Here is a 72,089-nt window from a genome sequence, read left to right on the forward strand (position 1 = left end):
CAGAGCCGTCTGGTGAGCTCAGTACATCGCCAGGTGAAGCCTAAGCTGAAGACTGCAGGATGCAAGTTTTTGGTTTTGCAAAAGACTTTCTTAGAGCTAGTTCAGTGTTTGCTGAGCAATCTATCAGGTCAGATATATTACCTTGAAAAGTCCCAAAGTGGAAGTCAGGCGGTACCGCAGCGGGTTAGGCACACGTGGCGCAAAGCTCAAAGATCCGGGTTCGAGCCCCTGGCTCCCACCTGCAGGGGAGTCGCTTCACAGGCGGTGAAGCAGGTCTACAGGTGTCTATCTTTCTCTCCCCCTCTCTGTCTTCCTCTCCTCCATTTCTCTCTGTCCTATCCAACAACAACGACATCAATAACAACTACAACAGTAAAACAACAAAGGGCAACAAAAGGGAATGTGTGTGTGTATATATATATATATATATATATATATATATATATATATATATATATAGAAAAGTCCAGAAGTGACTTCTCATTCTGGTGTGTTAGGAGAACCCTGTCTAAGTGAACAGATCTTGTAGGTAAGAATGAAACCTCAGTCTATCACTTTTTTGTTATGGTGAAAATTACATATAAAAATTAGAAACATTGTTTTATACCAATCACCTTCATCTTATAAAACTGAATTTTTTAAAAAAATATATTTATTATTGGATAGAGACTAAGAGAAATTGGGGGGGGGAGATAGGGAAAGAGACAGAGAAACACTTGCAGCCCTGCTTCAACACTTGTGAAGTACCCCCCCCTTCAGGTGGGGTGCACACTGTACTGTGAGCACTTACCCAGTTGTACCACCTCCTGGCTCCCTAAAACTGAGTTTCATTGGATTTCATGGGGTGCATTGGATCGACCTTCTCGTGGTGCATCCCATGAGTACCCATTCATTGGGGAAACTGACGATCCTTCCTAACCGACTGAATCCACATAGATCCCAGTCACTTTCAAAGCCATTTAACTGGCTACGGAAGAAGGGCAAACGCTAGAAGAAGAATTGGATTTCATTTTATGCACTCTTAGAAATATGAGATGAATGAGACAAATAGGTGTGCAAACAAAGGAAAGTTTTAATGTACTAGCCAGGGGAAAGTTAGAGCACTACAGGGGAGAGCTTTTGAAGCCCTGGTCCTGGAAGTGATAGAGACCATCCAGAGGGGAGCTTAGGAGCCTGCCCTAGGACAGGCTGGTGGGCCTTATGAAGTGTCTTGGCTTAGGGCTATTATCAGTGGTGTGGGAAGGCCTGGGGGTCTTAGATTTATTGATGTATTCAAGGATATTTCTGTTTGCTTTTGGATGTGTCCCATGCAGGCAGGAACAGGGTAAGTTTTTCCTGTATGGGTGAGGAGTCTATTTGTCCCCAGAACGTCCTCTTCAGTCTGTTTCAATGAGATATGATCTTTCTGGGAGGTAGGGGTCAGGTTTTATTATTTCCTTTACCCACCATCTTCAGTCAACTCTTTCATACTCAACATCACTCCGACACCATCTTTTTTTTTTTTTTTTAATTTGGGAGGTTTTATTTATTTGAAAGAGCATTTTTCCTTTCAAGGGGACTTTCTGCAAGACCAAACAGATAGATTATGTACTTCTTTGGTAAATTACAGTTCACGTTGGCACGGTAAACACATGGTAACTAGTCTACCTTGTTCTAAGCCAGTTAAAGAAAATCAACTTTATTCTCATAAGTCCAGGTGATTCATTTTATTTCTGAAATTTTAAGGAAGGTCTAGTCTGTTAAAAAAGTGAAAACCAGTTAGAATTCTAAATATAAATGTTATTTACATTAGTTTACAAAAATAGATTTGCATTTAGGAAAAGTTCTTTGAAAGATTAAACAAAATTGACAAACCCATAGCCAGACCCACGAAACAAAAAAGGGAGAAGATTCAAATTAATAGAATTGTAAACGATAGAGGAGATATCACAACTGACACCACAGAAATCTAGAAAATCATGCGAAACTTCTATGAAGAACTATACACCACCAAGCTAGAGAATCTGGAAGAAATGGAACAATTCCTAGAAACATATGCTCTTCCAAAACTGAACCAAGAAGAACTACAAAACCTAAATGCACTAATCACAGACAAAGAAATTGAAACCATTATTAAGAATCTCCCCAACAACAAAAGTCCTGGACCAGATGGTTTCACAAACGAATTCTACAAAACTTTCAGGAAACAGTTAGTACCCATACTTCTAAAACTTTTCCATAAGATCGAAGAAACAGGAACACTCCCTTCCACCTTCTATGAAGCCAACATCACCCTGATACCAAAAGCAGATAGGGACACAACAAAAAAGGAAAACTACAGACCAATATCTCTGATGAACATAGATGCCCAAAATATTAAACAAGATCTTGGCCAACCAGATACAGCAGCATATCAAAAAGATTGTTCATCACAACCAAGTGGGATTTATCCCAGGAATGCAAGGTTGGTTCAACATACGTAAGTAAATTAATGTCATTCACCACATCAATAAAAGCAAAGCCAAAAACCACATGATTATCTCAATAGATGCAGAGAAAGCCTTTGACAAAATCCAACACCCATTCATGCTCAAAATAAACCTTTTAAAATAATAAGAAGAATTGAGCTAGCAAGAGCCCATAATGGTTATGTAAAAGACTTCCATGCTGGAGCCTCCAAAGACCTAGATTCAACCCCACACACCACCATAAGACAAAACTGTGCAGTGCTCCGGTCTTTCTCTCTGTATCTCGGACTAAAATAAACAAAATATTAATAAAAAGTAAAAATCTATGGGATAAGTTAGTGGCTCACCTGGTAGAGCACACACAAGTGGCCATGCTCAAGAACAGGAGTTCTTCACAATTAGCTAACCTATATAACTGTAAACAGCCTCTCATAGAATCAGGGTCTGAGATCTTGCACTTGACTGAAAACAGTAAGCAGCATAGTAAGCACCTCAAATCATTTTCTATTAGTACTGTTTTTTTTTGGGGGGGGTGACACACCTGGTTGAGTGTACATGTTATAATGTGCAAGGACCTAGGTTCAATCCCCTGTCCCCACCTGCAGGGGGGAAAGCTTTGCAATTGGTGAAGCAGGGTTGCAGGTGTCTCTGTCTCTCTCCCTCTATCACCTGCTCCCCTGGCTGTCTCTATCAAATAAATAAAGATAATTAAAAAAAAAACTTCAAAAAAAAGTATTGTTTGATATAAGATATCTAATCTTAGGGAGTCGGGCAGTAGGCAGCAGGTTAAAGGTAGGTGACGCAAAGCGCAAGGACCAGCATAAGGATCCCTGTTCGAGCCCCCAGTTCCCCACCTACAGGGGAGTCGCTTCACAAGTGGTGAAGTAGGTCTACAGGTGTCTTTCTCTCCCCCTCTCTGTCTTTCCCTCCTCTTGCCATTTCTCTCTGTCCTATCCAACAACAACGACATCAATAACAACAACAATATAACAACAAAGGCAACAAAAGGAAATATATATTTAAAAAAAATAATATCTAATCCTTTCTGTAACCCAAGGAATTGGCACAATGGATTAAGTGTTGGACCCTCAGTCACAAGGTCCTGAGTTCTATCCCTAGCATCACATATGGCAGAATGATGCTCTGCTTCTCTCTTCTCATCTCTCATAAATAAATACATCTTTAGAAAATGTTTCTAGGGGGCCAGGTAGTAGCGCAAAGGGTTAAGAGCACATGGTGCTAAGTGCAAGAAATAGCTCAGGGATCCCAGCTGGAGCAAGCCCCAGGCCCCCCACCTGCAGAGGGGTCGCTGCACAAGTGGTAAAGTAGGTCTGCAGGTGTCAGTCTTACTCTCCTCTCTGTCTTCCCCTCCTCTCTCAATTTCTCTCTGTCCTATCCAACAACAATGATAAACAACAAGGGCAACAAAAATGGGAAAAATGGCCTCCAGGAGAAGTGGATTTGTAGTGCAGCCACCGAGCCCCAGCAATAACCCTAGAGGCAACAAAGAAAAAAAAAAGATTAAAATTATATATATATATTTCTTGGGGACTAAAAATATAGCATAATGGTTATGCAAACCAGAGTCTCAGACTCAGTTGTTGTTAAAATTTCGTAGGCTCTTGCCGGCCGGTCTAGCTTCACGGCGGGTAACAGAGACGCGGAGACAACGGCTGGGCAGGGAAGCTGTATTTCTTTATTCAGGAACAACGATTCACAAACTAAGACAAAGTAATCACCAAACAGAACTCTGCTGTCTCTTTGCGGCGGCGCAAGCACTCTTTCTTTTTTCTCTCGAACTCAGGAACCCCCGAACTCTCTCACTCTGGAACTCTGGAACTCTCCAACTCTGGCACTCTGGAACTCTCGTACTGGGGAACCCTCTGAAACTCTTCCACTGTGGAACTCTCTCTTACTCTGTAACTCTGAAACTCTCCACTCAGGAACCCAGGAACCCTCTCTCGGGGTTCCTTGGGGCGGGGCCAAGCAGGCCCGCGAAATTAACAGGACTGATCCAATTCTCTTGGCGGGGGAGGGCTAGAACAAACCAATGTAAAGCATATGACACTCAGTGGTTCAATCCCCAGTACCACTATAACTATAAACCAGACCTGAGTAGAAAAGAAAAAAAAAAAAACAGTAGTAGTAGTAGTAAATAGTTTTAAAATGACATCTAATCCTATTGCATTAAATAATGTGTATTACTGAAATTTTCAAGTATGCCCCTTTTATTTCCTGAAATCAATTTTTACTTGGCATTAGTTTGCACCCCAAGGTCTCACTGTTTAAAAAAAAAAAAACCTGATTCAGAAATATTAAGTATTAAGTGAACTGATTCTCTCCAGTTCTCATTATTCTAGATTGTTATATTTCACTTTTCTGTTAGTTGGGGTTTTTTTTTTCCATTATTGGAAAAGCATGCCAGACATCTGAGGGAGCAATAGAAGTTACTATGGTAACTATAAGTCATATTCTTAAGGCTAGTGTTTTTATTGAACATGGAATTGGAGCTGGGATAATGAAAGTAAAGGCATTCTATTTAATGATATAGGAACAAAATTAAATTGAAAGACTATGGTCTTTTTACCTCTAGTAACACAAGCAGCCTTCCAGTTCTTAATTTAGACATTTTCAGTATCCTTTAGACTCACATCTCATTGTGGTCTACTCTCTTAGCCTCTCACCTACAATGTAAACCAGGTGTTCTACATGCTTGTTCCACAGGCTCACAACCAGTAAGCACTCTTTATTGCTTTATTTATTTCTTTACCAGAGCACTGTTCAGCTCTGGCTTAGGCTGGTGTGGAGTATTGAACCTAGGACGATGGAGCCTCAGGCATGAGAGTCTCTTTGCATAACCATTATGCTATCTACTCCATCCTTCAACTCACATCTTAAACCACCACCCCAGGAAACAAACTCAAGAGACTAATCATCATGAGGGTATCAGAGTTCCTCCAGCACTGGGACCTTTTTAACACTTCCTCCTGTGAATCCAACTCTTGACCCTCCTTTTCCTTGCCTTTATGGTTATCACTTCTTTTCTTTCTCTAAGATTTGCTAACAGGAGAAAGTGAGGACCAGAGCATCAAATTAAAAGGGGCTAGTGGATGGCGCACCTGCTTGAGCGCACATGTTAATGCAAAAGGAGAGCCAGAGCTCCACTCTGGTACACGTGGTGTTGGCTTTGGAACTCAGTACCTCATGTCTACACTCTCCTGCTGCCCTTACTTCTGGGGTGCAGATTGTAGCAGATCCCGAACTGAGGACTGAGGACATTCCAGCATAAATTTATAGTGAAGGCTTTCTACTAGACTTTACAGAATGGGTAGAATTAAAAGCAGAGAACCTTTCCGGCTGGACCAGGGGAAAGGCATTGATGAAGGTAAGGAAAAGGTCCTGAAAGCCATCTTATGAGAGAGAGAACTATTACTCATCTGCATTCCCAAAACGGGAGACCAGACTCTCACTGGAAGACAACTCTAGTACTAACATTTAGATGTGGGACTTTGACCAGCAAGCTCTTTAGAAAGGAAGCTGGCAAAAAGTCATGATTACCATGACCATGGCAGCAGGGCCTTCCTTGTATGGGTATGTCATTAACTTGTTGGAACCTCCCTGTTTGGTTAACGGTGAGATAATGTCTAGTCTGGGGGGGGGCAACTCTCTCTCTCTCTCTCTCTCTCTCTCTCTCCCTAGATCCCTCTCTCCCCTCTTTATCTCTCTGCCCTATCCTAAAAAGCATGTCCTTTTCCTTTTAGGAAAAGGAAAAAAGGAAGGAAGGAAGGTTTATGAAATATATATTGAGAAAGCAGGGAGTTTGACTTTTTTCCTTCCTAGAGCACTCATCAGCTCTGGTTTGTCGTGGTGCAAGGAACTGAACCTGGGACTTCAGAGCCTCAGGCATGAGAATCTCTTTGCATAACCATTATGCTATCTACCCCTGAAAGAAAGATTTAAAGTCTTGCAGACATTTGTCATGTTTGGGTTTGAGTGAGAGAGCCCTTATTTAAGGCCCAGTCCCTTTTCACAACAATATCTTTTTTTTTTTTTTGCCTTTTTTTTTCCTTTTGACTTTTTTTTTTAAATTTCTTTATTGGGGAATTAATGTTTTACATTTGACAGTAAATACAATAGTTTGTACATGCATAACATTCCCAGTTTTCCATATAACAATACAACCCCCTCTAGGTTCTTTGTCATCTTTCTTGGACCTGTATTCTCCTCCTCCACCACCACCCACCCCAGAGGCTTTTACTTTGGTGAAATACGCCAATTCCAATTCAGGTTCTACTTTTCACAACAATATCTTAAGAGTAAGTATAAAGGGGCTGGGTGGTGGAGCACCTGGTTGAGTGCACAGGTTACAGTGTGCAAGGACCTAGGTTTGAGCCCCTGGTCCCCATCTGCAGGGGGAAAGCTTCACAAGTGGTGAAGTAGGGCTACAGGTGTCTCTCTGTCTCTCTCCCTCTCTATCAACCCCTTCCTCTCAATTTCTGGCTGTCTCTATCCAACAAATAAATAAAGATAATAATTAAAAAAAAAAAGACTAAGTATAAAAACCCTGGCAGCTGTGGTCCAGGAGGTGGCACAGTGGATAAAGCACTGGACTCTCAAGCATGAGGTCCTGAGTTCAGTCCCTGGCAGCACACGTACCAGAGTGATGTCTGGTTCTTTCTCTCTCTCCTCCTCCTCTCTTTCTCATAAATAAATAAAATCTTAAAAAAAAATCTAGCAGCTGTAATTCTCAGATTTACCCATATTTTGACCTTTCCACTTTTCACAAGTGATGTTTTAATTTCCTTTACTTGCTTTCCAGGCAAGACTGTGAGACACCTTCAGTCCCCTGTCCAAAGACACAGAGCTAGTAATAGAAGATCCAGAATTTGGACCCTTGCCTCCCTGGTTGCCTTACACAGATTGCAGGTACGACCCTGTAAATCAAAGCAGAGTATATGCAGTGGAAGGCAATGGAGAGAGAGACCCTTTCCTCTAGGAGCCTTGTTATTTGAGAAACTTGCACCCCAGACTAATGCATCATTTAAAAAGGTATTGAGTGCCATATGTATATTCAACTTCTCACTAGGTTCCAAGAGTATACAGAACAACATATAGTGTCTTCCCCATCTCAGTTTGGAGTCCTCTGTACTGCAATTTCCCCCCATGTGTTAAAGAGACATGATAATATAGAATCTGCTTGATAACTCACCTGGATAGTGAACTACTCTTTTTTTTTTTTTAGATAGGAGAGAGATGGGGAAGACAGAGGGTGGGGAGAGAAAGACACTTGCAGACCTGCCTCACCGCCTGTGAAGCAACTCCCCTGCAGGTGGGGAGGCAGGCTCTAACCGGGATCCTTACTCAGGTCCTTGCATTTCGCTCCACGTGCACTTAACCCACTGCACTACCGCCAGGGAACTACTTTGTCATGTTCAAGACAAAAGTTCAAGCTCAGCCCCCACTACACTGAAGAAAGTTTCAGTGCTGTGCTATCTTTCTCTCTCCTGTCTCTCTTGCTAGATGAAGAAAAGGCAGTAAACCCTTGATGGGAGAAAAAAAAAAAGAATGCAAGTATCCTACTATGTATGTTCTACAGTTACCAATATACATGCATGCAAAACTACCAAAATAATGTTTCTGGCTCAAAATTAGACTTAAACACATAGAATGGAAGAGTGTTGTCATTCCAATTTCCACCAGCTAACACAAGTCAGACTGACTCCGAAGCTGGAAGTTATCAAGTTTTGGAGTATAGGACCTTGCTTTTGCTATGGGAAGAAGGGATTAAAGAGTGGCTATTCTGGTGGTCTGGAATCCATACGCTAGGGGATGGCTTCCTATTACTTTCACTGATTATTCAGAATAAAAGCCAACTAAGGAGATGGGAGGTGAAGTGTGTGAGGGTGCTCAGCTGAGCTTCTCTGGGGAGAGATTAACTGGAGTTGAGCCCTGAATGAAGGGGGCAAAGAGTTTGTTCAAGTAAAAGAAACTCACATTGCAAATGTCCCAAAGCAAGTTCTAGAGAGCCCAGTAAATTTTTCCATCCACTGAATTCCTTCCACTACCATCCACCTGAGAGTTAGAAGTGTTATATTTCCTTCTATCTGGATTTAGATACCTGTGTCCTGTTTTCTGTGGTGTCACAGAAACCCGGAGACAGTATCTTTCAAGCTAGAGCAGGGATAGAAAGTAAAGATAGATAAAGAAAAAAAAAAAAAAAGAATACAGTAGAAATTCTGTGGTGGGGGGCGGGCAGTTACACAGTGGGTTAAGTGCACATAGTTCAGAGCTCAAGGACAGCTGCAAGGATCCGGGGTGGAGCCCACAGCTCCGTACCTGCAGGGGAGGGGTCGCTTCACAAGCAGGTCTGCAGGTGTCAATCTCTCTTTCTCTCCCTCTCTATCTTTCCCTCCTCTCTCAATTTCTTTGTCCTAGCCAATAGAAAAAAGATGGCTGCCAGGAGCAGTGGATTCGTAGTGCTGGCACTGAGCCCCAGCTATAACCCTGGAGACAAAAAGGAAAGAAAAAGAAATTCTGTGTATCATTGCAATAAAATAAGAAATTTAAATAAAAAGAAAGTAAAGATAGGCCAGCATAAATATCTCAGAAACAGGGAGTCGGGCAGTAGCACAGCGGGTTAAGTGCATGTGGTGCGAAGCATAAGGACTGACATAAGAATCCAGGTTCGGTTCGAGCCCCTGGCACCCCACCTGCAGGGGGGTCACTTCACAAGCTGTGAAGCAGGTCTGCAAGTGTCTATCTTTCTCTCCTCCTCTCTCCATTTCTCTCTGTTATACCCAATAACAAAGACATCAATAACAACAACAATAATAACTACAACAATAAAAAAAACAAAAAAAATCTCAGAAACAGCTACTGTTGCTAAACCCACCTTCTAGTTCCTACTCTTTCCTTTCCCTGGCTTAGACCAGGATAATCAACAAGGTGTACTGTGTACAGACCAAGTTTTTGAAACCATAGGGTGGTCTTTGAGCTCAACATCTAGTCTACTTGTCTTTTTTTTACTTCTTTATTGGGGGATTAATGTTGTACAGCCAACAGTAAATACAATAGTTTATATGAGCATAACATTTCCAAGTTTTCTACATAACAATACAATCCCCACTAGGTCCTCTGCCATCATGTTCCAGGACCTGAACACTACCTCCCACTCACCCCAGAGTCTTTTTTTTTATTTTTTATTTATAAAAAGGAAACATTGACAAAACCATAGGATAAGAGGGGTATAGCGTCACACAATTCCCACCACCAGAACTCCAAATACCATCCCCTCCACTGATAGTTTTCCTATTCTTTAACCCTCTGGGTGTATGGATCCAAGGTCATTGTGGGATGCAGAAGGTTGAGGTTCTGGCTTCTGTAATTGCTTCCCCGCTGAACATGGGTGTTGACAGGTCGATCCATACTCCCAGCCTGTCTCTCTCTTTCCCTAGTGGCGAAGGGCTCTGGGGAGGTGGAGCTCCAAGGCACATTGGTGGGGTTGTCTGTCCAGGGAATTCTGGTCGAATTCTACTAGCATCTGGAACCTGGTGGCTGAAAAGAGAGTTAACATACAAAGCCAAACAAATTGTTGAACAATCATGGACCTAAAGGCTTTTTTTTTATTACTGATGTTTCTTTTCTTTTTTTTTTAAATTTCTTTATGTCGGGCTGAGCTTCACTGACAGACAACCCGGGACTCATGGTTGGGTTGTACGCAGTATCTCTTTATTCATGCTGGACGCAGCACAATCTAAGCTGAGCTAAACTAAACAAAAACTAACGCAAAACTCACAATGCTGTCTTTATATATACTTGCCAAGTAGGGTGTAAACAGGATGTGATGTAGAGAGGATGGAGAGAAAAGTGACTGGTGAAAATCAGGGTATGACAAGGAGAGGGGGCGAAGCAAAAACACATCATGAACCAGTGGGGATTAAACCAGTGCCATGCAGTGGTTATGTAAATAGAATACAGTGGTTATGTAAATAGAATGCAGTGTTAAGTAGGGAGTATTAAACCAATGAAACAGAAGGGGGTTTTAGAAACAGAATTAGAAGCATACCACCATCTTTATTTGGGAATTACTGCTTTACATTCAACAGTAAATACAATAGTTTGTGTATGCATAACATTTCTCAGTTTTCCACATAACAATACAACCCCCACTAGGTCCTCTGTCATATTTTTTGGACCTGTATTCTCCCCACCTACCCACCCCAGAGTCTTTTTCTTTGATGCAATACGTCAATGTAACTCCAAGTCTACTTGTCTTCTGATTAACCACCTTTCAGGGCTCCTCAATGAACTGCTATCTAGTACCCAAGAAGGTTGGGGGCTTCCAGGGGGAAATACGCCACACTACCTGGTGTTGTTTCTATCCCTGGACACTTATGTTGTTTATAATGAATAAATTTGAACAAGCTTTCTGGGGAACCTTGGATCTATGGGTTAATCAATAATATTCACCTTAAAGGAGTGGGAGGACGAAAAGAGGAGATATATGCAAATAAAGGAGAACCTTTATAGGTTGATACTAGAAACAAATAGGAGAATATCAGCGAGATGTATTGCACAAGGCCCAACCAGGTCTCTGCAGATAGTCACTCTGGAGAGGGTGGCCAGGACCTGTGATCCTAGGAGATGAATGGCCTTAACTTGTTACTTAGCCTGTAATGGTCAGTCAGGTCAGTGAGCTCTTTTGAGGCAAACCCTTCCAGGGACTGTGAAGTGGATCAACATCTATTTGTATGTTGTTCCAGGATATGAAAAGGCCGTTTGAGCAAGTAAAAGTCAATATATGTAAAATGTAAGCCACATACTTTTCATTTTCCTTAAAGAACAAACAAAACAGATGAAATTGATAGATTTTATTTAGTGGACTGGCAAGATAGCTAAGCTGGAAAGTGCATCTATGTTGTCATGTGCACAACTCTGGCTTTAGCCTGGACCCCACTGCATCACAGGAAACTTTGGTGCTGTGGTATCTTTTTCTCCCTGTTTCTCTTTATCTGACAAAGTTGACTTGAAGAGGTAAAGCCTTAGCGATGACCAAAAATGTAAAGAGTATATATATATATATATATATATATATATATATATATATATATATATATGTATGTAAAAAAAAAAAGCTGTCTCTGCTGAGAGTATGGATCAACCTGCCAACTGAGGTAATTGTCCAGTGGAGAAGCAATTATAGAAGCCAGACCTTCCACCTTCTGTACCCTATGATGATCCTGGGTCCATACTTACAGAGGGACAAAGATTAGGAAAGCTTTCAATAGAGGGGATGGGATATGGAACTCTGGTGATGGGAATTGTGTGAAAATTATACCCCTCTTATCCTATGGCCTTGTTGATATTTTTATTTTATAAATAAAACTTTTAAAATAAACTGTCTCAACATATACTCAACATTCAAGAATAGAGAGATAGCTCACTTACCACTACATGGGAGCACCATATAAATGGGGCTCTTCTTGAGTAGTAGAGTAGTGCTGTGGTGTTTCTTCTTCTCCTCCTCCTCCTTCTCCTCCTCCTCCTTCTCCTCCTCCTCCTTCTTCTTCTCTCTCTTTCTCCCTCTCCCCCCTTCTCATCCTCTGCCTAAAAAATAGAAAATAAAAATAGTTTGTCAGGAGTGATGGAATTTGCAAGAGCACAAAAACCCAGTGAAGCTTTGGTGTTAAAAGAAGAAAAATGAAGGGGCTGGGTGGCAGCGCAACTGGTTGAGCACACATGTTGTAACATGCAAGGACCCAGGTTCAAGCCCCTGGTCCCTACCTGCAGGAGGAGAGCTGCACAAGTGGTAAAGCAGGGCTGCAAGTGTCTCTCTGTCTCTCTCCCTCTCTATCAACCCCTTCCCTCTCAATTTCTGGCTGTCTCTATCCAATAAAGACAATAGGAAAAAAAAGAATCTAAAAAAAAAAAAAGGAAAATAAATAAAACAAATAAAAGCACCCAAAGAGCATATACTCAATATTAAGCATTACCAATGAGCTAAGTGTAACTTTTTTTCATACAAAGTCTTTGAGATTAGGAGTATTTTTACAATATATCTCAATTTGGACCAGCCACATTTCAAGTACTCAGTAGCTATGTGATTCTGGTTACTGTAGGGGACAGCCCACCTGGATCAACTCTCCTCAGCCCCAACTCCTGTATCCTAGAACAGTTTCCTCCAACTCTGACTTCAAGATGGAGAAATTTCAAAACTTTGCCTCTTCATCCCATCTCAGAATAGCTGGTCCAGCAGAACATAACCAGGAGTAAAATCTCTATATTGACTAAAAAACAACTCAGAAGAAGAACTAAAGACTTAAACCAGCCTTATAGTAGACTGCTAGTAAATATATTAAATTCTGATTAATTATATCAATTGTAATTTGTGATATGGGGTGAAATAGCTGTAATTTTAACTAAGAAGCAGAAATAAAGTGATATATAAAACTTAATACCAGTTCAAGGCCCTGCCTCCCTACCTGCAAGGGAGTTGCTTCACAGGCGGTGAAGCAGGTCTACAGGTGTCTATCCTTCTCTCCCCCTGTCTGTCTTCCCCTCCTCTCTCCATTTCTCTCTGTCCTATCCAACAATGACAACATAAATAACAACAACAATAAAAAAACAACAAGGGTAACAAAAGGGAATAAATAAATATTAAAGAAAAAACAATTCTCCCCAGAGACCCACCCTACTAGGGAAAGAGAGAGGCAGACTGGGATTATGGACCGACCAGTCAACGCCCATGTTCAGCAGGGAAGCAATTACAGAAGCCAGACCTTCTACCTTCTGCAACCCACAATGACCCTGGGTCCATGCTCCCAGAGGGATAGAGAATGGGAAAGCTATCGTGGGAGGGGGTGGGATATGGAGATTGGGCGGTGGGAATTGTGTGGAGTTGTACCCCTCCTACCCTATGGTTTTGTTAATTAATCCTTTCTTAAATAAAAAAAATAAAATAAAATAAAACAATTCATATACAGCAAATCCTAACAAAGGACTTTTCAAAGTTAACCCAATTACCAAATAATGTGACGATAACAATAACAATCTATTGTCTTCTTGAACCCTAAGACAGCAGGAACCTCACATTTCCACTATAGAGCCTGTATTTCCCCCAGACCTGGAACCTCTAGGATAGGGCTCACTTTCCTGCATGCTTCTCTCAATTCATACCAAATAATATTGCATCTGCCGATCCCAACCTAATCAACGCAATGAGTACCACCTTAGCAAGCTTCACTTCAGACTGTGTCCAGAGACTTCAGGTGTGGAATGACAACCTTTCAGTTTCATTATTCAGGTGAGACCTTTCCTTTCATAGTATTCTCTAATTCCATTCCAGGCAGTTCACTTCCTAACAAAGTTCCAAAACCTAGATACAGACCAGGTCCCATGAGATAGAGCATATGTTCACATGTATCCGTCAACTAGGACAAAATATATACCTGAAAGCAAAAGTACACAATAGTCTGCAGTGAGTACCCTCTCAACACTTCATCTGCACTATTCCAGCCTTTAGGTCCATAATTGTACAACAATTTTTTTGGCTTTGTTAATTCTCTTTTCAGCCACCAGGTTCCAGATGCCACCATGATGCTGACCAGACTTCCCTGGACAGAGGACTCCACCAGTATGTCCTGGAGCTCCGTTTACCCCAGAGACCCACCCTACTAGGGATAGAGAGAGGCAGGCTGGGAGTATGGATCAACCATTCAATGCCCATGTTCAGCGGGGAAGCCAGACCTTCCACCTTCTGCAACCCACAATGACCTTGGGTCCATACTCCCAGAGGAATAAATAATGGGAAAGCTATCAGGGGAGGGGATGGGATATAGAGATCTGGTGTTGGGAATTGTGTGGAGTTGTACCCCTCCTATCCTATGGTTTTGTGAATGTCTCCTTTTTTAAAATAATTAATTAAATTAAAAAAAACTCAGTACTTTATCTGTAATCTACTGTTAATTTATCTATTAACTTATATATTTTATTAGTTATATGTGGTGTTTGTAAATGTTTAAGTATCAAGTGCTTGAAAGTTACTAAAATATTTTAAATTATTCATCAATTAGTATTTTTTTTACCAAGTCATACTTCCTTATTTTCAAGCCTGCCTTGTACTTTCTTTAATATTTATTTATTCCCTTTTGTTGCCCTCATTTATTGTTGTAGTTATAATTGTTGTTATTGATGTCATCGTTGTTATATAGGACAGAGAGAAATGGAGAGAGGAGGGGAAGACAGAGGGGGAGAGAAAGAGAGACACCTGCAGACCTGCTTCACTGCTTATGAAGCGACTTCCCTGCAGGTGGAGAGCCAGAGGCTTGAACCAGGTTTCTTATGCCAGGTGGTGAAGCAGGTCTGCAGGTATCTTTCTCTCCCCCTCTGTATTCCCCTCCTCTCTCCACTTCTCTCTGTCCTATCCAACAACGAACGACATTAATATCAACAATAATAATAACCACAACAAGGCTATAACAATGGCAACATAAGGGGGAAAAATGGCCTCCAGGAGTAGTGGATTCATGGTGCAGGCACTGAGGCCCAGCAATAACCCTGGAGACAAAAAAAGAAAAATTTAATGATATAGAGAGAAAGATTACAGGGTACTGATCAGCTCTGGCTTATGACAGTGCAGGGGATCCAACCTGAGACCTCATAGCCTCAGGCATGAAACTTCCCTCTTTCTTTCCTTTCTCCTTTTTTTTTTTTTTTAATTTCTTTATTGGGGAATTAATGTTTTACATTCAACAGTAAATACAATAGTTTGTACATGTATAACATTCCCCAGTTTCCCATATAACAATACAACCCCCACTAGGTCCTCTGTCATCCTTCTTAGACCTGTATTCTCCCCACCCACCCACCCCAGAGTCTTTTACTTTGGTGCGATATGCCAATTATTCTACTTGTGGTTTTTTTTTTTTTCCGATCTTGTTTTTCAACTTCTGCCTGAGAGTGAGATCATCCCATATTCATCCTTCTGTTTCTGACTTATTTCACTCAACATGATTTTTTCAAGGTCCATCCAAGATCGGCTGAAAATGGTGAAGTCACCATTTTTTACAGCTGAGTAGTATTCCATTGTGTGTATATACAACTTGCTCAGCCACTCTTCTGTTGTTGGACACCTGGGTTGCTTCCAGGTTTTGGCTATTACAAATTGTGCTGCTAAGAACATATGTGTACACAGATCTTTTTGGATGGATATGTTGGGTTCCTTAGGATATATCCCCAGGAGAGGAATTGCAGGATCATAGGGTAGGTCTATTTCTAGCCTTCTGAGAGTTCTCCAGACTGTTCTCCACAGAGGTTGGACCAATTTACATTCCCACCAGCAGTGTAGGAGGGTTCCTTTGACCCCACACCCTCTCCAGCATTTGCTGCTGTTACCTTTTCTGATGTTTGTCATTCTCACAGGAGTGAAATGGTATCTCATTGTTGTCTTTATTTGCATTTCTCTGACAATCAGAGACTTGGAGCATTTTTTCATGTGTTTCTCAGCCTTTTGGACCTCTTCTGTGGTGAATATTCTGTCCATGTCCTCCCCCCATTTTTGGATGGGGTTATTTGTTGTCTTGTTGTTGAGTTTGGCAAGCTCTTTATATATGTTGGTTATTAAATGTCGGGCAGTACGCCAGCTTCCCCCTACTTATCCCTGCGGTCTATTTACATAACCAGTTTCCTAGGAACTGCCCTGCCTTCAGAGCATTGGTTTAATCCCCACTGGTTCATCTCCACCCCCTCTCATAGTCACCCTGATTTCCACCAGTCTCTTTTTGCTCCACCCTCTCTACGTCACATCCTGTTTCCACCCTACTTGGGGAGTATATATATAGCTGCTCTTCTGTTTTAACACACTTGGGATTGCCTTCTGGCTCCGAGAGTTCCAGAGTCTATCTCCTGTGATGCTAGCTAGCTCGGCACGAGTTCCTGATCCCTCTCCCACATAGCAGCCTAGGTTGGCTCCAGTTGAGTTCTCTCCAACCCAGAGAGCACTTGCTTGGGAAGAAGCACCCTCAGGCTCTCCCGGCAATTAAACTCTTGTCTGATGTATGGCATGTAAAGATCTCCCATTCTGTGAGGGGTCTCTTGGTTTGGGTAGTGGTTTCTTTTGCTGTGGAGAAACTTTTTAATTTGATGTAGTCCCATAGGTTTATACTTGCCTTAGTCTTCTTTGTAATTGGATTCATTTCATTGAAGATGTCTTTAAAATTTATGTGGAAGAGTTCTGCCAATATTTTCCTCTAAGTATCTGATAGTTTGTGGTCTAACCTCCAAGTCCTTGATCCACTTGGAATTTACTTTTGTATTTGGTGAAATACAGTGATTCAGTTTCATTCTTCTGCATGTTTCAACCCATTGTTTCCAACACCATTTGTTGACGAGACTCTGCTTTCCCCATTTAATAGTCTGGGCCCCTTTGTCAAAGATTAGATGTCCATAGGTGTGGGGGCTCCTTTCTCCTTTTTTAAAAAATACATATTTTGTATTTATTAATAAGAATGATGGGAGGAGAGAAAGAGAACCAGACACCACTCTGATAAATGTACTGCCAGGGATGGAACTCAGGGCCTCATGCTTGAAAGTTGAGTGTTTTATCCACTATGCCAACTCCCAAACCACATCTACTTATTTATTTGATCAGGCAGAGAAATTGAGAGGGAAGAGGGGAAATTAGGGGCGAGGGAGAGATACCTGCAATATTTGCTTCACTGTTTGTGAAGCTAGCTAGCCTTCTGCAGGTGGGGAGCAGACGTTGGAACCCTTGTCTTTGTGTGCTTAGTCAGGTGTGCCACCACCCAGTCCCCAAACTTTCTTGTTTTTCAATCTGTACTCATATTGCTTTAATCTCATTTTTTCTTCATTCTGACTATTCTCTATCCTTCCTTCTCAAGAATGTTTTTAATTCCTGCTTCTTCAGATAATTATTATTTCACCAGTCACATCCCACCTGCTTTGTGATCTTGCTGCCTCTTGATAGTTTCTCTGCTGCCTTCTTCCCCACCCTTTGAGAGATAGGAACCATTCAGGCAAAGATTGTAGGAGAACTCACATCAGTAAAAGGAGTTCCATTTCAGGAGTTCTCTGTCTATTGCATGGCAGAAATGGCCAACCCATATAAATGTGGGTAGAAGTCTATTTGCCAGATAGGATGGTATCCAAGACTAAGGTGCCCCTCAGGACAAAGCTTTTCAGTCAGGTGTGTTTGTTGGGGAGCAAGGGGGAAGGCATTGCCTCTGGGACTTGGATCAAGTTCACGGATCCACAAAACTGGGAACTGCAAGGGTGGAGGGAACAACACAGGATGGAAAAGCCCCTGAAATTGACCAGCACTATTTTTTCTAAATATATTTTTTATTTATTATTGGACAGAGACAGAGAGAAATTGAGAGAGAAGTGAGACAAGAGAGACACCTGAAAACCTGCTTCACTGCTTGTGAAGCTTTCCCCCCTGCAAGTGGGGACCAGGGGCTCGAACCTGCATCCTTGTGCACTATAATGTATGTGTGCCACTGCCTGGCCCCACTTTTTTTTTTTTTTTTTTTTTGCTTCTGACAGGTCAAATAAAGAGTTGTTTAAATTCCAGATGCCAAGAAACTCCTTTGTCAGATCTGAGGCTTCTGTGTTTAGAGTTCAGGAGTGATTTCTAAGACAGGCCCCTTCAAAGTCTCAAGGTCTCTTAGCACAACTCAAAATAGTTACCATCCCAAAATAGTCTTGCATAGAAATCCCCCTTGTTTTTGCACTAGAAGCTGAGAATCTCCAGTAGCCTATACATTTGGTTACTTGGCTACCAAAGAACAAATGTGACTCAGGATCATAAACACCTATTCCTTTTCCAGACAGTCACTCTTAAATTTCACTCAGTGTTCATACTATTAATGACCCGCCCGACGTGTGTGCAAGAGCAGGCTTGGCAGTGGTGCACCTGCTTAAACACACATATTACCATGCATGCAAGAGCAGCTTCAATACTCTACAGCAAAGGGTTGCAAAGTGCCAAAGTGAACTGGACAAAGTTGGGCCTTAGGTTTGGGGGGAGCAGGGTCTGCAGAGACAGCTAGGTAACGCATCTATAAGATAACCAGGCCCTGTCTATCTGAGCTTATTTTCAAAGGAATCAGGATTCCCATGCTTCAGATGCCAAAAAACATTTGATCTACTCACATATACCTACATAGAATACTGGGCTATTCTATCCTTTAGCAAGACTAAAGTAGTCTGGTTTCCCCTAGAGCCCAGCCTTGCTCAACTTGTGCTCCCTTATCCACCTAGATTCCTAGAGGTCAGACATTTAGGCTTTCCCTTCCTTGTTCCTTTTCAGTCCCTGCAGTCTGGCTCCTCCCCAGAGCTCAGGCAATGTTCACGGTTGAGGGAGCAGGGTCTGATGGTGAAGAGTCACAGAATGGCTTGACCCTTTGCTGGAACCCAGTTGTACAGGGGTAGCAATGCTAGTGCAGGGTTCCAATGGGCTAGGTGACTCTTGAGCAGGGAGGAGGGCTGGGTGGCTCTTGCTGCAGTGAGCTGCAACACTGTCTGGCTTCTCAAAGCGTTTGCCACAGAATTCACAAGGGAAGCGCAGGGCAGCCTCTGTCTCTGCATGCTTGCGCCGGTGCCAGTTCAGGGAGGCCTTCTGACGGCAGGTGAACCCGCAGATCTCACACCTGAGCCAAGGACAGCATGGGAGGGAAGGAAAGAGCCTCAGCCTGTAGGTTCCTCCTGCTCCCACCCACCAGGTCTCCTGATAAATGCCCCCACCCATACTCCAGCACCTCCTCACTCGCTTCTCCACACTTACTGCAAGGGCTTCTCTCCAGTGTGGATGCGCCTGTGGATGACTAGATTGCTGCTGGTGCGGAAAGATCGGGCACAGAACTCACAGATGTAGTCCCGGGTGTCTGAGGGTACATACGGGACATCCCAGCATCCATCTACCAAGCTATGGCCCCTCCTGTGCCCACCCCACCTGCCATTCTCCATAAGAATACTGTTCCAGGGGGTGGGGCTAGATAGCATAATGGTTATGCAAAGAGACTCTCATGCCTGAGGCTCCAAAGTGCCAGGTTCAATCCCCTGCACCACTATAAACCACAGCTGAGCAGCACACTAGTTTAAAAAATATATATATATTGTTCTACTGAGCCTCCATATCACAGATTTCCAAAAGTTCCTATGAAGTTATCAGGAGCCCTGTGGTCATAAGCTGCTAATCCATACTCCTCTTTATTCCCTGAACCTATCCTACCTGTCCAAAGTCACTCTTAGTAGCTCTCCTCAGCCTTCCATTGTTGTATTCACCTACAACCACACCTCAGGACCTCAGTAGAGAAGACATCGTTACTTCCTATGGCATCCTTCACACCTTTATTCTGCCACCACTCTGTTCAGAACACACGCACACGCACACATACCTTGTAGTCATCCTCATCAGTCCTGTAAGTTCCACAAAACTCTTGCTCCATGTCTTTTTCTGAGTCACTGTTCATGTTGTCAGCTTTCTTTCCTTCTTTTTTTTTTTTCAAAATTTATTTCTTATGGTCAGTTTTTTTTTTCTTTCATGTCTAGCACTCCACTCCTCTTCCCTGATCTAGTCCCCCACCCATCTCTGCTGTTACTCTGGTTCATGCTCCATCACTACCCCACACCACCAGAGACTCCTATCATGTCCTGCTATAATAATTTCATGACTCCATGCTGCCAGTCCATTAACTTCCCACTGTGTGCACAGCCCATTCCTCACCCATTTCTATTTCCAGAGCCATCTTTGTAGCCTTCCTTTTCACTTACACTACCAACTCACCTGCTCTTCTTCTTCTAGCGTTTGCCCTTCTTCTGTAGCCAGTCAACAGCGTCAGGTTGAGCCTGATGTAAAGTTTCGAGACCTCCTTTTCTTTGCCTCAACTCTATCTGCTAAGTTAAAACCCAACAGTGCATGTGCACTAAGGGGGTGAGGGTAGAAGTACAAACCACTCCTCCACCACCACTGTGGTCTTTTCTTTCATTTGCAGCCATAAGCTTTAAGGGTGGCCCCTGACATGCCTCTGTATTTCGTTGGTCAGCTCAATGTTCCATTCTCTGAAGTCCAGAGAGCCATTCACACTGTTTTGTTTTTTTTTTTAGTATTTATTTATTCCTCTTGTTGTTTTATTGTTGTAGTTATTATTGTTGTTGTCATCGTCATTGTTGGATACGACAGAGAGAAATGGTGAGAGGAAAGGAAGATGGAGGGGGGAGAAAGATAGACACCTGCAGACCTGCTTCACTGCTTGTGAAGCGATTCCCCTGCAGGTGGGGAGCCAGGGGCTCGAACCAGGATCCTTACACCGTCCTTGCGCTTTGCGCCATGTGCGCTTAACCCGCTGAGCTACCGCCCGACTTCCCACACTATGTTTTATTGCCAAGACCACCAGTGGTCTCAGTTTTCAAGTCACCAAGAAGAAACCAGAAAAGCATGTACACACACACACCCCACACACACACATTTCTGTGCCCACGTAAGTGAAAACCTCTCATCTTCTGTGGGTATCCTCCAACTGCCCAACACACTCCTCACTCACTCACAGTTTCTCACCCCAGCATCTTCTCTGTGGGATCAGATCCACATCCATCTCTATGTGTTCTGAGCACATTACTAAAATCTGATTGCTTTTTTTTTGCCTCCAGGGTTATCGCTGGGGCTTGGTGCCTGCACTATGAATCCACTGTTCCTGGAGGCCATTTTTCCCCTTTGTTGCCCTTATTGTGGTTGTTATTGTTGCTATAGCTATTGTTGTTGGATCGGACAGAGAAAAATCAAGAAAGGAGGGGAAGACAGAAATGGGGAGAGAGACAGACACCTGCAGACCTGCTTCAGTGCTTGCAAAGCGAACCCCTCCTGCAGGTGGGGAGCTGGGGGCTTGAACTGAGATCCTATGCCAAACCTTGCGCTTTGTGCCATGTGTGCGTAAACCTACTGCGCTACCGCCCAGACCCCTAAAATCCTATTTCTTTGCTTATCTTCACAGTAAAAATTCCAAACTACATGCTGTCTTTACTTCCTCAGCTCCTCTCTGTTTAGAACACATTCCATTTTGCCTACCCACACACTGCCTGTAGATGCAGACAGGTCTCTGTTTCTCCTTACACTTAGGCATCTGCTCAAAGTATTTCCTTTTCTACAAGAGCAAAACTCCTCCCTTGTGTACTCCTTTCTCGTTTTCACATCTCCTCACAATCTTATGTCACTAGAGCAGAGGGTGGATATCTTGCAAGGTAAGGACTGCCTACTTTGTTCACTGTTGTATCCCCACACCTAGATCAGTGTCAAGCAGGCATATGCTCAACACACAGGCTGAACAGCAGGATGAGTGTGTGAGTCCTTCCACAGAGAGATGTGAAGAGACCTACAGATAAGAGGTGATTAGCTCCATGTGAGGGAAGGTCAAGGGACCCTCAGAGGGAAGTGAATAAACCCAGAGAGAGAAATGACAGGACCCATAGAGAGGAGAGATAGCATCTCCACTGCTCACCACTGTGCAGCTTTACATGCTCCTTCAAGTGTTTCTTAAAGTTGAAAGATTTTCCACAAGCTGGCTCTGGGCAGGAGAAGGATTTTTGGTGGATATGTTGGTACTTCTTATGGTGCTAAGGATGAAAGCAGTTGGTCTCTTCAGCAGCAGTACCACAGCTAACCCAAGAGGCAGACTTCTTTGCCCCTTCCTCAACACCCCCCCCCCAGCAGTTCTTCCTGTCACTGTCAATTTACAATGTCCTGGCCAATCATCACCTACACACGAGCACCCCAGTTCCATCCCCTCTTGACTGCTGACTATTCCTTCACCTATTCTGTCCTCAGCTTCCATGATTTTACCTCCTTGCCACTCCCAGTGCCCTAATCAAAGTATTCCTTTGGTGATACTTCTGGTTCTCCAATCATAGCTTTGTTGTCTGCTGGAGATAGGTCCACATTTGGATAGATATATAATTATCCTCTTTGACAGAAGTACTAATGCACAACATTGCCTAGATTTCCTACTTCTTAACAGTTCACCAGGAGTTAATTTTGCATTTTACCCTTATTATCTCTTGGAAATACTCATACAAACATGCTGTTTTTCTCAATCTGAGACATTTTTGAGAGTAGTGTGTTTTCCAACCTTAATTCTCCAAATATGTATTTGTATCTAATATCTAATCTTATTTCACATCCTAATTCACTAAATTGCAACGGGTTAGTCTCTTCTCCACAATCCTACTCTCTTATACTTCATTTGCTCCAAGAACCTGTGCCAATCTTCAAAATACATTCATCTATGTTTGGACAGTGCTGTGAAATGATGTCAGCCCAGAGCTTTGCCACCACTTGGAAGAATTTCCCTATTTCCTCTTACAAATCCTGTTCACCCATACCTCACCATCCCTTGGGTCTGGGTTCTCTCCACAGCCTGAGGAAAACTCTGGCTGACTTCTGCACTGGGGGTGGGGTGGGGAGACTTCCTAGTTTGTCTCTCAAAGCACTCCTGAAGAGAAGCTGGGCTGTTTCTCAGTCTTTCCCATGCTAGGACTTCCCATTCAAGCTAAAATATGGGTGAGTGTGGACTAAGAGACCCAACCACTACTACACGCTAGCCGAGGAGCCTTGAGTAATGCTTATTCTATGTTCCTTAGTTTCCTTACCATAGGGATGTTATTAAGATCCAAAGATTTGATACATCAAATGCTTAGAACAGTCAGCTACGCTGTCACCTCTCCGTGGTCCTTGGAGAGGCCATGTATTAGCAGGAGTGACAGCTAAGGTTTTTTTTTTTTTTTTTTTTCTCATTCTGATTTAATGACTATTAACTGTAGGGAAACTCTATGTACCCACTACAGCTCTTCTTTTTTCCTGACTCTGAATTTTACACACACACACACACACACACACACACACACACACACACACACACACACACACACCTCAGCTGCTTTGGCCTTCAGCCCTTTTCTACCCCAATGGCCACAAAGGACCCAGTCTATGACCCTCACATTCAAATACTGCCGGTTGGAGAAGATCCTTCCACAGCCAGGGAAGTCACAAGGCAGCAACTCTCTTTTGGCAGCTTTCCTGGGATAAAACAGAGAGGAGCATGCAGGTTCTCTTCTGTCTCCCACCTCTTGCCCCTTTCCCAGAAGCACACTTCCCCAATCCTACCTAATTCTCTTGGGGATGATCTGTGCAGTGTCAGTGTCCTCATTCCAAGAAGAAGCTAGCGCCAATTCAGCCTGATCCCCAGGGCTATGGGTAGCAAAAAGGGAGCAGAGGGTCTGGAGGCAGGGTGACATCCCAGGGTACTCCACCCTTTGCCTCAGCCATCAGTTTTACCTTGCCTGAACTTCAGTCTGTTTGGCTTCTTGGGAAGTTCCACTGAGGTCTGGCTGTATCCCAACTTCCATGGATAAATGAGCTCCAGAACCCGGTGAGGAGGTTGATGATGATGGCACAATCAGAGGAGTGGAGGGAGCTACTGTGGTGGTGGGTATCTTCCCATCTTTAAGTGAGTGGGTGACAGGGGGAGGGGGCGTCCTGGGGGCCTCTAGATCACTGATGAAATAAGAATGAAGGGAAGGCATTATCTCCCTGCCATTGAATCAGCCCCAACCCCAGTCTCCACAGTATGAAGATGCCAAACTCAGAGCAACTCTATCCCTACCTCAGGTGCTCTGTCTACACTGACATTCAAACCTAACTTTACCCTTTTCCACCCAATTGAAACCCTTCAAGTCTTTCTGGTTTCTCCAAAGCCCATCCTGTCCCCCCTGCCCTGCAATCTGGAATCTGCAAAGCTCTGGGTGCCCGCCCACTGTCACCCTCCCTCCTCAGGCTCTACTCAGGCTCCCTCCCTCTGCCCCCAACTTGCTCATCTGGGGAGGAACTATATGTCCATGGACTGGCATCACTGAGCATCTCCTCTTCATCCTCATCTTCTTCCTCGCCTTCTTCTCCTGGGGGCAGGAAGGTCTCTGGTGAGGGTGTCACTTCCCTGCAAGTCCAAGGAACACAAGCCTAAGGTCTTTTCCCCTCATCCTCAGTGTCTACCCAGGACTGTTCTCTCCATTTCAGCCCCAACCCCAACCTCACCTCAACAACCTGGTCTCCTGAGTCTTCTCATCATGCCCACATTCAAGATCTGTTGGCACAAATAGGAAGTCAAAGGGGAAGGAATTTTAGCTGAAGAAATGAGGACAGATGGAGTTCTAAGGCCTTTGGTGTTGGGAAGCTTAGAAAGGAGAAGGGGCAGAGACTACTGGAATCTGGAGAGTGTATTTGATTTCAGAATTTAGTTAGAGTTTATGCCCTCACATGGTTCTGTATTTTGCTTCGTATACTGAAAAATACATTTGAGGATATATTTCTCTATCAGCAGAATTTTCCCACTGAAAAAAAGGATCATTTCTAGAGAAGAATGTTCTGTGTTACAGAATACAGACAAACTTTTCTGCTCCCTTTTTTCCACTTCTTTTTTCCAGCTTACCTGTAGATTCCTGCTTTTCTGGGCACCAGCTTCTCCTAGCAGTACTTGGAAGGGAAACAGGCTTAGGGTCCTCAGGAGATGTGAGGTCTGAAGAGGGGGCCCAGGAGAAGGTGTGGCCAGCTGAGCATTCCCATACAAGCCCCCCATCTTGGCTTCTAGGTCCCCGAAGCCCAGGCACCAGGCTGCACTCTCGGCTGTGAGTATGAGACAAGAGCACCAGATACTGCAGGCCTTTGGGGGGCAAAGGCTCAGGACCTGGGGGGATGAGGGCTACAGTCAGGATGAGCTGGGCGGTTACCTAGCCTCCCCATGGGAAGCCATACCCAAACATCCCTGTCGCTTCAACAACTTGGGTCCCCTGTTTAATTGGTCAGTCTTCAAAGCCCAGACCTCCAAGGTCCTGAGACATTACTGCCTTCTTCATAGGATGTATCCTTAAACTACCTCGGGCTCCCAAACTTTCCAACTTCTTCCCAAACTCAGGATTCCCTATAGTCCTACTCCCTTTAAGCAGGTGTTCTGATATAATAAACCCATGGCTAACATCATCCTTGATCTGATCTGGCAATAATTTTTAACCACTACTATTCAACAGTCCTGAAAATTCTTGCTAATCAGCCAAGAAATAGATATGAAAGGAACCCAAATAGAAAGAGAAGAAATGGGGGCCAGGTGGTGGTGCACCTGATTAAGTGCACACACTACAGTGCACAAGGACCCAGGTTCAAGCCCCTGGTCCCAACCTCCAGGGGGAAAGCTTCATGAGTGGTGAAGCAGGGCTGCAGGTGTCTCTCTGTCTCTATCTCTATCTTTCCTTCCCCTCAATTTCTCTCTATCTCTATCCAATAATAAATAAATAAAGTTTAAAAAAAAAGAAAAGGAAGAAATTAAACTATCACTATTTGCAGATGACATAATATAGAAACCCCTAAAGACTACACACACACGCAAACACACACACCGGGGTATTTCTCTATTGCACCATTCCTGGTAGCCCCTCTTTGCCCTTTGGTTCTCAGATTCCTACTCAGAGCCATTCCTTACCTACCTGCACAAAGCACACAGCCTGAAGAAGTGTACCTAGAAGGGGTACAAGAAGCAAATCAGTTCAGGCACAGTTGGTCAAATAGCCTCAGCTCTTAGGAGGCTAGCCCTGGGGCTGGGTGATGGCACACCTGAGTGAGTACACATGTTCCCATGAAAAGGACCTGGGTTAAAGCCCCCGTCCCTACCTGCAGAGAGGGAAACTTCAAGAGCAGTGAAGCAGTGCTGCAAATATCTTTCTTATATTCCCTGCCCCCCCCCCAATTTCTCTCTGTCCTATAAAATAATAAATACAGGCAAGGAGGTGGCACACCCGAAGATGTCTGTCTTTCTCTTGTCCTCTCTTATTTTTTTTAATTCTTTATTTATGTATTGTATATAGACAGCCAGAAATCGAGAGGGGAGGGTGAGTCAGAGAGGGAGAGAGACAGTGAGACACCTGCAGCCCTGCTTTACCACTCGCAAGGTGGGGGACTGGGGCTGGAACCCAGGCCCTTGTGCATTGTAACATGTGTGCTCAACCAGACGTGCCACCACTTGCCCCCTTTTCTTTCCTATCACCTATCAATATTACTGTCCTACCAGATTTAAAAAATATATATAGAAAGAATAAAATAATAAATACATAAAAGTGGCGAAAGTGGCTAGCTCTTATAGGACCATTACTCGTTGTGGACCAAAAATGTCTGGAAATCACACACGTCATCCTTACAGATGGGAATGAGCTGCAGGCCAACCTGGGGCCCGCAAGTTGGAAGCCCGTCTCCCCCCACCCCCCCCCCCAGAGCCCCGGCCCCTAACCGGTCCAGCAGGAACTTGGCGAGCTGAGAGTGCAGGGAGAAGCCCAGCTGTTCCTTGAGGAGGCACCACTGCTCCATGTGGCCGCCCAGGCGGATGCGACACTTGCTGCGGCGCGCGTCCAGCTGCCGCCGCTTCTCCCGCCGCCTTCTGGAGGCTTCCACCACCGGGGACGCCGCCATGAGCCCCAGAGCCTACAGGTTGACGGGGGAAGACACGGGATCGGATCCGGGCTTGGCGGCCAGGGCTCTACCTGCTGGTGCTTGGTGGTGACAACCAGTCCAAAAAAAAAAAAAAAATCAGGACAACCTTGACACACACCCCGCCCAGTGCGTGTGTGTGTGTGTGTGTGTGTGGGGGGGGGGGGTTGCTCAAGTGCAGAATTGTTGCTCTGGGGAAAGGGCATCTTTTTTTTCCCTTTTAATCAGAGAAATTTCAACTGGAAATAGAGCATGGGGTGGTGGTGGTGGGGAGAGGAGGTCAGGCAACATATTTCATCGTGAGGGGGTCGTGGGCTTTTAGTGGGTGATGCAGGGAAAGATCGAATGCATCGGACACCTTTTGCTCAGCAAGGTCGCTGGGGATGGTGGGGACCCGAAAGGAGACCCGCTCCCCCGTACCCCTACCCCCATCCCCACCCCATCCAGCCTCAGGCTGCCCTTCTTCAAGCCTACAAGGAGCAGATCGAACCAACTGCAAAGGCAGAGCGCCCCGGGCACCCAGAGCGCCCGCCCCGGCCCACCCCCAGCAGGGCCTTACCTGTGATTCCCCTCCCTCCCCTCCCCGACTACTTCTGCGCCTTCTCCCGCCTCGTGAGCAGGCCCCGAGAGCTACAGGAGAGCTGGGGCCCACCTCGCGCGCTCCGTCGCCGTTTCTCTTTTAAGAGGAACCCGGCCCCCCTACGCTTCTAAGGCTCCATCCCGGAACTGGGACTGGGGCCTAGTGTGGGGAAGAGTGAGACAGACTAAGAAGCAGGGCGCGCGCCTGCGCATTTGTGCCGCACAGTGCCTGCTGGGAGTTGTAGTTTCCACCCAAGTTGCCCACGGGCTTCGTGGCGAAGGTTACCCATAAAGGGCTTCCGTGCGAGCGCCTGCGCAGTGAATGCCTGGCTCCTGTGAACCTGCCCGGGCCCCTCCCGCCTGCGCGGGACTGTTTTCTCTGCAATCCCAACTTTGTTCTTTACCTTTATTAATCGCCACTAACAAGCAAGCATACGCTGCAGAATCAGCTACTTTTGGTCCATATTCCCAGAAGGATAAAGAATAGGGAACCTTCCAATGGAGGGGATTGGGTACAGAACTCTGGTAGTGGGAACTGTATGAATTGGACCCCTCTTATCCCACAATCTTGTCGATCACTATTAAATCACTACTAAATAAAATAAATCAACAAGAGGGCAGGGGTAGATAGCATAATGGTTATGCAAACAGACTCATGCCTGAGGCTCTAAAGTCCCAGGTTCAATCCCCTAGACCATCAGAAGTCAGAGCTGAGTAGTGCTCTGTTATAAATAAGTATACAAACAAGAGCCCTTCTATTGTTACGGAAAATAGATAAACACAGAGTGCACACTCTCCTGATTTACCCTATGTAGATATTTTAATCTATATGCCTGGTGGAGAATTGTCTTTACTTTGTGATATGGAGACATATAGCCTAAGACTACATTTCCTTTGTGCTCGCTCTCCTGGCAGTTAAGCTAATAGGCCCAAGACAAGGTTGCTTAAAGGTAAAGATGACAGGCTCTAACATACAAGTCTACATGTACACATATGCAAAAGTACATGTTCATAGGGGCATTATTCACAATAGCTAAAGTTGCCTAAAAATAAGCAACTTGTGGTATGCTCAATTGGATTAATGCAGAGTCACAAAAGGTATGAAGTACTAATAGCTGGTACAATATGAATGAAATCTCAACATATGCTAAGTAGGAATGGGGGTGGGAGTAGATAGGATAATTGTTATGCAAAGAGACTCTCATGCCTGAGGCTTCAAAGCCCCAGGTTCAATCCCCTGCAGCACCATAAACCAGAGCAGAGCAGTGCTCTGATTAAAAAAAAAGTAAGAGAAAAGAACACACACATACACACACACACACACACACACACACACAAACATGCTAAGTGAAATTAGTCACATATATGAAATGTCAAAAAAAAAAAAGGTAAATTCATAGAGACAGAAAGCAAACTGGTGATTGCCCTGCACTGAGATAAGTGAGGAAGGAGTGCTATGAACCTTTGTGACCCATTGTGACAGTAAACCTCCCCCCACCCCAGTTCATAAGTGGAAACCCTTACCCCCAATGTGATGATATTTTAAGGTGAGTCCACCTTAAAAGTTTAAATGAATCTGTTCTTCTTCTTCTAGCGTTTGCCCTTCTTCCGTAGCCAGTCAACAGCATCAGGTTGAGCCTGATGTAAAGTTTCGAGACCTCCTTTGAATCTGGAGAGGTGGCAGTCATTGACTATGTGGGTCATAGTCTGTCTGTAGCCGCAGGGGCAGTTCGGGTCGTCTCTGGCTCTCCAGCGATGGAACATAGCGCGCACTGGCCATGGCCTGTTTGATAGCGATTGAGGAGGGCCCAATCATAACGTGCTAGGTCAAAGCCGGGTTGACGCTTGCAGGGGTCTGTGATGAGGTGTTTGTTCTTTACCTCAGCTGACTGCCAACTCTGTTTCCAAGAGACTGGAACAGAGAAGTTCAGTGTAGGCGTAGGGGACCAGATTGGGTGACTAGACGTCAAGCATTGGACAGGGTGGGCGAAGATATCCGTGTATATTGGCAGGTCCGGTCGAGCGTAGACGTGGGAAATGAACTTAGATGATGCCGCATCCCAACGAATATCTGGCGGGGCGATGTTGCTAAGAACTGGCAGCCATGGAACCGGGCTGAATGAATCTGTAGTAATTATCAACACAATCTGAGCTAAGACAGGAAGTAACGAGTTAAGGGTTATCTTCATGGAACACTAAAAATATTTCAGGACTTAGGTGGAGGTTTCATGACATTGTGAATTTGCTTAAATACCACTTTGAATGGTGAATTTTGAGAATTCTAGTTCACTTCAAAGAATGAGAGGTTTGGGGGCCAGCCATAGCGCAGCTGGCTAAAGCACATGGCGCAAGGACCTGGTGTGGATCCCAGCTCCCCAACTGCAGGGGGTCTGCAGGTGTCTGTCTTTCTCTCCCCCTCTCTGTCTCCCCTCCTCTCTGTCCTATCCAACAACAATTAAAATAAACAAACACCAGAACAACCAAGGGCAACAAAAAGGGGGGGAAACAAATTAAAAAAAAAGTGTTCAAACAAAAACACTGAATCGCTGCCATTAGTGCCACACCAGAGATATGATTAAATTACACACACACACACACACACACACACACACACACACACACACACACACACATCTTCCAGGTGATATGTGATTACTGACAATGACCTGCCGTTAGCAGGAATCCTATCAGGCCAATTTAACAAGAATCCTCTCTACCCTTGATGTCTCCTCTGTCATCTTTCATCCACGGATCACTTCACTCCATCCTTTAGCTACAAATCTGACTTATCTTTGCTGTATTTGGAATTAAGCCCCAATTTCTATTTTGAGACCTTTTCCAGTAGTTCTTGAATGAAATCCATTTGTACTGCTTTAACTTCTGTCCTATTTTGATTCGCTTGAACACTAGGTGTCCTTACAGTGGAGTGCTTAGCAATGTCTAGCAGACCACTTGGGCGGATTGTGTGATTCTGTGTGCATCATTGACTGACATCTCTTAATTTCGCTACTTTACAATTCTGTAGGAATCAGAGATTAATTTGTAGGAAGTCAATAGTAATGCAGTCAGTGACACTTTCTGTTAGAGGCCAAAGATTTCCAGTTTTATAGCACCACAAATATACTTTGTCAACAGTTGATATTGATTTCTTTGGTAAAAACAGAAAAAATAGCTCTGTGGTAGAGAGCATGACTGGGCTGGTAAGATGTGCCTGTCACCTGGGAGGGTAACTACCTTGCCATATGCATAACACAAGTTTGAGCTTCTCCATAACACTTGAGAAGTTTCTGTGCTGTGGTGTCGTTCCTTCTCTTCCTCTTTCTCTGTCTGAACAAAGTTGGCCAGAAGAGTAGGAATGTAAATAATAAAATTGTAGCCATATACACCACAATTTATATAGCCCTTATGATATCAGTCTTCCATCTAGTAGCTATATCTGTTTAATGTTCCTTTAATTTTTTAAATATTTAATTATTTATTCCCTTTTGTTGCCCTTGTTGTTTTATTGTTGTCGTTACTGTTGTTGTTGTTATTGATGTCGTCGTTATTGGATAGGACAGAGAGAAATGGAGAGAGGAGGGGAAGACAGAGAGGGGGAGAGAAAGATAGACGCCTGCAGACCTGCTTCAACACTTGTCAAGTGACTCCCCTGCAGGTAGGGAGCCCAGGGCTCAAACCGGAATTCTTAGGCTGGTCCTTGCGCTTTGCGCCTCTTGCGCTTAACCCTCTGTGCTACAACTCCACCCCTGTTCCTTTAATTTTTAAGTTTTTAAATTTTATTTATTTATTAGAAGTGTGTGTGGGGGGAAGAACCAGAGCACCACTCTGGTACATACAATGCTAGGGGTAGAACTCAGGACTTCATGTTTAAGAGTCCAACAGTTTATCCACTGCCCCACTGCCATACCTCCCGGAACACTTGGTTTCTTATTTGAAAGCAAAATAAAAAAAAAAAAACTTAATCTCCTTTGAATTGGTCATTATTTTGTACAGGGTTTCTCATTCTTGAATTGAAAAGAACTCTCAAGAAGGGTGTGTGATTTGCATGAGCCATGTGTTTCACTTCTCAATAATTATTTTGGCAAAAGCCACTTCACTGAGGTCTTACTAGTATGATCCAATGGGCACAACATTGGAGCTGTGTCCAATTTCTTTTCCTCAAATCACCCCCCCCCCCCCCCGCAAGACTCAAATTAAGACTCCAGTGCAGTGGGACCCCGCACCCTGGAAGTAAACTTTCCCTGAACGAGTATGTTCTTTTTCTTTAACAAAATAACTTTATTATTATTATTATTTTTTAACCAGAGCACTGTTCAGCTCTGGCTTATGGTGGTGTGGGGGACTGAACCTGGGACTTTGGAGGCTCAGGCATGAGAGTCTTTTTGCATAACCATTATGCTATCTACCCTCCGCAAAATAACTTTTTCTATAATGCTGATTGCCTATTATATCTTAACCGGGCTGGGGAACTTGGAAGAAGAGTGGAGCTTGAAGGATAGGTATGCCAAACACAATAAAGGGAGAAAGTCATAATAATGAAAACAGAACCCCAAATAACAACAATCATCGGTTATTTATGGCAAAGTTTCTTTTCTTTTCTTTTCTTTTCTTTTCTTTTCTTTTCTTTTCTTTTCTTTTCTTTTCTTTTCTCTTTCCTCCTTCCTTCCTTCCTTTCTCTCCCTCCCCCTTCCTTCCTTCCTCTCCCTCCCTTCCTTCCTTCCTTCCTTCCTTCCTTCCTTCCTTCCTTCCTTCCTTCCTTTTCCCCCAGGTGCATTTATATATTATCTAGCAGGGGTTTCTCCAGAGAGAACAGGGCGTGTGTGACAGTGACTGGTCTCCGGGGTGCGCAGCAGCCTTAAACTGTTTCGATATTTTCTTGCCTTTGCAGCAGGAGGAGGCTGAGTAGTGGCCACAGATCGCTCCGCTTCTCTAGTGGCTAAATTGTATTCAGGGTTTGAACGAGTAAGTTGTTTCAGTCCTGTTTGCACTGTATTTACAACGAGCTGCTGACGTGGAACCTGTCAGGAGACTATTAAGATTGCTGGTCTAATCAGAAGACAAAACAGAGGCAGTGAGACAGACACCATATGTAAAAGAAAAGACACAGAAAGTATTCAGGTGTCAGGATGGCCGAGTGGTCTAAGGCGCCAGACTCAAGGTGCTCACCTTGCCTGCGGGCTTTCTGGTCTCCAGTTGGAGGCGTGGGTTCGAATCCCACTTCTGACACGTTCCTTTTTCCTTCCTTGTTCCAAAGAACTTCAGAATCTTCAGGCAGACCTTCACTTCATCTTTTTCTAGCGAGCGCCAAAGCTCAGATTTGATCCTTAGTTGCGTTTCTTCGTAACTTTATTTTTCGTATCTGTAGCGGCTGCCTGAGTCCTTACGGCAGAAGACAGAAAAGGTTTCGTTTCCGAATACTCATCCAATCAAATTTAAGCACAGCTTGCACGTCACACATTCCACATTATGTCTAACAGGCTAAAAGAAAGCTCACTGTCACTTCCCTGGTGGTCTAGTGGTTAGGATTCGGCGCTCTCACCGCCGCGGCCCGGGTTCGATTCCCGGTCAGGGAATGTTATCTTTTCTCACTGAAAAACTGCTGGATGTGCTTTCAGTGAATTCAAACTGCGGAGTCTTTACAGAAAGATGTAGCTGCTAAAGAGGAAAGGCCTGCTTAGCACGTTTTGCTTGATGCCTGCAAGGCAATAGAATCCAGCAATGATTGTTGTCAAAATCTGCCCCATCCAAAGTACATTTTTTTAACTTTTGAAAATATATTGAAAACTAAACAGAAATATGTGAGTGACAATGATTACTCTGTAGATATGAGACTGACTGATAATTTGTCACATTTTCTCGCTTTCTGGAGAAAAAGAGCTGTCTCACCCTTTCCCCCCATTTCAGAGCTGCAGGAATTATACTACTTCCTGTCACACTTAGGAAAAAGAACTTTAACAAGCCAGTTCATAATCAAATTTCCTCCAACTGTTCCGCAAATACTTTTGAGGCTAAATTTTTTTTTTACTCTAAGGATTTTCATTGCCTATTTTTAAATTGTGATGTGTAGAAAATAATGCGTATTCATAATAAAAGACAAAGCATTTATTATAAAATGGATACATGAAATATGAATTCAAATTCAAAACAAATAAATTTGTTTATTCTGTAGTATATTTTACTAATAAAGACACACTTGAGTCCTATCTTAACATTATTACAATAGTCTCAACCTCTGTGCCTAATTTGTTATTTTCTTTTTTTTTCTTTGTTCTTTCCCACTCTCCCTCAAGTCCTTCCTCCCTCCCTCCTTCCCTTCCCTCTCTCCTTCCCTCCCTCCCTCCCTCTTTTTAACATTCTTCTGTCATTGACAAGGCTGTTGGTGCCTCACTGTTTTGTGCTGACTTTTTCAGAGGCAAAAAATGCCACAGCACTGAAGATTACTCCAATGTAGTGGGGACCAGACTTTTTTTAAAAAAAATTTATTTATAAAAAGGAAACACTGACAAAACCATAGGCTAAGAGGGGTATAGCTTCGCACAAATCCCACCACCAGACCTCCAAATACCATCCTCTCCACTGATAGCTTTCCTATTCTTTAACCCTCTGTGAGTATGAACCCAAGATCATTGTGGGATGCATAAGGTTGAAGGTCTGGCTTCTGTAATTGCTTCCCCTGCTGAACATGGGAGTTGACAGGTCCATCCATACTCCCAGCCTGTCTATCTCTTTCCCTAGTGGGGAAGGGCTCTGGGGAAGCGGAGCTCCAAGGTACATTGGTGGGGTCGTCTGCCCAGGGAAGTCTGGTTGGCATCATGTTAGCATGTGGAACCTGGTGGCAGAAAAAAAGAATCAACATATAAAGCCAAACAAATTGTTGACTAATCATGCTTTCTTTGTATACTCTTTTGAGGATATATACTGTTGGGAAACATTTATATCAGATATACCTAAGCCACTACATAGCAGACTCTTTCTATTAAGCTATCTGAATATTCTTCACACACAGCTGGGGTAACAGGCCACAGTTTGAGGGCAGCCAAAATTCTAAGACATTTAATGTCTTTTTTTTTTTCTCTCTTTTTTTTTTAAACCAGAGCACTACTCAGCTCTGGCTTATGGCAGTGTGGCTGATTGAACCTGGGACTTGAGAGCCTCAGGCATGAAAGTCTCTTTGCATAACCATTATGCTATACCCCCAACCTACATTTAACATCTTAACCTGTGCTATGGAAGAGGGGTTTCAGTAGGTAGTGATTAGTATGCTGAGTTTAGTTTACTGTCTTTTAAGTCAGTTAGCACAACCTATGTTTTAAGCATCTTTAGGCATTTACCCCATTGTGTGTTCTGCTTCCCACCCAAACCTAACACTCTGAAACTGAAATTCCTGACGCAAACCTTGTTTATAAAAGGACCCTATACCTGAAGGGAATATCTGTATGCTGGTCAACTCTCACTTCTTTGATGGTATAAATCAGTGAAAGGATACCTCTAGGCTCTTAGTAAAGACTCAGAATTCTCTTGTCTGTCTGAGAATCTTTTGGGTATCCTATGTCTCCAGCACCAACCATGATTATTACATAGGTAGGGTAGTCCTATACATACATGTTTATCTATTGCCCTGTTTGGGGCAAGGTGCTCTGGAAATATGTGTTGACAATGAATTGTGCTGTCTCTGGGGGAAGATTTAAAACCTGTAGCTATTCTTGTCCTTGGGGTCTTCTCCGCCTTCATACTCCATGTTCCAGTCCTGCTCACAGATACATTGCAAGGCCAGTCTCGGCAAAGGAGAAGGCACCCGTCTGTCCCTGAATCTGTTCCTTTTAATCAGTTCCTTACAATTTCATCACATATTCCAGGTTTACTAGCAAGATCCAGCCTAGACTCTTGCTCTTGGACTTTTAGTTCATCCTTGCTCTCTCTCTTACTCACCACAGCACTTTCATATTTCTCCCGCCTCCTACTTAGAACCTGTGTGTCTGACTTTAATGAATTTTTACTGCATGCACACACATTTTAAGCCCAACCTTTCTTCACTGTTCAAATGTATCCAACTCTCTTTCCTTGAAGTGAGAAAGTTTAATCTGTTCCACCAGGAATCCATAAATGTGGGCCATAAAAAGAAGTGGGTCAGTTAGCATAATAGTTATACAAAAAGACTTTCATGTTTGAGGATCCAAAGTTTCAAGTTTCTTTAATTCCCCCATATCACCATAACCCAATGTTAATGTCTGGTACATAAAATAAAAAATTAAATAAAATAAATTAAATAAAACAATGTATAAAATAATGTATAATTTCACCCTATCTCGGCCCCAAGAGAATATGGTACTCAATGATGGCTATGGCTCTTTGCCTTATTTTATTTTATTGTATTTATTTTTGTATCATTGTTGTGGTTATTATTATTGTTATTGCTGTTGTTGTTATGGGATACAACAGAGAGAAATGGAGAGAAGAGGGGAGACAGAAAGGGGGAGAGTAAGATAGATACCTGGAGACCTGCTTCACTGCTTGTGAAACGACTCCCTTACAGGTGGGCTTGAACCCGGATCCTTAACGCCAGTCTTTGTGCCACCTGCCCTCAAGCCACTGCGCTACCACCGGACTTCCACCTTATTTTATTTTTTTAGAGAGAGGGAGAGAGGAGAGGGAGAGAGGGGAGGGAGAGAGGAGAGGGAAAGGGAGGGAAGGAGAGAGAGGGAAAGAGAAAGAGAGAGAGGGAGAAAGAGACAGAAGAAGAAGAAGAAGGAGGAGAAGGAGAAGGAGAAGGAAGGAGAAGAAGGAGAAGAAGGAGAAGGAGAAGGAGAAGGAGAAGGAGAAGGAGAAGGAGAAGGAGAAGGAGAAGGAGAAGAAGGAGATAGAATCACATCATCAAAGCTTCCTTAACTGCAATAGGAACTGGGCTCTAACCTGGGTCATACACATGACAAAGCAACACACAATACAAGGGCTCTTTGTCTTGCTGTGGAGTGCTCTGGGGTGTTGGGCTAGAAAATATCCAGAAAGTGAATGGTCATAACTTGTCCCTGTCATTTTTTTTTCTTTCTTACTTTTTTATTGGATAGGTCAGAAAGAAATTGAAAGGGGAGGGGGAGATTGAGAGTGAGAGAGAAAGACAGAGACCTGCAGACATTCATTGCTGATGAAGCATCCTCCAGCATGTGGGGAGCAGGGGCTCAAACTCAGGTTTTTGTGCTGATCCCTGATCATAGTATTGTGTGCACTTAACCAGGTGTGCACCACCGCCTAGCCCCGCTCCCTGCCATGTTCATGAGTTTCTAGAAGAAGTAAAAATTCATTCACAAAATTATAACATAACAGGGGTATAAATTCCCACCATTCCCACCACCAGAGTTCTGTATCTCCATTCCTTCCATTGGAAATAGCAGTAGTTTTCCCAAGGTTACAGATGTTGGCTATTATTTCTTTTTCTTTTTTTAAATATTTATTTCCCTTGTTTTATTGTTTTGATGTCATCGTTGTTGGATAGGACAGAGAGAAATGGAGAGAGGAGGAGAAGTCAGAGAGGAGGAGAGAAAGATAGACATCTGCAGGCCTGCTTCACCACCTGTGAAGTGACTGCCCTGCAGGTGGGGAGCTGGGGGCTCAGTGATCCTTAAGCTGGTCCTTGCACTTTGCAACACGTGCACTTAACTCGCTGCCCAGCTCCCGTAGGCTATTATTTCTACAACTATCTGTCTGTCTGTATTTGTATATATTTGCGCCCCCCTCCATAGTATTGCTTTATCTTCCTTTCTAAGTCATAGCTACACTTACTACTATTTCTGAGTTTCTTTTCTTTTTTCCTCTTTTCTCTCTGGGTCCTGATGGAGTTGGAGTTCAGAGCTCTCTGGTCATCATCCCACTATCATTTCTCCCCTGCTGGGAGCATGCACCAAAATTCTTTATGGAGAGCAGAGGTGGGAGATTTGGCTTCTGTAACTGCTTCTTTTTTTTTTTTTTTAATTTTTTATTTAAGAAAGGATTAATGAACAAAAACATAAGGTAGGAGGGGTACAACTCCACACAATTCCCACCACCCAATCTCCATAACCCACCCCCTCCCATGATAGCTTTCCCATTCTCTAGCCCTCTGGGAGCATGGACCCAGGGTCATTGAGGGTTGCAGAAGGTAGAAGGTCTGGCTTCTGTAATTGCTTCCCCGCTGAACATGGGCGTTGACTGGTCGGTCCATACTCCCAGTCTGCATCTATCTTTCCCTAGTAAGGTGTGTCTCTGGGGAAGCTGAGCTCCAGGACACATTGGTGGGGTCTTCAATTCAGGGAAGCCTGGCCAGCATCCTGGTGGCATCTGGAACCTGGTGATTGAAAAGAGAGTTAACATACGAAGCCAAATAATTTGTTGAGCAATCATGGATCCCAAGCTTGGAATAATGGAGAGGAAGTGTTAGGGAGGTACTCACTGCAAACTCTAGTGTACTTCTGCTTTCAGGTATATATTTTGCAGTAGTTTATGGGTACGTGTGAACATAAGCTCTCTCTCACAGAAACTGGTGTATATCTAGGTTATGGGACTTTGTTAGAAAGTGAACTACCTGAGATGAAATTAGAGTGTACTATAAAAGGAAAGGTCTCACCCGAGTAATGAAGCTGAAGGGTTGTCATTCCACATGTAAAGTCTCTGGACACAGTCTGAGGTGAAGCATGTTGAGGTGGCAATCGTTGCGTTGGTTAGGTTGTGATCGGCGGATGCAATATTATTTGGTTTGGATTGGGAGATGCATACGGGAAAGTGGGCCCTATCCAAGGGTTCCAGGACTGGGGGAAGTAGAGGCTCTATAGTGGAGATGTGAGGTTCCTGCTGTCTTAGGGTTCAAAAAGACAATCGATAGTTAATGTTATCATCACATTATTTGTTAATTGGGTTAACTTTGAAAAGTCCTTTTGTTAGGGTTTGATGGACAGTACCCAGTATCTTGTATATAGCTGTGCTATTGGAAGCTTCTAATCTACTTGGTCTAGGCTTTTGAGAGAGTCCGCATATCAAATGCACAGCCTATATATTAAAAAGATTCAGTTTGTGTTTTGAGAAACTTTGAGACATACAATTGATTTTCCCCCTCTCATATTAATTAACTACTCTGTAACTGCTTCTACACTGGACCTGGATGTTGTCAGGTAGATCCAGACCTCCAACTTGTTTCTATCTTTCCCTAGTGGGGTAGGGTTCTGGAGAAGTGAGGTTACATTGGTGAGGTTGTGTGCCCAGGGAAGTCAGGAAGTCATAGTACCTGAAACTTGCTACCTATTTTTTAAAAAGTATTTTGTTTGTTTTATTTTATTTATTATTTTTTTGAAAGTTAATTTTTAAAAACATTTTATTTGTTTATTAATGAGAAAGATAAGAGGAGAGAAAGAACCAGACATCGTTCTGATACATGTGCTGCTGGGGATCAAACTCAGGACCTCATGCTTAAGAGTCCAAGGCTTTATCCACTGCGCCACCTCCCAGACTACTGTTTGTTTTATTTTAATGAAAAACAAAGAGACAGAGAGAGATATAAACTAGAACACTGCTCAGCTCTGGCTTATGGTGATGTTGGGGATTGAACCTAGAATACCAGAGCCTAGGGCATGTGAGTTTTTTTCATAACTATTATTCTGTCTCCCAAGCTCCCACTCATACATATTTAAATTATTTATTAATTAGTTAGAGGCATGGGGGTGTGTGGGATGGTAGGGGCAAGGAGAATGAAAGAACCAGAGCATCTCTCTGGCATATGTGGTTTCAGGGTTTGAACTTAGAACATTGTACTTGCAAGTCTGACACTACTTTGCTAGTTGTCAGGTCACTTCACCCAAGTTTTTTTTTTTTTTTTCTTTTTTCCCTCCAGGGTTATTGCAGGGCTCGGTGCCTGCACCATGAATCCACGGCTCCTGGAGGCCATTTTTTCCCCCTTTTTGTTGCCCTTGTTGTTGTGGACTCCTTGTAGTTATTATTATTATTGCCATTGTTGATGCTGTTCGTTGTTGGATAAGACAGAGAGAAATGGAGAGAGGAGGGGAAGACAGAGTGGGGGAGAGAATGATAGACACCTGCAGACCTGCTTCACCGCCTGTGAAATGACCCCTCTGCAGGTGGGGAGCCGGGGGCTTGAACTCGGATCCTTCAGCCAGTACTTGAGCTTTGCACCACCTGCGCTTAACTCGCTGTGCTACCGCCCAACTCCCTTGTCCAACTATTCCTTTAAGGGAAATAATCACCCTGTGACTAACATCCTATGACTTGTCACTTGGGTATCTGGCCCTCATTAAATTCTTTTTTTTGGGAGTCGGGTGGTGGTGCAGCGGGTGTAAGCGCACGTGGCGCCAAGTGCAAGGACCGGCTGAAGGATCCCTGTTGGAGCCCCTGGCTTCCCAACTGCAGGGGAGTCACTTCACAAGTGGTGAAGCAGGTCTGCAGGTGTCTGTCTTTCTCTCCCCCTCTCTGTCTTCCTCTCCTCTCTCCACTTCTCTTTGTCCTAACAACGACGACATCTATAACAACAACAATGATAACTATAAAAACAATAAAAAACAAGGGCAACAAAAGGGGAAATAAATATAAAAAAACTAAAAATATATATTTAAAAAATTTTTTATTTATGTACTAATGAGAAAGATAGGAGGAGGAGGAGAGAGAGAGAGAGACAGAGGGAGAGAACCAGACATCACTCTAGTTAGTACCTGTGCTACTGGGGAATTGAACTCAGGACCTCATGCATGAAGCTAATGCTTTATCCACTGTACCACCTCCTGGACCATTGACCCTCATTAATTTCTATAGGTTCACTAGTCATTTGAATGAAAGAAATTAAATTAGGTCACCACCATTTTCCAAACTCAGAAATAAATTCCAGGTAGATTAGAATTTTAAAATTGTTTTTTATTTTGATATTTCACATCAAGCACAGATACAGAAAACCAATATATAACAATGTGTTTTATAAGGTGCCACTCTTTTTAAAAATGTTTTATTTATTTATTATTGTATAGAGACAGAGAGAAATTGAGAGGAGAAGACAGAGAGAAAGAGAGACAGAGAGACACTTGCAGCCCCGCTTCACTACTCATGAAGCTTGGCCCCTACAGGTGGGGACCAGGGGCTTGAACCTGGATTCTTGCGCACTGTAATGTACGCGCTTAACCAAGTGCGTCACCGCCCTGCCCCAAGGTACCACTCTTATAAATGCTCTCCATGTAAAAAATAGAACCTGACCAGGCACCCTCTAAATGCTCCCCACAGCCACCTCAGTTATATTTGTCTCTGCCTCCAAAGTTGCCTCCAGTTGACTTCATAATAACCACTTCCACATCTTAACAGATTTATCACTCAAAGGCATTATGATTTAGTTTATTCCTTCTTACTTTTTAAATATTTATTTATTTATTTATTTATTCCCTTTTGTTGTCCTTGTTTTATTGTTGTAATTATTGAAATCGTTGTTGGATAGGGCAGAGATAAATGGAGAGAGGAGGGGAAGACAGAGAGGGGTAGAGAAAGACACCTGCAGACCTGCTTCACTGCCTGGGAAGCGACTTCCCTGCAGGTGAGGAGTCGGGGCCTCAAACTGGGATCCTCACTCGGGTCCTTGTGCTTTGTGCCACCTGCTCTTAACCCACTGCTCTACGACCCGACTCCTCTCCTTCTTACTTTTTACAATACAAGATGTGTTTTAATTCAAAATATCCCTTTCATCCTTTTATTACACTATAATCTATTACACAGTTCAATGTGTAGTTTCCTCTAATCAGAATATTACAGTTTGTAAACTATAGCCAGTTCTTGCAGACCGACTCAGAGGTTTGATCACATCTAGGTTGTGTCCCTTTGGCAAGAATGTGGTGAATGTGGTGATATGTTTCTTCATCATGAGCCATTGCATGTTTCATTTGCCTTTTGTGGTATTAATGTTACACTGTTGAGGCTCGATGTGTGAAAATGTGATTTCCTAAAATAATAATATATTTTCATTAGCTGGAATACTTTCATAGAAAGACATTTTATCCTCTTTGTTTTTTGTTTATCCATTGGAATAAATCCCACAAGCAAGGCAGGGTAAAAATCCTAATTTCCCCCATTCATTAGCTTTCAAGATCAGACTTGTATTTCAAGATCAGTCTGATTGTCATATAGTACTTTTTAAATTTTTTATTACAAAAATCTCAATTTTAAGTATTAATGATGGTCTTAATTCATTGCAGTGATCATCTTTACTGAAATTCAAACTGCCCTGTATTTGGCAAATGGGAGTTCTTGCAAACTGATTTCTGAATTCTTTGCCAAAGAACCTAGCTTTTTGTTAGACTTCTGGACATCTAGAATGACGAGATGTCCCAAATTTGTCTTGTATGTTTCTTGTGTCAGACATGGAATCAGCAGAGTCTGCTTAGTTTCTTTAATAGGAAAATGGTATTTAAAAACTATAATCTGTTTTGGGAGATAGAGATACCTAGTATTATTACACTGATTATTCTTTCTAAAGCTTACAAGTGAACATTTCAACTAAATGTTTAAATGTTTGATGAATTCCTATTTCAAAATATAATTCTAGTGTGTAGATTTTTAATATTAAATATCTCTTTTTTTCTTTATTGGTGGGATTAATGGCTTACTGTTGACAGTAAAATATGCTAGTTAGTATAAGTGTAATATTTCTCAGTTTTCCAGATCACACTCTAATCCCCCACATACGTCTGCCATCCTGTTCCAGGACCTGAACACTCCCCCACCACCCCAATGTTCTTTACTTTGGTGGTACAATACATAAATATACATATATTTAAATTTTCAATAAATTTAATAACTTAGAAATAGACCTGGAGTTGAGTTTTGACAGGAATTAAAAATGATCATAGTAACTAATATTTAAGGAGTATTTACTTTGTACTGATAAATATCTTTTATATCATCTTTACCTCCATTCTTGCTTTTTATGGATTTAACAGTAATTTACAATACTATAAAATTTTAGTACAGTTTCATACCTATGCATGTGTATATCAGTCTTACCACACACAAAAAAATCTTACCACAATCACCATCCAGATTCCTGCCTATACTCCCCAACCCCCAAAACCCTGGTTCAGCCTCACAGTTACATGTCAATTCATAAAGTTCTGCCTCCCTAAGGGGAGGAAGCAAGTAACAAGCCTCAGGCCTTCGTAATTCCAACACTTCTGGCAGATTGCTCCCCTTTTTGAAGATTTATTTATTTATTTAATTTAATTTATTTATAAAAAGGAAACATTGACAAAACCATAGGATAAGAGGGGTACAACTCCACACAATTCTCACCACCAGAACTCCACATTGCATCCCCTCCCTTGAGAGCTTTCCTTTTCTTTATCCCTCTGAGACTATGGACCCAGGAAGTCTGGCTTCTGTAATTGCTTCCCCGCTGAACATGGGAGTTGACAAGTCGATCCATACTCCCAGCCTGCCTCTCTCTTTCCCTTGTAGAGTGGGGCTCTGGGGAAGCTGAGCTCCAGGACAAATTGGTGGGGTTGTCTGTCCAGGGAAGTCTGGTCAGCATCATGCTAGCATCTGGAACCTGGTGGCTGAAAAGAGAGTTAACATATAAAGCCAAACAAATTGTTGATCAGTCATGAACTTAAAGACTGGAATAGTGCAGATGAAGAGTTGGAGGGAGTCTCCATTTTGTAGATAGCTAGTAGGCATATTTTAGTTATATTCCAAAGGGCCTGTGCTATACTAGTTTTTTTCTCCCTGATCCTGAAATCTGATATGCAGATAGATCCAAGTTATTGTTTGAGGTGATGATGTCATGGCTGGAAAAGGAACAGAAAGCTGGATCAGGGAAGAGAGTAGCTCCCTAAAATGGGAAAGGTGTATAAATATTGTTGAATGTAAACCCCATCTACTTGATTTGGTCTGGGGCCCATATTTAGCTTAGGAGCCTATGTGACCTCTGCATCCCTGTAGATCTGAGCTCACATTCATTTTCTTTTCTTTTTTTGTTTTTTAACCAGAGCACTGTTCAGCTCTGGCTTATGGTGGTGTGGGGGATTGAACCTGGGACTTTGGAGCCTCAGGCATGAGAGTCTGTTTGCGTAACTATTATGCTATCTACCCTTCGCCTGAGCTCACATTCTGTGGTCATGAGTAGGAATATTACAAGCTGCCCCAATATTGACTCATCTTCTTCAGGTGTAGCATAGAGTATGTTGTCCATCCTCCCTTTGGAGGATGGAACATTCTCTACCATTGTTGATCCAAGTTGAGGGCAAGGTCCTATGGGGGAACCCACAAAAGGGTCTATTTTGTTGTTCCTGATAAAGATGGCCAGTAACAAGTTGAGAGGGATTTATTTGAGGTCTAGGCCCATCATGTCTGTTTGGGAATCTCAGGACTCCCTGAATAGGGCCCTAGCAGATGGGGTGGCCTGACAGTGACTAAAGAGTCATCATTAAAGTATGCTAGTCTCTTGCCCTTATTCAGCTTTTGCAATCCTTGCTTTGATAAGGTTAGCTTTGGAGTGAGTGAGAGAACTGTAAAAGGAAGTAGGTGAGGAGGGTATCTAAGTCTAATTAGATACTATTTCATTAGGAACTTTATTTATTATTATTTTTTATAATTTATTTATTTATTGGGTAATTAATGTTTTACATTCAACAGTAAATACAGTAGTTTATACATGCATAACATTCCCCAGATTCCCATTTAACAATACAACCCCCACTATAGGAACTTTATACTGACTCACTGCAGAGTATTGTGTACTTTTGCTTTCAGGTATATATTTTGCCCTAATTTATGGCTACATGTGAATATATGCTCTATCTCATGGGACCTCATCTATATCTAAGTTTTGGGTCTTTGTTAGGAAGTCAACCACCTGGAATGGAATTAGAGAATCCTATGAAAGGAAAGGTCTTACCCGAGTAATGAGGCTGAAGGGTTGACATTCCATTCCTGACATCTCTAGACACAGTCTGAAATGAAGCATGCTAAGGTGGTACTCACTGTGTTAATTAGGTTGGGATCAGTGGGTGCAATATCATTTGGACTGACTTGAGAGAAGCATGCAGGAAAGTGAGCCCCACCCTAGAGGTTCCAGGACTGGGGTAAATATAGGCTCGGTAGTGGGAGTTTCCTGCGATCTTAGGGTTAAAAAGACAATAGATAATTATTGCTATAATCACATTATTTGGCAATTGGGTTAACTATGAAAAATCCCTTTGTTAGGATTTGCTGTATCATACACAACATCACCATAATTTATGTATTTTGACATTATTTGTATATAGCTGTGCCACTGGTTGCTTCTATTTTCCCTGTTCTAGGCTGTTGAGAGAGTCTACATATCAAAGACTCAGGCTATGTATTAAAAATACTCGATATGTGCTTTAAAAAGTTTGAGACACACAATCAATTTTTCCTCTCATATTAATGATTTTTTTGAGTACAAATTAACAGGAGTGTACATAAGCACCATTCCCACCACTAAAAAGGCTGTGTCCCATCCCATCCACACCACCAGCCCCACCACCCTGCACCCCATGAAGCTTCCCCTTATGCTGCTGGGTTTCCCAAAGACTGAATGCAGCAGTCCATGGACTTTGCAGCCATATGCCTTGGGACTCTATATGCCATGCCCCCTCACCTCCAGGCCCTGTCCCCATACAGGAACCCTCCCTCCTTACTAGGTCCTGTCCCCAGAGGCAGAAAACACCCTTTGAAACATGAAATGCCCCCAGAGGCAAGAGATGCCCACAGAGGTAGGAAACATCCTTTGAGGCAAGAGATGCCCCTAGAGGCAGGAAATGCCCTTTCACCTGGTAGGCCCTACCCTTTGAGGCAGGAAACGCCCCTTCAGGCCTCCCCTTGGCATCACACTGGTTCTTGCTGCTCTCCTACTTGTTCCTCCCTGTCTTGTGCCAGTTCTTTTGAAAATGCCTGTACGATATAGGTTTCTGTTCACCCCACACTCCTGGTACTATGGCCATTAGTTAAAAAGAAAGGGGGAAATGTTGGTATGCTTCTAAATTCTGCTTATAAGACCTTCTGTTTTGATCATCACATTAGGTTCACTTGTATTGCTCAATGCTGTGGTCTATTTACATAATCATTGTTTTCATTGGTTTAATCCCCACTAGTTCATGCTTTTTCCTTCTCCCCACCTCCTATCCTATGTACTTCCTCTTCCTGACACTTCCGCCTCAGGAGATATAAAGGACAGTATTTTCTAATGAATAGGGATTAGATTGTTGAACTGCATCCCCGCTCACCAATAAAGATTGAACTGCTTCCCAGCTCAGCCATGATTCCTAGGTCATCTCTCTCCTGCCCTTGAAGCTAGCCTGGCATCTGGTGCCCTGAACTGGGACCAGCAAACATCCACCCTCACCTTCAGTAAAAACCAGGGTTTTTACTTTGGTGCCCTACTCCAAATTCAGTCAAATCCTGCTTTGAGTTTCCCTTTCTGTTCTTCTTTCTCAATTTCTGTTGATGAGAGGGTTCATCCCATACTCATCTTTATTCTTCTGACTTAGCTTACTTAACATAATTCCTTCTAGCTCCATCCAAGATGGGTCAGAGATGGTGGGTTCATTGTTCTTAATAGCTGCATAGTATTCCATTGTGTATATATACCACAGCTTTGTCAGCTACTCATCTGTTGTTGGGCACCTGGGTTGCTTCCAGGTTTTAGCTATTATGAATTGTGCTGCTATGAACATAGGTGTACAAGTATCTTTTTGATTGTGTCTTATAGAGTCCTGGGAGTATATCCCTAGGAGAAGAATTACTGGGTCATATGGAAGGTCCATGTCTAGTCTTGTGAGAGTTCTTCAGACTGCTCTCCACAGAGGTTGGACCAATTTACCTTCCCACCGGCAGTACAGGAGGGTTTTTTTTTTTTAATTTCTTTATTGGGGAATTAATGTTTTACATTCAACAGTCAATACAATAGTTTGTACTTGCATAACATTTCCCAGTTTTCCGTATAACAGTACAACCCCCACTAGGTCCTATGTCATCCTTCTTGGATCTGTATTCTCCCCACCCACCCACCCCAGAGTCTTTTACTTTGGTGCAATACTCCAATTCCTGTTCAGGTTCTACTTGTGTTTTCTTTTCTGATCTTGTTTTTCAACTTCTGCATGAGAGTGAGATCATGCCATATTCATCCCAGAAGGGTTTCTTTGTCCCCACAGCCTTTCCAGCATTTGCTGCTGCTGTCCTTTTTGATGTATACCATTCTCATAGGGGTGAAGTGGTATCTCAACGTTGTCTTTATTTGCATAGTCTCTGATAATCGGTGACCTTTTGTTTCTGATTAACTTCACTTAACATGATGTCTTTTTGCTCCATCCAAGATGGGGTAAAGAAGGTGAATTCACCATGAACCTGAGACTTTGGAGCCTCAGGAACAAGAATCTCTTTGTATAAGCATTAGCCTTTTAACATCTAGCCTTTTAACAAATCTGAGTTTTCCATATAACAATTCAACCCCCCCTCTAGGTCTTCCTTTGACATCATGTTCCAGGACCTGAACTCTACCTCCCTACCCCAGAGTCCTTTACTTTGGTGCAATACACCAGACCCAGTTCAAGTTCTGCTTTGTGTTTATTGTTCACTTTTTTTTGCGTAATTGAATTTTTTTCATTGAAGGTGCCTTTAAAATTTAGATGGAGAGCCTGTTTATTTTCACTGTTTTTTTTCATTAAAAAAATTTTATTCATTGTGCTATTTGTATCCATTTTCTGGAATTCTCCCCCCTCCAGAGATCAGAGAGTGACAGAAACTGGAGTTTCTTTGTTTCTTCTTCTTCTTTTTTAAAGTATTTATTTATTCTCTTTTGTTGCCTTTGTTGTTTTATTATTGTAGTTACTATTGTTGTCATTGTTGAATAGGATAGAGAGAAACTGAGAGAGAAGGGGAAGACAGGAAGGGGGAGAGAAAGATAGACACCTACAGACCTGCTTCACTGCCTGTGAAGGGACTCCCCTTCAGGTGGGGAGCCAGGGGCTTGAACCAGGATCCTTACACAGGTCCTTGCACTTTAAGCCACCTGTACTTAATCCACTGCATTACCGCCTTGACTTCCAAAACTGGAGTTTCTGACACTATGTACTTCAGATGTCAAGATAACTTAGATCTAATCTCCCCACTTACAAAAGCACCTACATATGAGTATCCCCGATGTTGTGGTCAATCAACTGTAAGTTTAAGAAGGATCCATTTTATTTTAGTTTCAATTTTTTATGGGGGGGGGTGACTAATGGTTTATAGTTGATAGTAAGTAGAGTAGTTGGTACATGTGTAATAATTCTTATTTTTTTGCATAACATTCTAATCCTCCACCTAGGTCATCCTTCACCATCCTGCTACCTGGATTTTTTTTTTAAATATTTATTTATTTCCTTTTGTTGCCTTTGTTGTTTTTTGTTGTAGTTGTTATTGATGTTGTCGTTGTTAGATAGGACAGAGGAGAAATGGAGAGAGGAGGGGAAGACAGAGAGGGGGAGAGAAAGATAGACACCTGCAGACCTGCTTTACCGCCTGTGAAGTGACGCTCCTGCAGGTGGGGAACTGGGGGCTCCAACCAGGATTGATCATTAGGCCGGTCCTTGCGCTTCATGCCACATGAGATTAACCTGCTGGGCTACCGCCCCCTCTGAAAAATTTAAATATGCATTCTCAAATTCTTGGATGAAAAACTCACTCTGTCTCTGTATCTCTTTTCTGCCACTATCTGCATGCTTTTATGAGTGGGAGATTGTCTAACTCCATTAAGCTTTGTTGTGTTGGCATTTCTGAGTTGTTGTGAACTTCATTTTTGTGCCTCTATGTTCTCTGTATAAATGAGTGGAGGAATCTCACCTCTCCATACTGTCATCAGTCTAACTCAACAAGACTCAGTATTTTATTTCAGCCTTCAGTTTCTGTCACCAGTCTAACTCAACAAGACTCAGTACTTTATTTCAGCCCTCAGTCTCTGCCAGCAGCACCACCTAGAAGCTCAATGATGTTGGGAACTGTAGGCGTCCATGGCCTTTGCCTCTCCCCAACTCGGTAAACCATTAGCAGTAGCTGCTGCTATGGCAGTAATACCCTTCCTTCTCCTTTTTCTGTTCTCCAATTCAATGTTCCATATTCAGTAATCTTATTTATTTATTTATTTTCCCTTTTGTTGACCTTGTTGTTTTTCATTATTGTAGTTATTATTGTTGTTATTGATGTCGTCGTTATTGGACAGGACAGAGAGAAATGGAGAGAGGAGGGAAAGACACACCTGCAGACCTGCTTCAACGCCTGTGAAGCAACTCCCCTGCAGGTGGGGAGCCTGAGCTTGAACCCGGATCCTTACCGGTCCTTGTGCTTTGCGCCACCTGCACTTAACCCGCTGTGCTACCGCCCAACTCCCTCAGTAATCTTTTTTTAAAATTTATTTTATTAATTTATTTTTGTCATGAGGGTTATTTCTGAGGCTCAGTGCCTATACGGAAATCCACGCCTCCTGTCTACGGTTCCCTTTGCCTACCTTTTTTGTATAGAGACAGAACAATTTAGAGGAGAGAGAGAGATAATGAGAGAGGGAGAGAGAGAGAGAGAGAGAGAGAGAGAGATTCTTGTAGCACTGTTTCAGTGCTCGTGAAAGTGGAGGCCAGGGCCTTGAACCCTTGTCCTTGTGCATAATAATGAATGCTTAACTTGGTGTGCCACTGTCTGGCCCCACAGTCAGCAATCTACCTCCACAGATGTATGGATTTTTCACTCAAATAGGCTATGAGTTGATGAAGTTTCTCTGTGATTTATAGGTGATGTCTGTTATGCTTCAAAGTAGAAAGTCACTTATAACCTATTTAGATGTATTTGTGATGTCACAATTTATTTATGAAACATCTATACTACTCTAATTGATGATCAGTTTACATTCCTAGTAACAGTACTCAAGGGTTTCTTTTTCTTTCTTTCTTTTTTTTACCAGAGCACTGCTCAGCTCTGGTTTATGGTGGTGCAGGGGATTGAACCTGGGATTTTAAAGCCTCAGGCATGAGAGTCTCTTTGCATAACCATTATGCTATCTACCCCTGCCCAAGGGTTTCTTTTTCTATATAGCCTCTTTCAAACTTGTTCTTGTCTTTAGGGTAATACTCATTCTCACAAATGTGCAATGACTTATGATTATTATTTGATTTGATTTTTCCTAATAATAAAAGATGACAAATACGTTTTCATGTGTCTGTTTGCCATCTCCTTGAGTAACCCAATGCAATTGAATTTCTTTTGGCATAAAGTATTGCTGTCCAAAAGTCACTTGATTTTTGTGCCTTCATGTTCAACTTTTTCCTACTTTTTTCTCCTTTTTTTCTTTCTAGTTCAATAGTTTTAGTGGTGTATGTAATAGAATAACGTATTCAGTATGTTTTGATTGTGGTGTGTTCATTCAAATGTAAGTTCAAATATTTCAAGTTGATCTCTTCCCAGAAAGCCTCTTATTCAACACAGTATGTCTTCTTCAGTAACTTGTTTTAAAGTATATTGTGCAAAAAGGCTTTACTGAGATTACTTTCAGTTTGTACTGACTTGACCCTTATCCAAAATTGGTAAGATGAGAAGATCTTGCAGAGAATGTCCCCATGCCAGATTTTTCCAGAAATCCTTTATGGTTTATTAGCATAGAGATTGAGGAGAGAGAATAATGTTGCCAACAATATACAAATGTAGGAACTATCATCATTATCACTATCACCAGCCTGATAGTTGAGTATACACATTCATTAACACATGAAATGTTGTTTGTATCAAGCCTAGTATGATTGCCTAAATGAGTTCTCACCTCTGGGACTAATTACTCTCTTGTGTTAAGAAAGGTGGTTGTTGATTAAGTATCAAGAGATCTATTACTTTCAGGACTTTTTTCAAGTTCTGCTTCTACTCCACCTAAAAGTCTGGTATCTTTAAATTCAAATTATAACAACTCAGATATTGCAGAAATAGTGCAAATGAAAAGAGAAAAAGTATCTTCCCAGATGGTGGAATGGGACATGATGCTGGAGGATGTGGTTTGCTTACTAGGGACATGCATTTATGGAGTTTAAAACATGCCCAGTTCCCTGCAAGTTCATCTTAGGCTCTGGCTACTTGTTTCCTTCCCTTAGGGAGGCAGGACTTTATGAATTTGGCATGTGACTATGGGCCTAATCTGACCTTCTGGGGATGAGAAGTATTGTTAAGAGCCAAGGGAGCACTGTAATAAACCTCATTAGCCAGAACTACTTGGTGTCCCTCAGGAGGATTCAATAGGACATTTAAAAATTGATGCTTACTCTTCTGTCATAATGAAAGCAGCAAACAAGGAAATTACTGTGGTTTAGTCATACACTTTCAAAGAGCAAACTAATCAAAAAAAATCTCAGGAGAATGAAACCCCATAGTTTTCTTTTTGTTTGGCACTCCATTCACTCAAGATAGATAGTTATATATAGTTGCATGCGTACTTGTGTATATAGGGATACACACCATATACACATTTACTATTTATTTAGAAAATATTATAAGATCCTCTTGAAGTCACAAAACAGTTATTTTTTTTTTAAAAATTAAATCATTCTTTTTTCCTCGTCTTTCTAGTGATCTAAAAGAGCTTTATAAAATTATAAGACTTCAGGTGTAATCTTTCACAACCATCCTTGCTGAGGGTAAATCACTACACCCTCTGCCAAAGTTCTGTGCCTCTTCCTCACACCCCACAACCATTATAATTTTCACAAAGTTCATGAAACTTTTTGGTTATCATTGTTTTTGCAATCTCATCTGCATACAAACTTTTAAATGAGTATGCTCTCCACTTGGTTTCTCTTAATGTTAATATTATACATAAGCAAAATACAATTGTAAAATGAGAAATTTATACTAAAGTAAGGCTTTTCTTCTTATTTTTTAAAATAATTTTAATTTTTAAATTTATTTATAAAATTGAAATATTGACAAGACCACAGGACAAGAGGAGTAGTAATCCACACAATTCCCACCACCAGAACTCTATATCCCTTTCCCTCCCTTGATAGCTTTCCTACTCTTTATCTCTCTGGGAATATGGACCCAGGCTCATTGCAGGGTGCAGAAGGTGGAAGGTCTGCCTTCTTTAATTGCTTCTCTGCTGAATATGGATGTTGACAGATCGATCCATACTCCCAGCCTGTCTGTCTCTCTGGGGGAGGTGGGGCTCCAGGACATATTGATGGGACCATCTGTCCAGGGAAGTCTGGTTGGCATCATGGTAGCATCTGGAACCTGGTGGCTGAAAAAGAGTTCAGATATAAAGAAGAACAAATTGTGGACTAATCATGAACCTAAAGCCAAGAATATTGCAGATGAAGATTTGGAGTCTCCATTTTGGAAAAAGTTAATAGTAGGTCTACTTTAGGCATATTCCAAGGAGCCCATGACTTTATTAGTTTTTGCCTGAGCCTGACATCAAACATGCAAGTGGACCTAAGGTATTGTCAGGGGAGATGGTGTCATAGTTGGAAAAAGAATTAGAAAGTTGGATCAGGGAAGAGATAGCTCCCAAATATGGGAAAAGAATATAAATATTGATAACTGTAAACCCCATTGATTTGATGTGGGGCCCCTATTCAGCATAGAAATAGGTTTGAGCTCGCATTCTGTGGTCACAGTTAGGAATATTCTAGGCTGCTCTAATTTCAGGACCCATCTTCCTTGAGTGGTAGAGTATGTTCCCCAACTTTCCTTCAGAGAATGTAATAGTCCCTATCATAGTTGGTCCACATTGAGGACAAGGTCCTATAGGAGCCCACAAATGAGTCCATCATGTTGTTCCTGATGGAGATGACCAGTGACCATGCCAAAAGAGATCTGTTAGAGGCCTAGGCCCATCATGTCTGTATGGGAATCCCAGGACTCCCTGACCAGCGCCCCAAGTGATGGGGTGGCCTGGTAGTGACTAAAGAGTCATCATTAAAGTATGGTGGTCCCTTGCCCCTATTCAGCTTTTGTAGTCCTTACTTTGTCTGACAAAGTTAGTTTTGGAGTGATTAAGGGAAGTGAAATAGGAAGTAGGTGAGGAGGATGTCAAGGTCTAAGTAGAAACTATTTAATTAGGTACTTTCTGGTGTCTTTATTTTTTGGTCTTTCTACTTGCTTGCTGCATTTATTGACTCACTGCAAACTACAGTGCACTTTTGCTTAGAGGTATATATTTCCCCCTCACTTAAGCATACATGGAGTATCACGTACTTATTATATGAATGTCTCTCAGTTTACATTTGTTGCCTATTTTCTCATTACTTGATGAACGTTGTGCGTTTTGGATAAGAATACCACCAAAGGGCTGCTGTGTCCTCTCCTAGACTCTCATGCCAGTGGGTATTTCATGTTAATCTTGTTAATAATGATGCTACTTTTTATTATAAAAAGGGCTCTAGTTGAGAGATAGCTGGGGAAAAATCATGCCATAAAAGGGGAGACTGTTTTCTCTTGGTTGAGTGGCTAGATGGTCCTTTTGGAAGTAATTCTACTCATTACTAGCAGGGGGACATATAAACTATTAGGATTTTTTCCCATGGGACTTAGGCTGTGAAGAAAACAAACAAAAAGCCATCCTGTCTTCAAGAGCTAAAGAATATGGTTGGTTCGGACACGTAAGAACATGGAAGGCTTTGTCAGTTCTGTCTTCTAAGTTTGTGTTTTTCAAACATGTTTGAACAAGACTTTTGAAAATGACAATAATGTGGAATACACTTTGCAATAAAAAATGATGGTATTGTGTCCTTTGGGACAAAATGAATGGAACTGGAGGTTCTTTCTCTTTCTTTTCCTTGATAGGACAGAAATAAATTGAGAGGTGAAGGGGAGATAGATAGGGAGATAAAGAGACACCAGAAGTCTTGCTTCACTGCTTGTGAAACTTCCCCCCTGCAGGCTGGGACCAGGGTATTGAGCCCAGATCTTTTGGTATTGTAGCAGGTCCATCATCACATATTCAGCAGAATAATTTATTTTTATGACCCACATTATTTGAAACACACAGTCACAGTGAGCTAGTGGAGAAGTGATAAGATGGAGAAGCAAATATAACATCTTTCACTATTTGTCCCTCTTGGCTATTTAGCACAGCTAGGCCCTAGAAATTTTATCTTTTTGGTCCCAGGAATTTTTACATTTAGACAAATACTTTAAGACCAAGGAATCTTTTTCTGTAAACTACACTGTTGTTGACACCTTATAGAGCAGTGAGTTTAAGATATGTGTGTGTAAAGGGCAGGGATGGGTTAGTGTAGAGGAGGTATTAGCACCCAGAGTCATTTGTCTGGAGACATTTTTAGTTGTCATAACTGGAAATGCAGGAATGTGGTGTGCTGCTGTCACAGAAGAAGAAGAAGAAGAAGAAGAAGAAGAAGAAGAAGAAGAAGAAGAAGAAGAAGAAGAAGAAGAAGAAGAAGAAGGAGAAGGAGAAGGAGAAGGAGAAGGAGAAGGAGAAGGAGAAGGAGAAGGAGAAGGAGAAGGAGAAGGAGAAGGAGAAGGAGAAGGAGAAGAAGAAGAAGAAGAAGAGGAAAAAGACTAGGGATGCTCAGTATCCTATAATCAAGGTTGCCAATAGAAATGTCATGGCAACAACAGAGGCCAGTAAATAAAACTAAAATGGATTGGGTTGGTAAATGAAATACAGGACTCTTGATTAATTTTGAATCTTAGATTAATACTGTTGTGTGTTGGGAATTCAAATTTAACCACTATCTCTATTTTATTTATATTAAAATTACTAGTAATTTACAAAAATTATAAAATAATAGGAGTATAATTCCACCCCATTCCCTCCACCAGAATTGTGTCTCTATCTTCATCTAGTGGAAACTGTAAGTTTTCCTACATTCACAGATATAGGTTGACCCTATCTGTCTGTCTGTTGTTGTGGTGGTCTGGTGTCGGGCTGCACCGCGGAGAAGAGAGCGGACGTCCAGAGCAAAGGGGTACACAAATCTTTATTATAGGATGGGGGGGGTTGGTTCAGACCACGTGGAGCCAGCCGGCAATGGCCGTCCCCACTATCTGACCACGGGGGGAGAGCAGGGAGCGAGACCTCAGAGAGAGAGAGCTGAGAGCCCAGAGAGAGAGGGGGGGTGAGGGGGCTTTTTATTGGGTGACAACCAGGGGTGACGTGTAGGGCCAGGATTGGTTGAAGGGGGCACTCTAGGGTTTTGCGGGGCGTAGAAAAACCTGGGGGCGGAGACTGCATCAGAATAACTCCTCAGCAACATATCTCCTCCTATCCCTTTATATCTAAATGGACACAGTAAAGAAAAATGGAATGGAGCAGGCTTAAATGTTTTAGAGGAATGCCATGCTCAGGTGGGAAGATGTAGGACTTTCTGTGGAGGAGGGAAGGCTTAAATGGCTGCGAACCTTGTGAGATTTATGCGTCCTCCTGTGCTCAACCCCTCTTTAGAGAGAGAGACTTACCTGGAGAGACTCTTCTCATAGGTTTAAGCACAGCCTGCTCAACCATCTCTTCACAATATCTCTACATCTTTTCTATCTTTCTATCTAGTAATTGCATAAGATGTACAAAGTCTGTAAAAGACTATCATGGGGCAGAAACCTTTTGGGCATAAGCCTAAATGATATAACAAAATAGGAAGGGACAAGTAGGGGAGAAGTAAAAGCCAGTGTGGTGTGAAGGGAAGGATTGGTGTGTAAAGGAACATTCCCTGCTTGGGTGGGGAAAGGGGCAAGGGTACATAATGAGGGGGAGGCGGGAGGCATGACCCACCAAACAGAAGGGCTATTTGGCATTGTATAGTCCTCAAGGCAATAGTCTGTAAAGTCTATGAATTATTCAGGATCAGTCTATGAAAAACCAGCAGCGTGAAGGGAAATAAGCTGCTTCAAAATTGTGTAAAATGTATATAGGGTATGTCAGAAAGTCCGATACAAGTTTCAGTCCGAAGTAGATGGCTAGGGGAAGAATTGGCAGGGGATGCAACGCTGCATGAGGGAGGTCAGCCGCTGGAATGTTGCTTTTCTGTAGATAGCCAGCTGGAACTGCCAACACGTGACAAGCAGGTCAGAAGCAGGAACGTAACCAGGCATGAAGAAAGTTCTGTCCTTGGAGTCTGTGTATCAGGTTCTTCAGATCACGTTGAGTGACATTTAGGGTTTCGGGGGGTGTGCCACGGTAGTCGTGCCATCTAGTGGGTGACGTCAGGGTGTGCAGGGGTTCAGATGGTTTTTCCGGGATTCCTGTGAAAGAAACACAATCTGCTTCTCATGGTTAATTTGAACTTGTAACAAGTTATAGGTTTGTTATAGTTGATACCTCGATGATTATAATTGGTTTAGAATCTCTTTATGATTTTATTTAAAGGTCATCTAATGTGACCTCCTGTAGCAGCCTCTACCGCAGGATCTTGAAACCAATTTTAGCTAAAATATGTATTTTAAACAGACTCAAATTGCTTAGAGAGTTAACGCATATTCGTGACAATGATTTTAACGTTTACAGTGCCAGATTGATGCCAGATCTGTTGTGGATTAATTTTCACAAGATAGTTTACAGGGCACCTTTGGGGGCCCTTCAAAGGTGTCCTGTATATAAAATTTATATAGTTTAGTTTTGGGAATGAATAGTCATGTTGAACATTTAGACTTTTACCTAAATAGTAAGTTACCTTAACAAATTAATTTTTACCTTGTCTGGTAAAAGTGTAGCTGTAGGGTTACACTTTTGACCGTTAAGTTAGTGTTACCAAACTTGAGACATACCCATAAACATTTAGTTATAACAAACTGGAGGAAAAAGAACTTTTGTTATAAAAACACATTATTTAAAAACAAATTTAAATCTGTCATTAGTCACACAGTTTAAGACTAAACACTTACATATATACCAAAACAATATATAAAATTCAAAAGAGAGAGAAAGAAAAAAAATTTTGGAATGTTTCTGGACGTCTCCAGAAACTTTGGCTGTGTCCAGCATTTTTATATAAAGCCAATTACCTTTTAGAGTACTCCAAGCAGATGGGTCATGCAAAAAAAAAATTTTTTTTTGTCATTCAACACACTCACTCACAAAAACAACTGGCCAGTTATAACATAAGACATACAGGGAAAGGGTAGGAGAGAGGTCTCTGTGAGCCAGATTTTGTAGGTTCTGCCATGTCGTATTATGGGTCCTGGGATGTATCCTGCATCTGGTCCTCTTGTAGTATTTCTTGTTCTTCAGGAATAACAGCGCCATCCTGCGGGTATTGTCGGACATGGCGGGCAGGAACCCAGACAGGTTTAGAGAAATTTTGAGGGAAAATACATGCGAAACCCCTTCCCATGGTCAATAATGGGTCAGGCCCTTTCCAAATTTTATCGAGTGGGTCTCTCTATTTGACCTTAATAGATGGGAGGGTAGATGGTGTTTGCCAGTGAAGAATAATAGGGGGTAAGGCCGAGTTATTGTAAATATTAAAGAGATTTAACGTAGTTAAGGCTTTTGCTAGCTGGATATTGGGGGGATATGTTCCTCCTTTGGGGCACCAGATGTTGTTGTGGTGGTCTGGTGTCGGGCTGCACCGCGGAGAAGAGAGCGGATGTCCAGAGCAAAGGGGTACACAAATCTTTATTATAGGATGGGGGGGGGGTTTGGTTCAGACCACGTGGAGCCAGCCGGCAATGGCCATCCCCACTATCTGACCACAGGAGGAGAGCAGGGAGCGAGACCTCAGAAAGAGAAAGCTGAGAGCCCAGAGAGGGGGGGGGTGAGGGGGCTTTTTATTGGGCGACAACCAGGGGTGATGTGTAGGGCCAGGATTGGTTGAAGGGGGCACTCTAGGATTTTGCAGTGGGAATTCAAATTTAACCACTATCTCTATTTTATTTATATTAAAATTACTAGTAATTTACAAAAATTATAAAATAATAGTATAATTCCACCCCATTCCCTCCACCAGAATTGTGTCTCTATCCTCATCTAGTGGAAACTGTAAGTTTTCCTACATTCACAGGTATAGGTTGACCTTATCTGTCTGTCTATCTATCTATCCATGTATCCATCATCTATTTATCTACATTTGCTCATTTTCATTCATTTATAAGGTTTAGCCTACACTTACTTTCTAAATCACACCTATGTCTATTACTACCTCAGAGTGTTCTTCTTTTCTTCCTCTTCTCTCTTAAATAAAATAAACAGTGGCTGACTTCCTCTGGTGTTTTCCAGATTTCCTGCCTTTTCAGTGATGGTAGAAAAACAAAAATTCCTAGTAACAAACATTTTGGGTCCCAGTGGAGTTGAATTCAGAGGCCTCTGTCCATCTTTCTTTAACATTTCTCCCCCTCTTGGAGTATGGACCAAAATTATTATTATTTTTTTATTTTACTAGTGACTTAATATTGATTTACAAAACCACAGGACAACAGGGGTGCAATTCCACACTGATCCCACCATCCGAGCTCTGTAGCCCTCCTTTCTCCCCTGGAAGGTACAGCAGCCCTCCCAAGGTTGCAGTATGGGTTAACTACCATTTCTACAACTATTAGTCCATGTCTATATATATCTTCCCACCATTTTCCATGGTCCTACCTTCTCTTCCTTTCTAAGTCACACCTACACCTATTATTACCTTTGAATGTCCTTCTTTTTTCCTTCTTCTCTCTCTGGGTCTCTTCTGGGTGCAGAAGGTGGGGAATCTGACCTCTGCAATTGCCCTTCTACAGGACCTGGGTGCCTGAAAGTTGATCCACATCCTAAGCTTGTCTCCATCCTTTTCCAGATGGTTCAAAATTCTTTTTGTGGTGCAGAAGGAAGGAATTCTGGCTTCCTGAATTCTCCACTGAACATGAACGTTGGCGGGTGGGCCCACACCACCAGCCTGTTTCTATCTTTCCCTAGTAGGTTAGGACTCTGGAGAGGTAAGGTTACAGGACACATTAACAAGGTCAGGAGGGTCAGGATGGACTCAGAGAAATATCTGCAACTTGGTGTTTGAAAGGTAGTGAGATGTAAAGCAGGACAAAATGTTTAATAAACAGGAACCAAAAGTAAAAACAGAGCAGATGAGAATAGGAATTCTAGGATGTGAAAAAACTAGAATGTCTATTTTGGATACGTTCTTAGGTGCCCATGACTTTTGAAATCTTTCCTTTTAAAAAATCTTTTTAAAATATTTATTTATTTGCTAGATAGAGACAGTCAGAAATTGAGAGGGAAGGGGGTGATAGAGAGGGAGAGAGACAGAGAGACACCTGCAGCACTGCTTCACCACTTGTGAAGCTTTCCCTCAGCAGGTGGGGGCCAGGGGCTTGAACCTGGGTCCTTGTACACTGTAACATGTGAGCTCTTTTGAAATACTTTTTTTATAGCTCATATGGCAGTGTCTCAAGATACAATGGCCAGGTCTACACAGCGAAATATTTCTCTCTCATAAATGCCCAGAAGTTGTAGTCTGAGAATTCAGTCACATAATATCGACTTTTAAAAGCCTACTTTGCACCCAGAATCACCTAGGTGGGGAATGTCTGAGCTGGCAATAAATTATTTGATCTGGCCCTGTCAAAGCAACTGAAATCTAATTTTCATAGCTACTTTTTTTCATTAAATGCTCATTTTTGAGTTGATAATTTTGTATGGCCAATCAACGATGTTATAAATACTCAAATAGCCGTTGGTAGAAAAAAAATTTTCCACCCGTGATATAGATGATTGGCAAAGCACAAATCACCGGCCTTTTTTTGAGTTTCAGATACAGAGGGTTTGGGATATGGCCATCAGGATATGCATTTCTGAAATGTTGAAAAACAAGATCAAAAGTGAAAACACAAAGCAGAACTTGGATTGGGGTTGGTGTGCTTCACTAAACTAAAGGATTCTGGATTGGGAGGGAGGGTTTAGGCCCTGGAACCCTATAGCAGAGAAGGACCTAATAGGGGTTGAACTGTTATGTGAAAAACTGGGAAATGTTATGCATGTACAAACTATTGTATTTTACTGTCAACTGCAAACCATTAATCCCCCAATAAAGAAATAAAAACAAAGAAAAAGAAAAGACCTCTCCAACTAATATAATGATATGAAATTAACAACTTGCTGGACTCTGAGTGGTGGAAAGAGACAGGAAAACTAAGCAAAGGAGGGGGTGGGTCATGGGAACAAATAGAAGAACCAGTATAAACAAAACTCAGATTCTTGAAAAAAATGATACGCATTTCTTTCTTTTTAATTTATAAAATGGAAATATTGACAAGACCATACGATAAGAGGGGTAGAATCCCACACAATTCACATCACCAAAACTCTGTTCCCCATTCCATCCCTTGAAAGCTTTCCTATTCTTTATCCCTCTGGGAATATGGACCCAGGATTATTGTGGGATGCAGAAGGTGGAAGGTCTGACTTCTGTAATTGCTTTCCCAAGCTATGCATTTCTATTAAGTTCCTAGGTGGAGTAGCTGTTGGTCTTAGGTCAACAGTAAGAACCACTAGGCAGAAAAAAAAAAGCGTTGTGACTCTTAATTAAAAACATACAAACAAAAAACAACCTGTCACCAAAAACACTGTTGTCTCTGGGAATAAATTGTAAAGTGGCCTTTACAATTGTAAAGTGAGAGATAACGCTACCTATGACTCCTACTGCTAGGAAACAGGTGCCAGTCTGATCTGAATATTTAAAAAGAGGAACATGCCTTGGTTAACGCTAAAGGGACAGGGGCTTAGTTGAAGGTGATGGATAGGAAGAACCATTGTCCCATCCCTGGCCCCAGCCTCCGAGGCACTTACGAGTCCCCTCTAGGCTCGGAGGATGCTTGGCCTCTTGGTGGTCGCTCTGTTAGGGGTCGGTGGTCGCTCTGTTAGGGGTCGTGGCCTATGCCGGAGGGGTGTGTGGCGTGGAGTGGTTGGCAGGCAGAGAAGCGAGGAGCGGGACTTGGTGTCTGGATTTCGTTGCCCGAGGTGCTGGGCCGCCAGACAGCCGGCGAAGGTAGGGGCGTCCCCAACTGCAGAGCTCACCTGGCCTGGGCACCTGTGCTACAGCGCTGAGGTTCGGGTCTCCAGCCACGCCCCCTTGAAGGACAGGCGGGGAGGGGGGGGGAGCTTTGCATGCAGGACTTCTGGGGTGCAGAGGCTGAAGAATCTTTGTTTCCCTCGTTTCTCATTTTCAGTTGACATAGAGATGGGGAGAAAAAGGAATCAATGTGTTGGTGTCACTCACACAAAGGCCTTTCCTGGGCCTTTTCTTTTTTTCTTTTTTGTTGATATTGATTTATTATTTATTCCCTTTTGTTGCACATTTTTTTTTTTTTTACTGTTGTAGTTATTATTGTTGTCATTGGATAGGACAGAGAGAAATAGAGAGAGGAGGGGAAGACGGAGAGGGAGAGAGAAAGACACCTGTAGATCTACTTCACCGCTTGTGAAGTGACTCCCCTGTAGGTGGGGAGCCAGGGGCTCGAACCGGAATCCTTGAAGTCCTTGCACTTTGCACCACCTGCGCTTAACCCACTGTGCTACCGCCCAACTCCCGAGGCTTTCTTTCTTTAGTGCCCGTCTCAGCTTTGAGGTATTTACATGGATACATTTTTTGTTTGATTTTTCTTTTTAATTTTTAAAGTATCTTTTATTATCTTTATTTTATTTATTGGGTAGAAACAGTCAGATTTTGAGAGGGGGAGAGATAGAAGGAGAGAGACAGAGAGACACCTACAGACCTGCTTCATAGCTCATGAAGCTTTCCCCTGCAGGTGGGGATAGGGGGTTCAAAACAGGTCCTTGCACATTGTAACATGTGCGCTTAACCAGGTGCGCCACTATGCGGCCCTTTTGATTTGTTTTTAAACAGAGCACTGCTCAGCTCTGGTTTATAGTGGTGTGGGGGGATTGAACCTGGGCCTCTGGAGCCTCAGGCATGAGAGTCCTTTTGCATAACCATTATGCTATCTACCCCTTCCGGATACATTTTTTTAAAAAAAATTTTATTAGTGACTTCATATTGACTTACAAAATGATAAGATAACAAGGGTATAATTCTGAACAGATCTTATTTTATTTTATTTTTATTTATAAAATGGAAATGTTGACAAGACCATAGGATAAGAGGGGCACTACTCCACATAATTCCCACCACCAGATCTCTGTATCCCATCCCCTCCCTTGATAGCTTTACTATTCTTTAACCCTCTGGGAGTATGGCCCCACGGTCATTATGGGATGCAGAAGGCTACTGTAATTGCTTCCCCGCTGAACATGGACATTGGCAGGTCGATCCATACTCCCAGCCTGTCTCTCTTTCCTTTCTCTAGCCGGGCAGGGATCTGGGGAAACAGGGCTCCAGGACACATTGGTGGGGTCATTTGCCCAGGTAAGTCTGGTTGGCATCATCTTAGCATCTGGAATCTGTGACTGAAAAAAGAGTTAATATATAAAGCAGAGAAAATTGTTGAGCCTAAAGTCTGGAATATTACAGATGAAAATTTGGGGTCTGTTTTGGAAATAGCTAGTAGGTCTATTTTTGGTATATTACAAAGGGCCCATGACTTTATTAGATTTTGCTTGTGCCTGACATCTAATATGCCAGTGACTTAAGTTATTGTCTAAGGGGGGGATAGTGTAATAATAGGAAAAAAGGACCAGAAAGCTGGATCAGGGAAGAGAGTAGCTCCCAAAATTGGGAAAAGTGTATAAATATTGTTATTTGTAAACCCCACTGATTTGATTTGGGGCCAATATTCAGCACAGGAGCATATGTAACCTTGGCATCCCTGTAGGTCTGAGCTTGCATTCTGTGGTCATGGCTAGGAACATTCTAGGCTGTGTCAATTTCAGGACCCATCATCCTCGGGTGATAGGCAGAGTATGCTATTCAACCTTCCTTCAGAGAATGGAACACTCTCTGCTGGGAAATTGTGCAGACGCAGTCACATCTGCCATGTTGTCCCCTTGGGCTATTGCTAGTTCCCGGAGAGTTAGGACATTCTCAGAGCACCTGTTCTGCCATATTGTGCCCTCAGGGCATTGTCAAATCCCCTCAATGCTTGCGGTGCTTTGGTTACTCCTCCCCCTTCCCATTCTCACTAGAGTTGTTATCCTACCTTGGAGTGTTGTGGTTACTCCTCCCCCTTCCCATTCTTGGGAGAGCTACTCCCATAAAAGCCCTTCTTCTTCCACACCTCTCTCTTGCTGGCACTTCACTTTGGTGTTTAGACGCAGGAAAGGTTACTGCTTTTTGCTACCTCCACGTGGCCCAACCTGTTTCTCTCTCACCCAACTCTGAGGTGCCAGCGCAAATAAAGATTTGTGTTTCCTCTTCGCTCCGGATCTCCTCTCTCTCTTCTCTGCCTCTCTCTTCTCTGCAGCGCAGCAGACAACTCTCCACCCTTGTAGGTACTCATTTCTATGATGTCTGAAGCTTGGGGGCTCTTTGGGCAAAGATATTTTCTCACTGGCTATAGAGGAAGTTAAGTATAATGCTCACCAGATCAGAGAAAAATATGGGTGGCTAGAGATCCTGAATGGACAAATGGATGCAGCAATTTTGAAGGATACTCTGAGGAAAATTTTCCTGAGAAGTAGAGTGATATTTTAACATTCTTACTCTAACTGCTCCATCCATGTCAACTGTGGAACACCCCAGGCCACTGTCTTCTGCTTGCCACTCCCTTGTCCCTGCAGGCAGCCATCTTCACAAGGAGCTCTGAGTGTGCTAACTCAATAGTATCACTTATGTAATGCAAGTATCCCTTTGAGAACTGCAGGGGAGGGACTAGGTGGTGGTGCATTTGATTAAGCACACACGATAGCACACAAGGACCCAGGTTCAAGCCCTTGGTCCCCACCTGCAGGGGGGAAAGCTTCACAAGTGGTGAAGCAGGGCTGCAGGTGTCTCTCTGTCTCTTTCCCTATCTCCTCCTCTCCTCTCAATTTCTCTCTGTCTTTATCCAATAATAAACAAATAAAAATATTAAAACAACAAAAAAAAGAAAATTCCAGGGGGCAGACTTGTCTGACATTTGGGCTGTGTAGTGTAAACCTTGAGAGTTGAATCTCTTAGTTCTCTTGAAAGTCCTGACTTAAGATTTTATACATTGCATTTAATTTCAAGAGGGCTAGCTCAGACACACATACTACCTACCACTGGACTAGATGAAAGCCATGTTACCTCTATAAATCTCTTGTGCTTTACAGGTACTGGTTAACTTAAATAAATTGTCAGTTGGGATTCTTTTTTTTTCTCCCCCCTCTCCTTTTACCAGAGTGCTGTCCAGCTCTGTTTATGGTGGTGTTGGAGTGGACTTGGAACCTTGTACATCAGGCATGATAGTCTTTTCATGTAACTATTATGTTGTGTCTTCAGTTGTTTCTTCCTTTTCCTCATGTCTTCCAGGCTTTAAATTCCTGCTTTTGTGTGGTCCGGGAGGTGGTGCAGTGATAAAGCTTTGGACTCTCAAGCATGAGGTCTCGTGTTCTATCCCCGACAGCACATATGCCAGAGTGATGTCTGGTTCTTTCTCTCTCCTCCTATCTTGAGCTAGATCATAGCAGCAAAGCTTCCTTCAGTGCAATGGAGGCCAGGCAAAATAGCCCACTATCCAAGTAAACTATCACTATTTGTCAATGAATTGACTTCATTAACCTTCATGACTACATATATATATATATATATATATATTTATATTTATTTATTTTCCCTTTTGTTGCCCTTGTTGTTTTTTATTGTTGTAGGTATTATTGTTGTTATTGATGTCCTTGTTCGATAAGACAGAGAGAAATGAAGAGAGGAGGGGAAGACAGAGGCTGAGAGAAAGACAGACACCTGTAGACCTGCTTTACTGCCTGTGAAACAATTCCCCTGCAGGTGGGGAGCTGGGGCTCGAACTGGGATCTTGACCCAGTCATGCCATGTGCACATGACTACATATTTATAGTATATCTCCTCTCCTCCCTCTTCTAACCAGTGGTAAATTAATCAGAATTAATTTCTTTTTTAAAAAATATTTGCGTATTCCCTTTTGTTGCCCTTGTTGTCTTATTGTTGTTGTTATTGATGTCTTTGTTGTTGGATAGAACAGAGAGAAATGGAGAGGGGGGGTAAGGCAGAGGGGGCAGAGAAAGACAAACACCTGCAGACCTGCTTCACTGCTTGTGAAGCGATTCCGCTGCAGGTGGGGAGCAGGGGGCTCAAACCAGGATCCTTAGGCTGGTCCTTGCTTTTTGCACCACCTGCTCTTAACCCACTGTGCTACTGCCTGACTCCCCAGATTTAATTTCTGATCATTCTTGCCTAAAGATTATTTATCATTTATCTTTTTATCCTGGATACAGTCTTTTGGTAGTGCCCTCATGTAGACCTATTTTATTAGCTCATTATATAGGTTTGTTTCTAGTCTCCTTTAGCTTTTAGATATATTGTTGCCCTCAGAATAAGTTATCAACATTACTGTTGTTCATGGGATTTCTCCAGGCTGAAAGCTAGCAAATACATTCACTCATTTACAAGAATTGTTACTGTTTTTCTTAGTGTGCTATAGTTGTTCCTTATACATTCAGGATAGTTGCTCTTTGCATGCATTCTGAATATCTTTTGATCAACTGTGGCTTTGACTTAAAAAATTCTTATGATATAGATGTTTATTAGTTATCCACTACTATACCCCACAATTTAATTACCCCACAACTTAAGACAACACACTTTAAAAATTTTATTTGTAAGACAGAAATGTTGACAAGACCATAGCATAAGAAGGGTATAATTCCACACAATGCCCACCACCAGAACTCCCTATCCAATCCTCTCCCTTGAAAGCTTTCCTATTCTTTATCCTCTGGGACCCAGGATCATTATGGGGTGGAGAAGGTGGAAAGTCTGGCTTCTGTAATTGCTTTTCCGCTGAACATGGGCATTGGCAGGTTGAGCCATACTCCCAGCCTGTCTCTCTCTTTCCCTAGTGGGGCAAGGGTCTGGGGAGGTGGGGCTCCAGGACACATTGGTGAGGTCCTCTCCCCAGGGAAGTCAGGTAAGCATCATGGTAACATCTGGAACCTGGTAGCTGAAAAAGAGTTAAGATATAAAACAGAACAAATTGTTGACTAATCATGAATCTAGTCTGGAATATTGCAGATGAAGATTTGAAGTCTCTGTTTTGGAAAAATCTAGTAGGTCTATTTTAGGTATATTCCAAGGGGCCCATGACTTTACTAGTTTTTGCCTGAGCTTGACATCTAATATGTAAGTGGACCCAAGTTATTGTCTGAGGAGATGATGTCATTGTTGGAAAAAGAACTAGAAAACTGGATCAGGGAAGAGGTAGCTCCCAAATATGGGAAAATAATATAAATATTGCTAATTGTAAACCCCACAGATTTGATGTGGGGCCCATAGTCAGCACAGGAGCCTATGTAACCTTTGCAACCCTGTAGGTTTAAGATCACATTCTATGGCCACGAGTATGAACATTCCAGGCTGCACTAATTTCAGGACCCATCTTCCTCAGGTGGTAGGTAGAGTATGTTATCCAACCTCCTTTTGGATAATGGAAAAGTCCCTACCATTGTTGATCCACATTGAGTGCAAGGTCCTCTAGGGGCCCACAAAGGGGTGCATTATGATGACAAACTTATTTTATTTTATGTTTCTCCCTTCTGGTTTTTGTTTTAGTATATTTATTTTATTTTTCTGAGAGAGATACAGAGAGAGAAACACCAGAGTACTGCTCAGCTCTGGTTTATGGTGGTGTGGGGGACTGAACCTGGTATTTAGGAGCCTCAAGCATGAAAGTCTGTATAACCGTTATGCTGTCTCCCTTGCCCGATGACAAACTTTTATTATCTTTTGATTTCTGCTGGTCAGGACTAGAATGGCTTAGATGAGTTTTTATGGTTCAGTGTCTGTCTGAGTCTGCAGTCAAGATATGAACCAGGCTCTGCTTGTTTATTTTTGATTGTTACTAGAGCTTCACTGGATAACCTTAGACTCTTCCTGCCATAAGACTCTTCCAGCCCCAGTCTAGTAATTGTTCTGAAGAGAGAAGCCCTGCTTTAGAAAGTAGTTTATTGTGAAATGGAGGAGTAGTAGATCTACTACTTCTGACTATCTTCTGATTCAGTAGTAGATCAAACATCATTTATTTTCTTTTCAAAAAGATTTTATTTATTTATTGGGAGGAAGTCAGGGGTAGAGGGAGAGATAGAGGTAGGATGAGAATGATTATGAGAATCACTCTGGAAGATGTAATGTCCTGGGGATTGAACTTGTAACCTCACATATAAAAGTCCTTTACTCTTCCTGCTTTGTCACCTCCCAGACCATAGACATTATGTCTTTTAGGTACGTGATCCATTTCTTCCTGGTTGATTGTGAATCTTAAGTCAGAGATACTTTTTCCTTAAATGGTAGAGAAGATCCTATTGCCTTGTTTACGAAGAAAATATTTTTTAAAAATTGATCTCTGTTATCTTACAGATTCTTAGACTCTGTGAGTAAAGACAACTGTGTGTTCTCAATTCATCATGGCTTCCACCTTAAGGTAGGAGTGCTGTTTGATGAAAGGTACTATACGGGGGGGAGGGGGGTTCCCAGAAGATGGCAGACTGAAAAGCTGCTAGTGGCTTGAGCTCTGGAAACGGTAGGATTTTCTACCTTTAGTAGGCCAGTCAATAAGGGGTACTAGCGGTAACACTAAGGAGGTGACTATAACTTAATTTGGGTTAAAAAAGAGTAGAAAAAAAGGGGAAAAATTTTCTTTCTTTTAAATTATTAAGCACACCTCTTCCCCCTTCCCCCCCATAACCAGTCCCTGGGGACCAGCTCCTAGCAGGCTCCCCTGCTGAGCCTCTTTCTTTACCAAGATTCCTGTCCCACCAGGGAGTATCATTCATTCTAAGTCTATACCCTTCTGAAACCTCTGGCCTTTTTTATTTCTAAGTAGCCAACCCCCCCACCTCACCCCACAAAGCTAATTAAATAATTAAAAATAAATAAATTTAAAAAACTATTTACTTTCACCGCTCTTTTATGACTGTTCTTTTTCTTATCTTTTTCTTTTTTCTCTCTCTCTTTCTTTTTTTTTCTTTTTCTAATTCTTGTAATCCTTTCTTCCTTAATCCTACAGCTTCCAAAGTCACAGGCCCCATCCCCCATACCACCAAACAGTGTGCTTTTTTGAATTCACTGATACACATTTGGGAATTATTTTGGGGAAGAATTCTGACTCAGAGTTGGACTCTCACTGTGAGTATCTCTGCTCAACTTCCCATCCTCCTTTAGCTAACCCTAGAATATACAGTGGATAGTAGATTTGCATAACTGTCTATTTCAGCTGTCCTTGTCTAGTCTTGAGGTTTTTTTTTCTCTTTCTTAACAATCAGCTGCCTCTGATCATGAGGTTTGAGGTAATCTGGGACAGGTTTTTTTTTTTACCCTGTTCTATTTTATTATTAATATTATATAAAGGCATATATCTTCCCCCCCCTTTAGGTTGACCAGAATTAACTCTTAGGGTATCTTTCATTGCTAGGGTAGTGGGCATATTATCTATTGTGGGAGGAACTTGTCTCGTTACTCCTACCTCCTCTACAGACTCTCCCCTCCCTCCTCTTCCTAGATAATTAAGAAAATTAAATTAAATTAAAAATAAGGTAATCAAAAAAACTTACCTTTCACTGCTTTTTAATTACAGCTCTTTTTCTTATCTTTTCTCTTTTCTCTCTCTTGTCTCTCTTTTTTTATCTTGTCATACACTTCCTCCTTCCTTCTTTGCCTTTCTGAATTTGTGAATTATTTTGGGGAAGAAATCTGACCCAGAGTGGACTCTCTATGTGTGTATCTCTGCTCTTCTTCCCTTTCCCCTCTTTGTACCCCTAGAATATACAGTGGATAGTAGATTCGCATAACTGTTTATTCTTGCTACCCCTTCTTTCTTTTCTCTTTCTTCTTCACTGGGATTTGGTTACTATTTTTTCACGGACTGGAGACATTGTTTGGCTAACTGGTAGTGATTAAACTGCTTCAATACTTGCTTCAGTTGCTACTGTAATTCATGAGGTTGGTGAGTGCAATTGTTGTAAAGGTATTTAGTACAGTGTTGCTTGTGCTCAAGACACAACAACTGAGGAACAACAGAGCATAAAAAAAGAAACACATAAATAAAAAATGGGTAGATCAAAAACAAATAAAACTGCTTCTCCAATGAAGGAAGACAAGAGCCCAGAAGAAACTACAAATCAGCCATAAGTAACCATAGATAAGAAAAGTATGCAAGCAATAATAAACTTATTAATAATAGAAATGAAAACAACATTGGAGGAAAGGAATGGCAGTATTAGGGAAACAACAGTAGAGACCCCCAAGGAAAATACTGATTATCTTGAGGCAATTAGAAAACTGAAAGCTGAAATAGCTGTAATGAAGAAAGAAGCTGAGGCAAGGGAAAGCAGACTAACAGAAGCAGAAAACAGAATTAGTCAGACAGAGGATGAGTTAGAGAAAACTAAGAAAGAGGTGGAAGAGCTTAAAAAGAGATTGAGAGACACTGAAAACAGCAACAGAGACATATGGGATGATCTCAAAAGAAGTAACATACGCATAATTGGCCTGCCAGAGGAAGAAAGAGAGGAAGGGGAAGCAAACATTATAGAGGAAATAATAGAAGAAAACTTCTCAGACCTAAATAATAGAAAGGACATCAAGATTCAAGAGGCCCAGAGAGTACCAAACAGAATCAACCCAGACCTGAAAACAAGACACATCATAGTCACAATGAGAAGAAGTAAGGATAAAGAAAGGATCCTAAAGGCTGCAAGAGAGAAACAAAAAGTCACATACAAGGGAAAACCCATAAGATTATCTGCAGATTTCTCCAAACTCTAAAAGCCAGAAGAGAATGGCAAGATATCTATTGAGCCCTGAATGAAAAAGGGTTTCAACCAAGGATAATATATCCTGCTAGACTTTCATTCAAACTAGATGGAGGGATCAAAACCTTCCTAGACAAACAACAGTTAAAGGAGGCAACCATCATCAAACCGGCCCTGAAAGAGGTTCTAAAAGACCTCTTATAAACAAGAACATCACTATAACACTGGCAATATATCAGAGCAAACAAAAAAAATTTTTTTGAACAATGGCACTACAATACATTAAATCCATAATATCAATAAATGTCAATGGCTTAAACTCACCCATCAAAAGGCACAGAGTTGGGGGATGGATCAGAAAACATAATCCAACCATATGCTGCTTGCAAGAATCCCATCTGTCACAACAAGATAAACACAGACTTAAAGTGAAAGGATGGAAAACTATCATACAGGCTAACAGACCACAAAAAAGGGCAGGAACAGCCATTCTCATCTCAGACACGATATATTTTAAATTAAATAAAGTAATAAAAGATAGGCAAGGACATTAAATAGTGATTAGAGGATCAATTAGCCAAGAAGACTTAACAATTATTAACATCTATGCACCCAATGAGGGACCATCTAAATACATCAAGCACTTACTGAAAGAATTTCAAAAATATATCAATAGTAATACAATAATAGTGGGAGACTTCAATACCCCACTCTCACACTTAAACAGATCAACAAAGCAGAGAACCAACAAAGATACAAGAGAATTGAATGAAGAGATTGACAGACTAGACCTCTTGGACATTTTAAGAGTCCTTCACCCCAAAAAACTGTAATACACCTTCTTTTCAAATCCACATAACACATACTCAAGGATAGACCACATATTAGGCCACAAAGACAGCATCAATAAATTCAAGAACATTGAAATCATCCCAAGTATCTTCTCAGACCACAGTGGAGTAAAACTAACATTTAATAACAAACAGGAAATTATTAAAAGTCACAGAATTTGGAAACTAAACAACATACTCCTTAAGAACCACTGTATCAGAGACTCACTCAAGCAGGAAATTCAAATGTTCCTGGAAACAAATGAAAATGAAGACACACAATCAAAATATTTGGGACACAGCTAAAGCAGTACTGAGAGGGAAACTTATAGCCATACAATCACATATTAAACACCAAGAAGAAGCTCAAATGAATGACCTTACTGCAAATCTCAAGGACTTAGAGGAAGAGGAACAAAGGAACCCTAAAGCAACCAGAAGGACAGAAATCACTAAAGTTAGAAGAAATAAACAACATCGAAAATAAAAGAACCATACAAAAGATCAATGAAGCCAAATGTTGGTTCTTTGAAAGATTAAACAAAATTGACAAACCCCTAGCCAGACTCACCAAACAAAAAAGAGAGAAGACTCAAATTAATAGAATTGTAAATGATGGAGGAGATATCACAACTGACACCACAGAAATCCAGAGAATCGTGCGAAACTTCTATAAAGAACTATACACCACCAAGCTAGAGAATCTGGAAGAAATGGAACAATTCCTAGAAGCATATGCCCTTCCAAAACTGAACCAAGAAAAACTACAAAACCTCAATTCACCAATCACAAAGAAATTGAAATCGTTATTAAGAACCTCCCCAATAACAAAAGTCCTGGACCAGATGGCTTCACAAATGAATTCTACAAAACTTTCAGGAAACAGTACCCATACTTCTTAAGCTTTACCATAAGATTGAAGAAATAAGAATACTCCCTTACACCTTCTATGAAGCCAACATCACCCTGATACCAAAAGCTGATAGGGACAGAACAAAAAAGGAAAACTACAGACCAATATCTCTGATGAACATAGATGCCAAAATATTAAACAAGATCTTGGACAACCGGATACAGCAACATATCAAAAAGATTTTTCATCACGATCAAGTGGGATTCATCCCAGGAATGCAAGGCTGGTTCAACATCCGTAAGTCAATCAATGTCATTTACCACATCAATAAAAGCAAAGCCGAAAACCACATGATTATCTCAATAGATGCAGAGAAAGCCTTTGACAAAATCCAACACCCATTCATGCTCAAAACTCTACAAAAAATGGGAATAGATGGGAAATTCCTCAAGATAGTGGAGTCTATATATAGCAAACCTACAGCCAACATCATACTCAATGGAGAGAAGCTGAAAGCATTCCCCCTCAGATCGGGGACTAGACAGGGCTGTCCACTGTCACCGTTACTTTTCAACATAGTACTGTAAGTTCTTGCCATAGCAATCAGGCAAGAGAAAGGAATCAAAGGAATACAGACTGGAAGGGAAGAAGTCAAGCTCTCACTATTTGCAGATGATATGATAGTATACATAGAAAAACCTAAAGAATCCAGCAGAAAACTACTGGAAGTTATTAGGCAATATAGCAAGGTATCAGTCTACAAAATCAATGTACAAAAATCAGTGGCATTTCTTTATGCAAACACTAAATCTGAAGAAGACATCCAGAAATCACTCCCATTTACTTTTTCAGCAAAATCAGTCAAATACCCAGGAATAAAGTTGACCAAAGAAGTGAAAGACTTGTATACTGAAAACTATGAGTCACTACTCAAGGAAATAGGAACTAATACCAAGAAATGGAAAGATATCCCACGCTCATGGATTGGAAGAATAAATATCATCAGAATGAATATTCT

The 72,089-nt window shown here is 42.1% G+C and overlaps 1 protein-coding gene, 1 long non-coding RNA gene and 2 other non-coding genes across 9 annotated transcripts; 2 read left to right on the top strand and 2 right to left on the bottom strand.

Annotated features, from left to right (window-relative positions):
• Positions 1-18,261: 18,261 nt before the first annotated feature.
• Positions 18,262-32,920, bottom strand: ZNF692 (zinc finger protein 692). Of its 6 annotated transcripts, none has more exons than XM_060181388.1 (12): positions 32,728-32,920; positions 26,786-26,976; positions 25,989-26,020; positions 24,941-25,195; positions 24,547-24,595; positions 24,326-24,448; positions 23,791-24,009; positions 23,620-23,703; positions 23,454-23,532; positions 21,959-22,073; positions 19,249-19,348; positions 18,262-19,114 (listed from the first exon to the last, which is right to left on the bottom strand). In XM_060181388.1, the coding sequence occupies exons 2-12, from the start codon at positions 26,962-26,964 to the stop codon at positions 18,814-18,816; spliced, it is 1,536 nt and encodes a 511-aa protein (XP_060037371.1). In that variant the 5' UTR covers positions 26,965-26,976; positions 32,728-32,920; the 3' UTR covers positions 18,262-18,813. The 6 variants fall into 6 exon arrangements, with proteins under 6 accessions (XP_060037371.1, XP_060037362.1, XP_060037381.1 ...); XM_060181379.1 differs by having other exon boundaries at positions 26,786-27,035; positions 32,728-32,919; XM_060181398.1 differs by having other exon boundaries at positions 24,941-25,134; positions 32,728-32,827.
• On the bottom strand, positions 20,019-21,952 carry LOC132535505 (uncharacterized). Its single transcript, XR_009547296.1, has 2 exons — positions 20,333-21,952; positions 20,019-20,250 (listed from the first exon to the last, which is right to left on the bottom strand). It is a non-coding gene; the product is annotated as an uncharacterized LOC132535505 (long non-coding RNA).
• Positions 32,682-32,787, top strand: TRNAL-CAA (transfer RNA leucine (anticodon CAA)). The gene is made up of 2 exons: positions 32,682-32,719; positions 32,742-32,787. It is a non-coding gene; the product is annotated as a tRNA-Leu (tRNA).
• A 142-nt stretch (positions 32,921-33,062) lies between the features above and the next one.
• Positions 33,063-33,134, top strand: TRNAE-CUC (transfer RNA glutamic acid (anticodon CUC)). Its single transcript has one exon. It is a non-coding gene; the product is annotated as a tRNA-Glu (tRNA).
• The last annotated feature ends 38,955 nt before the right edge of the window (positions 33,135-72,089 follow it).

Source organism: Erinaceus europaeus, chromosome 2, assembly GCF_950295315.1.
Source record: "Erinaceus europaeus chromosome 2, mEriEur2.1, whole genome shotgun sequence".
Taxonomy (NCBI): Eukaryota; Metazoa; Chordata; class Mammalia; order Eulipotyphla; family Erinaceidae; genus Erinaceus; species Erinaceus europaeus.

What these genes read in the sequence shown, in the direction of transcription:
- ZNF692 (XM_060181388.1), bottom strand. Translation starts at nt 26,964, where the DNA reads ATGGCGGCGTCCCCGGTGGTGGAAGCCTCCAGAAGGCGGCGGGAGAAG. An exon ending in AGAAAAGCAGGAATCTACAG is followed by an intron (nt 24,596 to 24,940) that starts GTAAGCTGGAAA and finishes TTGTGCCAACAG; the next exon opens with ATCTTGAATGTGGGCATGAT. An exon ending in TATAGTTCCTCCCCAGATGA is followed by an intron (nt 24,010 to 24,325) that starts GCAAGTTGGGGG and finishes TTATTTCATCAG; the next exon opens with TGATCTAGAGGCCCCCAGGA.